General features: G+C 34.3%; 2 protein-coding genes and 2 non-coding genes across 4 annotated transcripts; 2 read left to right on the top strand and 2 right to left on the bottom strand.

The window, feature by feature from the left end:
• Positions 1 to 9,117: 9,117 nt before the first annotated feature.
• LOC128295060 (small nucleolar RNA R71) lies at positions 9,118 to 9,223 on the top strand. Its single transcript, XR_008285367.1, has one exon. It is a non-coding gene; the product is annotated as a small nucleolar RNA R71 (small nucleolar RNA).
• A 24,773-nt stretch (positions 9,224 to 33,996) lies between these two features.
• Positions 33,997 to 37,995, top strand: LOC108473895 (nudix hydrolase 15, mitochondrial). Its single transcript, XM_017775704.2, is given in 4 exon segments — positions 33,997 to 34,493; positions 35,234 to 35,376; positions 37,032 to 37,151; positions 37,233 to 37,995. Coding segments are annotated over 4 exon segments (834 nt in total). The 5' UTR covers positions 33,997 to 34,132; the 3' UTR covers positions 37,443 to 37,995.
• LOC108473894 (3'-N-debenzoyl-2'-deoxytaxol N-benzoyltransferase) lies at positions 37,587 to 39,415 on the bottom strand. Its single transcript, XM_017775703.2, has 2 exons — positions 38,327 to 39,415; positions 37,587 to 38,234 (listed from the first exon to the last, which is right to left on the bottom strand). Exons 1-2 carry the CDS (start codon positions 39,124 to 39,126, stop codon positions 37,700 to 37,702), a joined length of 1,335 nt encoding a protein of 444 aa, XP_017631192.1. The 5' UTR covers positions 39,127 to 39,415; the 3' UTR covers positions 37,587 to 37,699.
• Positions 39,416 to 66,700: 27,285 nt separating this feature from the next.
• Positions 66,701 to 66,806, bottom strand: LOC128294457 (small nucleolar RNA R71). The gene has a single exon (XR_008284766.1). It is a non-coding gene; the product is annotated as a small nucleolar RNA R71 (small nucleolar RNA).
• Between the last annotated feature and the right edge of the window lie 5,283 nt (positions 66,807 to 72,089).

The following is a 72,089-nucleotide window of genomic DNA, read 5'->3' as shown; positions in this document are numbered from 1 at the left end:
CAAGCTTTTTATGACACATCCTAACCATATTTATTTAAAAACCCTACTGACAAGAAACAGGGTTTACTCAAGCAAAAACAAAATTTAGCACAAGCCAAAGCTTGAACCCAGGACTTCACCAATACCCTCAGGACATTCAACCACTGAAGTAGACATGTATCTATGTATAACAACACACAAAAATAAATATTCAAACATGCCCAGAGTTAACTGAAAAAGATAATGCTCAGAACACAAGGCCGAGTAACACTGTAGTTAGAGGTAGACCACCCAGAAACATGAGAAATATGAGTGGTAGTAGAGGTGTGACACGAGACACTACAGCAAGATCTGATACCAGAGTAAATGCACAAGCCTATGCTATTCGCGCTCATGAAGAAGTGTCATCTCCAGATGTTATCACCGGTACTTTTAATCTCTATGATACTAAAGTTATTGCATTAATAGATCCAGGATCAACTCAATCGTATGCATATGTGAATTTGGTATCTAGTAAGACTTTACCTGTAGAGTCTACTGAATTTGTAATTAGAGTATTGAACCCCTTAGGCAAGTTTGTTTTGGTTGACAAAGTGTGCAAGAACTGTCCATTGATGATTCAGGATAATTTCTTTCCAGCCGATTTGATGTTGTTACCATTTGATGAGTTTGATATAATTTTGGGTATGGATTGGCTAACGTTGCATGATGCTGTTGTGAATTGTAAAAGAAAGACGATAGATTTGAAATGTCAAAATAATGAAATTATTAGAATTAAGTCAGATGATCTGAATGGTTTTCCAGTAGTGATTTCTTCGATGTTAGCTCAAAAATATGTGAGAAAGGGTTGTGAAGCTTATTTTGCTTTTGTGCTCGATTCAAAAGTGACTGAAAAGAAGATTGAGGAGAGATCTTCAGTCTAGATGATGAATCCGGCTTTTGAGATGGATCAATCGGCTTCCTTGGAGTAATTCCTTACTCCCCCTTATCCATCCCCTTTTCCTTTCTCCTCTAGGGTGTATTTATAGGCTTTGGAATGCCTAGAAGCCCTCAAAAATGGCCTTTTCCGAATTGGACTTAACTTGGGCTCGGAAGGGACACGCCCATGTGACACACCCGTGTGCGATTACTTCAGGCCGTGTTCGAGCCTGTTAGAATGGCACGGGCATGTGCTATACCCGTGTGAGTCGTGTTTCAATTCTGCCAGATTGACACGGCCGTGTGGTCTGCCCGTGTGAGGAGGTCCGGGTCGTGTTGATCTCGTACTTTGGCCCTTTTTTCTGTTTTTGGCCCGTTTCTTGTTCCTTTCGCTCTCCTATGCTCTCCTAAGTATAAAACATGAAATTAAAGCATTAGGAGCATCGAATTCACCAATTCTTCTGGAAAATCATCCATAAAATGCATTAAACATGGGGTAAAAATATGTATAATTTACGGTTTATCAAATACCCCTACACTTAAGCATTTGCTTGTCCTCAAGAAAAATTCTCAACTCATAATCAAAATAAATTCTTCTCAACTTACAATTCCTATCGATAATATCTCAGAATAATCCATAGGTAATCATACATTGAGAATTCAAATAAGAAGAACATAAAAGTTTCAAACATTCCAAGTTGAGTATTTAATCATGCAAACATAGGTGTTTCTCCGCATCTAAGTAATTACCTTTGATTTAGAATATCACAGAGTTTCACATCCTCACTAAAGATTCACTCAAATCACTCGAGGTGTTTAAGGACAATAAATGAAGCACTCAATAGTCAATACTGAAAAGTCATTACCATGGCTTGCATGAAAATCAAATCTCCACCACTATAATTTAAGATGATACATCAATCAAAAGGTCTTTAGAGGGTTGTAATGAGGCTTGGTTAGGGGGTGTGGTCACAAGCTAAAAGAAATGGTTAAAATTGAGATTGAATTGAAAATTTACCTAACTAGAAAAAGAGTTAATCTTTACTTGCGTACAATAGAGCTTCTTCTCAGAAAATGAAATTACAGATATGTATACATAGTTAATTTTTTTTTAAGAACAAGTTAAAATAATATAGACTAACTATCAACAACAAAACATAGCTAGGCAATCCATTCAACTCAAGTCTCGACAAAAAAAATAGGGATTAATTTAAGGGATTTCAACAATAATGGGTTAAAGGTTAATATTAAGGGTAATACAAGAAATGGCTTGTTAGGTTCAAGGGGGTTTACTAGGGGTTAATCATGGAGGTAGGATTTTAATGGCATGAGTGGGTTAATCCTAAGTTCCTTAATCATTTTGACATATCAAATCAAATGGTGTGGTCTCAACATGCATAATCAAGCAAGTTCTAGAATAACAGTTCAATACTGACGCACTCAAAGCAATAATGAAAGTGAGCATGAAAGAATTAATAGATGCTCAAAAGGCTCAAAAATCTCACAAAAAAATATGGCTTTTTGATGTTTATACTCGTGAATTCCAATTCAAAGTAATACTTAGACTTGGGGAAACAACCTATAATTTTAAATTCTTAAAAATCAACTTATCATGCTTGATTCCCTAATGTCTTTAAAGTTTAAACAATCAATACATAAATCCCTATGTTTTAATTCAAGATATATCAATCAAAATCATAAATCAATTAAAATTTATTCTAAATATGATATGAGAGCTTTTTAAGAGAATAAGGCAGTCATTCAGGGATTTTTCAGATAATGAAATGAATACCCCCACACACTTAAGATGTGCATTGCTCTCAATGTATAAAGATAGATATTAGAGTATATAAAATTAGGATAGGGAGAGAAATGAAACTTCCTGTATTAGGAATGGATGATATTCTTGGATTGACGAGATCGAGTATTAGAGATAACTCTGGATGGCAAGCTTGACCCTGAAGGTAAGCCGTTTTTTTCTAAAAAGGAAAACAAATGAATCTTATAAAAAATGAGTCTTAAAAACTTAATGAAAGAAAAAGAAAATAAAATAAGATAATTATTCTAATTTTTCAAGTGGCACGGCCGGTGCACACGCCCGTGTGGTTTATGTCCCATCTGTGTTCGTCGCGAATTGTAATGTCATCACACGACTTCTCGCACGCCCGTGTGTATAGGCCGTGTGGCTACAAGATCGTGTCACACGGTCGTGTCTGGCGTGGTTTGCTTCTCCCACGATTGTGTAGGTTTACGCACGCCTATGTCATTCTGACAGTGTTGTCCACGGGTGATAGACAGGGGCATGTCGCACGCCCGTGTTGTTTTGGCAGGCTCGACCACGGCCATGTCGCACGGCCGTGTTGTTTTATCGTAGCCCGTGTTTGGGGAAATCTTCTACCCTATTTCTGCACGGCCATATTGAACGACCGTGTGCTTGGTCGTGTCTCTATGGAAAACCTGTATTAAAGAGCTCCATTAGTAAGTTGGATGTTGAAGACTAAATTTTGAAAGAAGTAATACAGTTAGGGCTCGGGTTGTCTCTCGAGAAGCGCTTGTTTATAGTATAATCTCGACTCACCTCTCCGTTGAATGATCATGGTGGTTCGAGGAGTTTATACTCCTCATTCCTGTTATCAATCTTAAAATAAGTTTTAAACGGGTGTTGTTTACCTTAAAAGTGCCGAACTTGGGATGACTCACCTCCACCGTACTGAATGGAAAAATGCTGAGTACCGTAAGAGGGATTTCCTCATTCGGTGTGGTAGTGACAATGTGGGGATCTGCGACATCTAATACAACTTTATCACCAACCTTAAGTTGATTTGGAGAGGTATCGGGTTCATTCTGGCATAGTTTTGGTTTATCATGTGTTCTCGGTGTATGTGTCGCCATTCATCTAGCTCTTCTATTTGTAGCCTTCGTTCTTCATGAATAGATCCTCTGCTATTGTTTGAGAGTGGCTCTTGTACTTCCTTCAGACTTATCTCCTGCAAAGTGGGTTGTATCATGTGGTCAGTTTTAATAGAATGGTTTAGACGATCACCTTCAATTTTCGATGTGTTGTCAAAATTGCGAGCTTGAAGGGTGAGTGTTTCGTCTCTTACGTGAAGCGTGAGATCACCTGTGCCAACATCAATAATTGTTTTAGTAGTTGCTAAAAAGGGCCTTCCTAGGATTAAAGGAGTATTGCTATCCTCCTCTATGTCTAAAACAATGAAGTCAACGGGAAATATAAATTTATCGATTTTGACTAGCACATCTTCAATAATACCCCTAGGAAATCTTATAGATTTATCTGCTAATTGAATGCTCATCCTAGTCTGTTTGGGTTTCCCGAGACCTAGTTTCTTAAACATTTTATAAGGCATGACGTTGATACTAGCCCCTAAATCATCTAACGCATTATTAACATCTAAACTACCAATTAAGCAAGGAGTCGTAAAACTCCCTGGATCTTTTAGTTTGTTCGATAACTTATTTTTCAGAATAGCTTAACACACTACGTTTATCTCTACATGCGATGCCTCGTCCAACTTCCGCTTATTTGCTAAAAGCTCTTTAAAAATTTCATTGCGTTTGGCATCTGCGATAGGGCTTCAATAAACAGTAAGTTAATATGTAATTTTTTTAAGAGTTTAAGGAATTTACCAAATTATTCATCTGAGCGGTCTTTCCTTGTAACACCCCTTACCCGTACCCGAGGCTGGGATAAGGTACGAGGCGTTATCGGACAAACATACAAACATTAAACTAAAATACAGGCCATAAAATTTCATTCATATTTCAAAACATTTATTCACTTACACATAGTCCCTTATTTGAGTCTACGAAGCCCAAAACATACTTTAGAAAGGGTTCGGGACTAAACCGAGAACTTATGAAAATCTTGGAAATTTCATGCTTTAAGGCTCCACACGCCCGTGTCCCAAAGCCGTGTTCCATACACGGCTGAGACACATGGCCATGTCTCTGCCTGTGTGGAATATACCTTGGCTATTTTCCAAGCTTTGGTCAACCTTAATCTCTTACACACTTATACAAAATCAAAAGCATATAAAAATGGTATTCATTTAATGATTAAATATTCTCAATTAAACCACAAACATAGCATTTGTATGTCATCATACATGTGTCTCTCATACTCATTTTACCTTGTTTATTATAGTACCACTTATACATTTATACCAAGATTATCATCTTACAAAATATATTCAGCTTAATCATCAAGCATTCATATTTAAAACTAGAAAGCATTCATATTTAAAACTAGAACATATCTTTATAAAATACCACAATTCAGATCACATAAAATAACATGTTTGCCTAAAACATTTCAATTCAACTCCATGCCCAACAAGCATTACATTGAGACTAGTCATATATATATATATATATATATATATATATATATATATAGAAAAGCAGAAGAGAATGATATGTATCATGACATATATATATATGTCATGATACATATCATTCTCTTCTGCTTTCTTATAAACACATATCATTTATTTCATTATATCAATATTTCATATACCATAGTTTCCATGTATTCCACATATATTTATTTTCCTCCTCCTCCTCTCCATTCCACATCCTTAATGTATATAGCATTCTTGTAAGTACGATTTCACAATTTACTAATAAATGCTCACATCAAACTGTCCACACGAGTCATAGTCACTTACTTATTTATAATTCGAGCTACAGAGCCCCAAATTAAGATCCGTAAGTTTCCCCTAAAACTAGACTCACATATATTTCCTCCATAAAATTTTCATAATTTTGGTTTAGCCAATTAGTATAGTTTATTCATTAAAATTTCCCCTGTTTCACTTTCTGATAGTTCTGACCTTTCTTCACTAAAAATTAATTATCTCACAGTACAGAACTCGGATAATGTTCTTGTTGATTTATCTTGAAAATAGACTCATTAGGGATTTTAAAAATATAATTTTAAGCCTCTAATTATTTTTATCCAAAATTTTGTGATTTTCCAAAGTCAGAATAGGGGATCATGTAATCATTCTGAACCAGACTCATAGAAACATAAATATATCAAAATATAAAACTCCTTTTCTTTCTCTGTTTCTTTTATATGAAAATAGACTCACTAAGCTTTAATTTGATATCTCATTCAGTCTCTCATTCAATTTCTAATATTTTTTATGATTTTTCAAAATCACGTCACTGCTACTGTCCAAAACAGTTTTATGCTAATTCACTCTTTCACACTTTCCTTGTATTAACCTCATTTTAACATACATATCACAAATCATTTTCACCACATTTCATACATCACAAGTATAAGCCCATGATCACAAGGTCACCATAACATCATCCTCATGTATAACTTACTTGTTTATAACCTCACCACATCCTGGTCACTTAATGAAGACATCATTCACATAATCAAGTTCCTGCACTTATTCATCACAAAACTCACAAAGCAATACATAGAGAGTCTCCCGTTGAACAATTCGGATCAATCCTCGATCCTTGGTGGTTTCAGCACATAGCTCCACCCATCATATAGTTCAGATCTCTTGTACACATGGTGAACACTCAGTACCACCCATGTGACCTAGCCAATTTATCTCGTAGCTCTCTTGTCTACATGGTGTCCTTCACCTGGAACCACGCATGCGACCTAGCTACATATATCCCTTAGCTCTCTTTTCTACATGGTGTACACATAGTATCACCCATGTGACCTAGCCACATCATAATGTCTTGTAGCTCTCTTGTACACATGATGTGCACTCAGTACCATACATGTGACCTAGCTACATACTATCTGTATCATCCAATCTTTCCGAAGGTTCAACCAGGATTTCTCTCTCTTTTCCAACAATTTCACCAATCAAGTAATTATCCACAAACATATTTCCAATATTATTATAAAATATCATAATACAAGTAATATTGATGTATTACTTACATATAAACTTACATCTCATTTAATATCAAGGCAATAACATTAAATTACACATTGCCTTATTAAAAATCATATGAACTTACACTTTCCCATAATATCCATAATCATAGAAATCACATTTATGTATGATAATTCAATGCACTTCATGTACCATAGACATATTTTAAATCAATTCATAAACTTGGCACCATAATCATTTAATTTAATATAATTCAATTAATTCACTAAATTTAACTTTCAAATATAAATTACAAGATTATTCTTTGTATTATTATCATACCAACTTACATACTTTCAACACCTCGAAATCATAATGAATATAGCAATTTTACATTGAAACATGCATAAATTAATGCTTATTATACATATGAACTTACCTCGATACTAAAACGGTCATTTTACCAACTTTCCCAATTTTCGATTTTTCTCGTTCTAGGTTCAAATCTCATTTTTCGGGATCTAAAACATCATATTTTACTTATTTAATTAATGTACTATTCAAAACAGTCCTTAACTCAAACTTTGGAAAAATTAAAATTTTGCCCCTAAACTTTTGCATATTTACACTTTTGCCCCTAGGCTTGGGAATTAAACTTCATCCCTTATTCTTATGTTTTATGACATTCTGATCACTTTTCGCTTCTATGGAAACATCAAATTCTCACTCTAACATATACTTATGACTATTAGGTATTTTTACCGATTAAGCCCTTTTACTCGTTTTCACTCAAAACCGAGTAGCACAAGTTGTCTAACATAATTTAAAACCTCATATTCTATTATAAAACATCAAAATAAACACATTTCACCTATGGGTATTTTTCCAAATATGAACCCTAGCTTAAATTATTGCTAGAATAAGCTTAATCAAATTACCGGGATTCCAAAAACGTAAAGAACTTGAAAAACGGGGTTATAACAGACTTACTATTGAGCTTGGAAAGCTTGAAAACCCTAGCCATGGCTTCCCCCATGCTAATTTCAGCCTCCATGAGAAAGATGGGTCAATTTTGGCTTTATTTTCCCTTTTTATTTCTTTTAATTACCAAATGACCAAAATGCCCTTCCTTATTAAACTTTCAAAAATTCCATCTATGTCCAATTTTTGTCCATCACTTAGAAATTGGTCAAATTTCTATTTAATACCTCCTAATTAATATTTCAAAGAAATTTCATACTAGAAACTTCTAGAATGCAAGTTTTGCAACTTATTCAATTCAGTCCCTAACTTCAAATTGAGCACTTTATGCATAGAATTTCTTCACGAAATTTTCACAAAGTCATGCAATCATATCATAGACCTCAAAATAATCATAAAATAATTACTTATATCTCGAATTTTGTGGTCCCGAAACCTCTGTTCCAACTAGACCCAATTTTGGGCTATTACATTCCTTGTCGTGTTGGGATATGGTACACGAGGTTTATATTCGACATTCACTGATTTGTTTGTATTTTGATCTACCTCACCTTAACCTTTGCTTACCACAGTTTCTTGCCTCAGTTCTGGTTCAGGCTCAACGACTCCTTCATCTTGAATATTAATCGCATTGAGCTGTTCCCTTGAATTTGGTTCAGTATTACTTGGCAAACTACCTTGTGGTCGTTTGGAGATTAGTTTGGAAAGCTAGCATATCTGAGTTTTAAGCCTTTGGATCGATGCTTGTTGATTCTTAAGTACTGTCTCGGTGTTCTAAAAACGAGTTTCTAACACCGATATAAACTTTGAGAGCATCTCTTCAAGGTTCGGCTTCTTTTCCTATTGGTAGGGTGGTTGCTGAAAACCCGGAGGATGTTGTGGTCTTTGATTTCCTTGGCCTCCCCATGAGAAATTGGGATGGTTCCTCCAACCTGCATTGTAAGTGTTACTAAATGGATTGTTTTTAGGTCGAGGACTATTACCCACATAGTTTAGTTGCTTGTTATCCATGTTATGGCCATAAGATTGGTACTCCGAATGGCTTGTTCCACCACTACTTGATTTGCACTGCATTACTAGGTGAGCCTGTGATGAACTAAGAAAACCATCAATCTTCTTATTCAAGAGTTCTACCTGATTTAACAGCATGGTGACTGAATCGACGTTACAAACACCGACTGTTTTCGTTGGCTCTGTTCTCATGACTTGCCACTGATAGTTATTCAGTGACATCTCTTCTATAAACTCATAGGCATCTTCCGGTGTTTTATTATTGATGGTTCCGCCAGCAGCTGCGTCAACCATTTGCCGAGTCGAAGGATTCAGACTATTTTGAAATGTTTGTACTTGGAGCCAAAGCGGTAACCCATGGTGAGGGCACCTTCTTAGTAAGTCCTTGTATCTCTCCCATGCATCGTAGAAGGTTATAAATCCATCTGCACAAAAGAAGAGATGTAATTACGTAATTTAGCTATTTTAGCCAGCGGAAAATATTTTAGTAAAAATTTTTCAGTCATTTGTTCCCAAGTAGTAATTGACCCTCATGGTAACGAGTTCAACCACTGTTTAGCTTTGTTCTTCAATGAAAAGGGAAACAACTGAAGACGTATGGCATCATCAGAAATGCCATTAATTTTAAATGTATCACATAGTTTTAAGAAGTTGGCTAAATGAGCGTTGGGATCCTCATCTTGCAAACCATCAAACTGAACAAATTGTTGTATCATCTGAATAATGTTAGGTTTTAATTCAAAAGTATTTGCAGCTACAGTAGGTCTAACTATGCTAGATTCAGTTCCTGATAAAGAAGGTTTAGCATAATCATACATAATGCGTGGAGCAGGATTTTGATTAACCGCAATTGCAGGAGGTAGCTGATTGCCTTGGTTTTTAGCCATCTCTTCGGTTGGGGGTTGAGTATCGTCTTTTTGCTTGTTCTCTGTGTATCTTAAGCTTCACCTTATTTCTCTTTGGTTTCTACGAACTCTGCGATAGATTTCTTCGTCAAAAAGTAGTGGCCCTGACGGGTTTTTTTTAGTCATAAACTATAAAAACCTGCCAAGAGAAGGAAAAAGTGAATTAATAAATAATAATAATAATAAAATTAAATTAAATTGTAAGAAAAATAAATGGCTAAAGTAATAAAAATTGAGTGTTCCGAATATCTTAGTTCCCCGACAACAGCGCCAAAAACTTGATCGCAAGGTTTCGTGATAGGTTTTAAATATTTATAATTACTCGTTCTTGAACTAACTGTTATCGCTATGTAGGCAAGTGTACCTATCGAACAGTAGTATAGTTTTAGCAAGACCAGATTATCGAACCCAAAGGAACTAAAAGTACTAGTAATGACTGTCTTTTTATTATCTAGCCTAAGAATAAAGAGGTTTTTGTTTTAATTAACTAATTATCTAAACTAAGAACGCACAGAGAAAAGAATTGGGAAATTTCTTTTGGGAAAAATCGATTGAATTAAGACAATACCTAAGGAAAAATCCACCTAGACTTTACTTGTTATTCTGGCTCCGAATCGGACGATTTATTCATTCAACTTGTTCCGTAGAGATCCCTAAGTTATGTTATTATCCCTATTCAAGACTAATAACGTCTAATCCCTAGATTGAATAACCGAGACTTTTCTCTAATTAACACTCTAGGGTTGCATTAACTCGATCTATGGATCCCCTTATTAGGTTTCACCCTAATCTGGCAAAATCTTATCACCCTATGTCTAGGCGCGCAATCAACTCTGCTTAATTATGACGAATGTACTCTTAGACAGGGTCTATTCCTCCTCTGAATAAGGGCATGTCTTGAATCAGTATCCTGGGATATCAAAACAAGAATTAAGAACACATAATTAAGAACAAGTTAAATTTTTATCATACGATTCAGAAAATAATAACAACATTCGTCTTAGGTTTTATTCCCCTTAGGTATTTAGGGGTTTTAGTTCATAACTAAATAAGAAAACATCTCAGAAGAATAAAGAATACAAAACATAAAGAAAACCCAAAACTCCTGAAGGGAAATTGAGGAGAGATCTTCAGTCTTGATGATGAATCCGACTTCTGAGATGGATCAATCAGCTTCCTTGGAGTAATTTTTTACTCCCCCTTCTCCGTCCCCTGTTTTTTCCTCCTCTATGGTGTATTTATAGGCTTTGGAATGCCTAGAAGCCCTCAAAAATGGCCTTTTCTGAATTGGACTTAACTTGGGCTCTGCAGGGACACGCCCGTGTGTGATTACTTCAGGCTATGTTTGAGCCTGTTAGAATGGCACGGGCGTGTGCTATACCCGTGTGAGTCGTGCTCCAATTCTGCCAGGTTGACACGGGTGTGTGGTCTGCCCGTGTGAGGAAGTCCAGGCTGTGTTGATCTCGTACATTGGCCCATTTTCTCCGTTTTTGCCCCGTTTCTCGTTCCTTTCGCTCTCCTATGCTCTCCTAAGTATAAAACAGAAATTAAAGCATTAGGAGCATCGAATTTACCAATTCTTATGAAAAATCATCCATAAAATGCATTAAACATGGGGTAAAAATATGTATAAATTACGGTTTATCACACGACTGAGTTTTTTTCCCTTGGGTGCTTATGTATTGTTTGTGAAAAAGAAAGATGAAACGATGGGAATATGTATTGACTACAGACAGTTGAATAAAGTGACAATCAAGAACAAATACCCTCTACCACGAATTGATGATTTCTTTGATCAATTGAAAAGAGCTACAATGTTTTCAAAGATAGATTTCAAATCAGGTTATTACCAATTGTGAGTTAAAGATTCTGATGTGCCAAAGACTGCATTTAGAATGAGGTATGGTCAGTATGAGTTTTTAGTTATGCCTTTTGGATTAACAAATGCACCTGCTATCTTTATGGACTTCATGAATTGAATTTTTAGATCGTATCTAGATCAATTTGTTGTGGTGTTCATAGATAATATTTTGATATATTAGAAGATGAAAATGAGCATGCAGTACATTTAAGAATTGTATTGCAAACTCTACGTAGTAAGTAGTTATATGCAAAGTTCAGCAAATGTGAATTTTGGTTGCGTAAAGTTGGTTTTCTGGGCCATATTGTGTTAGCATCGGGTACCCGAGTTGATCCAAGTAAGATTTCTGCAATAATGGATTGGAAGTCTCCGAGAAATGTATCTGAAGTTAGTAGTTTTTTGGGACTAGCTGTGTCATATCCCGAATTAGGGCCTAGTTAGAACAGTGGTTTTGAGACCACAAATCTGAGATAGAAATAATTATTATATGATTCTTATAAGGTCTATAATATGAATGCATGCTTATGTGAAAGTTTCATGAAGAAATTCTATGCATATAATTGAACTTTAGGGACCAAATTGAATAAAATTCAAAACTTGCATTCCAGAATCTTTAAGCATGAAATTGCTTTAGATTATGAATTAGAGGGTCCTAATTAGCAATTTGACCAATTTCTATAATTTTTGACAAAAATGGACATGCATAGGAAAAATTTGAAAGAAAAACCCTAAGGGCATTTTAGTCATTTAGTAATTAAAAGAATAAAAAGGGAAAATCAAAGCAAAAATATGTCCATCTTCTCCAACTGCTATCCGAATTTCTCCATAGCCATAGCTAGGGTTCTGTTCAACATTTCCAAGTTTGATTGTAAGTGCTTCCTAGCACTCTTTTTAATGTTCTTTGTATTTTTGAAGTCTCTGAAGCATGATCCACCCATTTCTAGCTATATTTTGAGCTAGGGTTCATGTATGAAATTTGACCCATGTGTAACATGCGTGTATTTTGTCTATTAATAGAGGAATATGAATGTTTGATACATGATAAACATCTTTTATTAGGTGATTTTTAGTGAAAACGCCTAAAAAAGGGACTTGTTTGTAAAAGTGTAAAACTGAGTAGTAATAATGTGAAATAAAGGAAAATATGGGCTTATATGAGCATAGTAAAGGTTCGACTAGGCTTGGGTAACTAAGAAAATGCATGCATTTCATTTTACGAGCCTAGGGACTAAATCGTAAATAAATAGAAAGATAGGGGTAAAAAGGTAATTTCACCAAAACATGACTTATGGATCGATTTGCATAATATGATTAATAAAAAAGTTAAATTTGGCATTATAGATCAAGAAAAACGTGAACCGGGTCTTGATCGATGGAAGAATAAAGTATGCAACGATTAGGCTCGATTACCATCATTTTTGTACCGAGGTAAGTACATGTGTAAATAATGTGTCAATGTGGTATGTTATATTGTGTCAACATTATGTGATAATTATTTTATTGCTTATTATGTATGCTATGTCTAATGGTACTATTGAAAGCGTGAATGATATTATGGTCGTTATCCACGATGTCACAAGCAAGTGCAATAGAAGTACAATGTACAAGTGAGAAAAACCCCGTTTGAACCTTAAGAATAGTTGAGGATACAAGTGACATGTCACTAGGAATAAAGAAGTCCAAACTCATTGAGTGGTCCGGGTTCGTGATATATGTGGCATCCTAGCTCGTTGAGTGGTTCAAGTTCATTATAGATGCGAGCATCCGAGCTCGTTGAGTGGTCCGAGTTCATAATGGATGCGATACATGTGATTGAGCTCCGGGCAATGGTCTTGTGTGTCCTACTGGTGGCTAGGTAATCTTTGACTGGTCGGATACCTGACAGCTTTTTTTAGCAGCCTGTGTAGTTACACAGTGATCAATAGCTTATATGAGCAAGCCCGTGAGTACCTCCATTGTGAGCGTTGCATGATATGAGGTAGCTTTGGCTACGTATGTTTATGTGGCACTTATGTGCAAGTTTTCGTGTATCCAATAGTATTCCGAGTGTTCAACAGGTATTATAATGAATGATACGATGAAAGTCCCAAGATAGGTATGGTAATGAAGGTAAAGTTATTTGATATGCTACAGATATGTATAGGTACGTATGTTATACTCATGAGTGATGCCTTGTTAAAGGATGATATGTGACGAGAAAGTATATTCATTTATAAATATATATATATGAACACTTGATAAATGAGCTAGAATGCTTGAATGATAAATAATCTTGAAGGTAATGCTATTTTGCCTTGCATGATTATGGTTTACTAATATTGCATATTATTTGCAAGTGGACTTACTAAGCTTAAACGCTTACTCCCCTCTCTTTTTCCATCCCTTGTAGTTCCGCCAAGCTAGCTCGAGGATCGGAAGTTGTCGGAGCATTCAATCACACTATCAAACAAACATTGGGTATAGTGAATTTGTTATTTTGAGTATGGCATGTATAGGGGACTTGGTCCTTTTGTGGTATTTCTCATTCTATTTGGCCAAATTGTGAAGGCCTATGATTTTGATGATTCATTTTGTAATAGCCATGTGATATGGCTCATGATTGATTCTTGGGTTGTAATATCTAATTGTTCATGCATGCATGTGTTAATGCCTTGATGATGTGATATGTTATTGCTTGGTGAATGCATGATAAAGTATGGACTAGATGCTAAAAGATAAGGGATGACTAAATGGCTTAAGGTGGCTATAGTCATGAATGTATAATTTGAAGTTATGGTAACAAATTTGATTATGCATGAAATTGGTGTGGAATGCTTCTAAATGGTGTAACTAAATGAATATGCAATAGGATGACATTATGAAGATGTGAGAGTGCCATGATGTTGAATCCTTGAGTGGCTAAATTGGTCACATTGCATGCGATGAAACATGTTTAAGTATATGAATGATTGAGGGTGACAATTGGCTTGGAGAATAGCTTTCAAATTATCCTCACGGATAGGCACATGGGCATGTGTCTAGGCTGTGTATGACACACGATCTGTCCCACGGGGGTGTTGAATGGTCGTGTGTCCCCTGTACCTTAGTTTTGTTAGTCAGTATGTTCAGTAGTAAACATACGGGCTAAGACACGGGCGTGCGTCTTGGCCGTGTGACAGACACGGCCTACCCACATGATTGTGTACCCTGGCCGTGTGAAGTCTGCACTTCTTTATGAAAAATTCATTTAATTTTAATAGACCACACTATCTAGCCCATACGGGCGTGAGATACGGCCGTGTGACCCTAAATTGGTGCTGACGTCATAGTCAGAGAGAGTTACAAGACTGGAGAACACGAGCGTGTCCCCTGTCTCACACGGGCATGTGGCTTTGTATTAGGGAAAATTTCTCAAACTTTTTAAAAGTTCCTGATTTAGTCCCGATCCCCTCCCGGTGGCTATTTTTGGGCCTTGTAGGCCCATAGCAAGGACAATTTGTGTATGTATGAATGAATTTTTTTTAAAGAAAAATTTTATAGCCCAATTATTGCATGAATGTATGAGTACAAGTTTGGTAATGCCTCGTACCCTATCCCAACGTCGGATACAGGTAAGGGATGGTACATTTAGTGGTATCAAAGCTATGGTTTAGTCGATTCTTAGGCTAACCTAGTATATTTGAGTCTAGCTATACATGTCATACATATATATATAATGATAGTGTGACGACTCCTGACAATGTTAAAATGTGTTTTCATATAGCAAATGGATCCCGACAGAACAATTACGGATGATGTAGAAAGCAATGCGCCTACTCTAGCTGAAGGAGCGGTGCCATCCTAGAGTAGACCCGAAACTGTCAATAGAGGAAAAGGAGGCAGAGAGGCCTTTCTCCACATGATGAATACATGGTATATAGAGTTTGTTCGAACGAAACTGAACACTTAACCTCCCCCACCTCCCCTAACTCCCCAACCTACACCCGTGATACCTCAAGGTATAGATTTTATGAGATTCTCTAGAACACCAGTTGATAAAATTTGAAAGTAAAATGCTGAGGAATTTAGGGCAAATGCTAATGACGACCCTGAGAAAGAAGACTTCTAGTTAGAGAACTCGATGCAGGTTTTTGATGAACTATCCTGTACACTTGAGGAGTGCCTAAAATATGCCATATCTTTGTTGAGAGATGCGGTGTATCACTGGTGAAGAACACTGATGTTTGTGGTACCACCAGAGAGGGTTACTTGAGAGTTCTTTCAAGAGGAATTTCGAAAGAAATACATTAGAGAAAGGTTCATCGATCAAAAGCGCAGGGAATTTATGGATTTGAAACAGGGTCGTATGACAGTTAGTGAATATGAGAGAGAATTCGTAAGCTCAGCAAATATGCTCGGGAGTGTGTATCCTTCGAAGCTAAGATGTACAGAAGATTTGAAGATGGACTTAATGAGGATATTAAGACATTAGTGGGCATTCTTGAGTTCAAAAAATTTGTGGTACTTGTTGAACGGGCTTGTAAAGCTGAAGAATTGATCAAAGAAAAGAAGAAAGATGAGTTTGAGGGTAGAGACACAAGAAAGAGATATCATAGTAAGTCATTGCCATCTCAGTCTAAGAAACCTAGAGAGATGTACTCTCGTTCACATGTGTTAGCTGGACACTCATACGAAAATCGTAGAAAGCAGAATTCGTGTTTTAGATCTCAGGCTACGTCCGTGGCAAGTGTGGGTAATGCTAAACCTTCCAAGGCCAAATGCTAGCAATATGGTAGACGTCATTCTGACAACTGTAGGGTGAGTGAAGGATCTTGTTTTAGATGTGGTTCTCTAGACCACTTTATTAAAGATTGTCCCGAGATGATGGAGAAAGAAAGATTTCAGATTCCAAGACCGAGTGGCGTAGCTTCTAGGGGAAGACCCTCAAGAAATACCGGGAATGGGTCCCGTAGTAAGAGCGTGACACGAGATACAGCAGTGAGATCTGAAGCTAGAGCTCCGGTTAGATCCTATGTCATACACGCACGTGAAAATGCAACTTCTCCTGATGTGATCACTGGTAATTTTTCTCTCTGTGACACTAATGTTATTGCTTTGATAGACCCTAGCTCTACTCATTCATATGTGTGTATGAAATTTGAATCTAGTATGAATATACCCATCGAGTCTACAGAATTTATGATTAAGGTGTCAAACCCGTTAGGAAAGCATGTGATAGTTGATAAAGTATGCAAGAAATGCCCTTTGATGGTTAAAGGTCATTGTTTTCTGGCCGACTTGGTGTTGTTGCCGTTTGATGAAATTGATGTCATATTGGGTATGGATTGGTTGACACTACATGATGCTATAGTGAATTATAGACAGAAAGTTATGGAATTCAAATGTGAAAACGATGAGATTCTTTGGGTTGAATCAGATGATGCAGATAAGTCGCCAATGGTAATTTCTTCAATGACTGCTCAGAAATGTATGAGAAAAGGGTATGGAGCTTATTTGGCATACATATTGAATACAAAGGAATCCGAGTTGAAAATCGAATCAGTGCCAGTTGTGTATGAGTATGCGGGTGTATTCCCGGAAGAATTTCTAGGTTTGCCTCTAATTAGAGAAGTTGAATTCGGTATTGAGCTAATACTAGGGACGGCACCTATCTCTATTGCTCCATATAGGATGGCCCCGACTAAGCTGAAAGAATTAAAGCTACAGTTGCAAGAGTTAACTGACAAAGGTTTTGTAAGACTAAGCTTTTTGTTGTGAGGTCCTCCCATGTTATTCGTGAAAAAGAAGGACGGTTCTATGAGATTATGCATTGACTACTAGCAATTTAATAAGGTGACAATAAAAAATAAGTATCCTCTCCCAAGGATTGATGACTTGTTTGACCAGTTGAAAGGAACGACATGGTTCTCCAAGATAGACTTGAGGTCCGGATACTACAAATTACGAGTTAAGGAGTCAGGTGTGCCTAAGACTGCCTTTAGAACAAGGTATGGTCACTACGAGTTTCTTGTTATGCGATTTGCATTAACGAATGCTCTTGCCATGTTTATGGATTTAATGAACCAAATTTTTTTACCATATTTGGATAAGTTTGTTGTGGTGTTCATCGATGATATCCTGATTTTTTCTAGAAATGAGGCAGAGCATGCCGAGCACTTAAGAACAGTGTTATAGACTTTGAGGGATAAACAGTTATATGTCAAGTTTAGTAAAAGCGAGTTTTGGCTTCGATAGGTCAGATTTTTAGGCCATATTGTTTTCGGGAGATGGTATATGAGTTGATCCCAGTAAGATTTCTGCTATTGTTGAGTGGAAGCCACCAAGGAATGTAGCTAAAGTTAGAAGCTTTTGGGTTTGGTCAGATACCATAGACAATTTATGAAAGGATTTTCGATGATTTCCACTCCAATGACGAGGTTGTTTCAAAAGGATGTTAATTTTGAATGGACAGAGAAATGCCAACAGAGTTTTGAGAAACTGAAAGCGTTGTTTACTAAGGCACCAATGTTAGTGCAACAAGAATCAGGGAAAGAATTTGTGATTTACAGTGATGCGTCCTTGAGTGGACTAGGTTTTCTGCTTATGCAAGAAGGAAAGGTAGTAGCTTATGCTTCGAGACAACTGAAGCCCTATGAGAAAAACTGTCATACGCACGATCTAGAATTAGCCGCCATTGTATTTGCTTTGAAGATTTGGTAACATTACCTATTCGGAGAGAAATGTCATGTCTATACAGACCATAAAAGTCTTAAGTACCTGATGACTCAAAATGACATGAATTTGAGGCAATGAAGATGGCTAGAATTGTTAAAAGACTATGAACTTGTGATTAATTATCACCTCGGTAAGGCAAACGTGGTTTTCGATGCCTTGAGTAGAAAGTCTTTATTTGCTATGAGAGCTATGAATACATGGCTAACCCTATCTCATGATGTTGCAATTCTAGCAGATTTGAGAGTTAAGCCAACTTTCCTACAATAGATTTGTGATGCTCAGAAAGCTGATAAAGAATTACAGGCAAAGAAATCTCAATGTGAGTCAAACAGTGAATCAGATTTTCAGAGAGATTCTGATGGTTGTCTGAGGTTTTGTGGAAGGATTTGTGTTTTGAAGAATGCTGAGTTGATTCGGAATATTTTGCATGAGGCTCATAACGGAGGTATTTTAGTTCACCCGGGTAGCACGAAAATGTACAATGATTTAAAGAAAATGTGTTGGTGGAATGGTATGAAAAGAGATATATCCGAGTTTGTATCGAGATGCTTAATTTGTCAACAAGTAAAGGCCAAACACCAGGTACCTTCAGGTTTACTTCAACCTATTTTAGTTCCCGAATAGAAATGGGACCGAATTACTATAGACTTTGTGACAGGCTTGCTGTTAACACCAAGAAAGAATGATACCATTGACTAAATCGGCTCATTTTATACCGTACGCATTGATTATTCACTTGATAAGTTAGCCAAATTGTATATTTCTAAGATTGTGAGACTTCATGGACTACCTTTATCGATTACTTCGGATAGAGATCCGAGGCTTATTTCGCGATTTTGGAGGAAGTTACAATAAGCTTTGGGTACAAAGCTGAATTTTAGTACCGCTTTTCATCCATAGACTAATGGACAATCCGAGAGAGTAATTGAGACACTTGAAGATATGCTTAGATGTTGTGTTCTTGAATTCCAAGGTAGTTGGGAAAAGTACTTACCTTTGGTTGAATTTTACTACAACAACAGTTGTCAGATGAGTTTGAAAATGGCACTTTATGAGGCATTGTATGGATGTAAATGTTGTACACCATTGTATTGGACTGAGCTTAAGGAGAATAAGATTCATGGAATAGATTTGATTAAGGAAACCAAGGAAAAGGTGAAAGTAATTCGTAATTGTTTGAAAGCGGCATCAGATAAACAAAAGTCGTATGCGGATTTAAAAAGGAAAGAAATTGAGTATCAAGTCAGTGATAAGGTATTCTTGAAAGTATCTCCATGGAAGAAGGTTTTGAGATTCGGTAGAAAAGGCAAGTTGAGTCCTCGTTTTATAAGACCGTATGAGATTATTGAAAGGATAGGGCCTGTTGCTTATCGATTGGCTTTGCCGACTGAGTTAGAAAAGATTCATGATGTGTTTCATGTGTCCATATCACGCCGATATAGATCGAATCCTTCACATGTGATTGTACCTACAGAGGTTGAAATCAGACCGGATATGACTTATGGTGAGGAACCTGTTAAGATCTTGGCTGGAGAAGTCAAGCAATTGAGAAACAAAAGTATTGCTCTTGTGAAAGTTTTATGGCAAAGACATGGGTTTGAAGACACTACATGGGAGCCCGAGGAGGCTATGAGGAAACAGTACCCAAACCTTTTTACCAGTAAGATTTTTGTGGACGAAAATCCCTAAAGGAAAGAGAGTTGTAACATCCCGAATTAGGGCCTAGTCAGAACAGTGGTTTTCAGACCACAAATCTGAGATAGAAATAATTATTATATGATTCTTATGAGGTCTATGATATGAATGCATGCTTATTTGAAAGTTTCATGAAGAAATTCTATGCATAAAATGTCTAATTAAACTTTAGGGACCAAATTGAATAAAATGCAAAACTTGCATTCTAGAAGCTTTAAGCATGAAATTGCTTTAGATTATGAATTAGAGGGTCCTAATTAGCAATTTGACCAATTTCTATAATTTTGGACAAAAATGGACATGCATAGGAAAATTTTGAAAGAAAAACCCTAAGGCATTTTGGTCATTTAGTAATTAAAAGAATAAAAAGGGAAAATCAAAGCAAAAATGTGTCCATCTTCTCCAAGTGCTAGTCGAATTTCTCCATAGCCATAGCTAGGGTTCTGTTCAACATTTCCAAGCTTGATTATAAGTGCTCCCTAGCCCAGTTTTTAATGTTCTTTGTATTTTTGAAGTCTTTGAAGTATGATCTACCCATTTCTAGCTATATTTTGAGCTAGGGTTCATGTATGAAATTTTACCCATGTGTAACATGCATGTATTTTGTTGACTAATAGAGGAATATGAATGTTTGATGCATGGTAAACATCTTTTATTAAGTGATTTTTAGTGAAAACACCTAAAAAGGGGACTTATTTGTAAAAGTGTAAAAGTGAGTAGTAATAATGTGAAATAAAGGAAAATATGGGCTTATATGAGCATAGTAAAAGTTTGGCTAGGCTTGGGTAACCAAGAAAATGCATGCATTTCATTTTACGAGCCTAGGGACTAAATCATAAATAAATGGAAAGATAGGGGTAAAAAGGTAATTTCACCAAAGCATGACTTATGGATCGATTTGCATAATATGATTAATAAACAAGTTAAATTTGGCATTATAGATCAAGAAAAAGAGAACCGGGTCTTGATCGAGGGAAGAATAAAGTATGCGATGATTAGGCTCGATTACCATCATTTTTGTACCGAGGTAAGTACATGTGTAAATAATATGACAATATGGTATGTTATGTTGTGTTAACATTATGTTATAATTATTTTATTGCTTATTATGTATGTTATGTCTAATGGTACTATTGAAAGTGTGAATGATATTATGGTCGTTATCCACGATGTCACAAGAAAGTGAAATAGAAGTACAATGTACAAGTGAGAAAAACCCCATTTGAACCGTAGGAATAGTTACGGATACAAGTGACATGTTAGTAGGAATAAAGAAGTCCAAATTCATTGAGTGGTCCGGGTTCGTGATATATGTGGCATCCTAACTCGTTGAGTGGTCCAGGTTCATGATATATGTGGCATCCTAGCTCATTGAGTGGTTCAAGTTCATTATAGATGCGAGCATCCGAGCTCGTTGAGTGGTCCAAGTTCATAATGGATTCGATACATGTGATTGAGTTCTGGGCAATGGTCTTGTGTGTCTTACCGGTAGCTAGGTAATCCTTAAGTGGTCGGATACCTGACAGCTTTTGTGAGCAGCCTGTGTATTTACATCTTGATCGATAGCTTTTATGAGCATGCTCGTGAGAAGCTCCATTGTGAGTGTTGCATGATATGAGGTAGCTTTGGCTACGTATGTTTATGTGGCACTTATGTGCAAGTTTCCGTGTATCTAATAGTATTCTGAGTGTTCAACGGGTATTATAATGAATGATGCGATCAAAGTCTCAAGATGGGCATGGTAATAAAGGTAAAGTTATTTGATATGCTATGAATATGTACAAGTACGTACATTATACTCATGAATGATGCCTTGTTAAAGGATGATATGTGACGAGAAAGTATATTCATATATATATATATATATATATATATATATATATGAACACTTGATAAATGAGCTAGAATGCTTGAATGATAAGTAATCTTGATGGTCATGCTATTTTTCCTTGCATGATTATGGTTTACTAATATTTCATATTATTTTCATGTGGACTTACTAAGCTTAAATGCTTACTCCCCTCTCTTTTTCCATCCTTTGTAGTTCCGCCAAGCTAGCTCGGGGATCAGAAGTTGTCTGAGCATTTGATCACACCATCAAAAGAACATTGGGTATAGTGAATTTGTTATTTTGAGTATGGCATATATAGGGGACTTGGGCATTTTGTGGTATGTGTCATATTTGGCCAGATTGTGAAGGCCTATGATGTTGATGATTTATTTTGTAATAGCCATGTGATATGGCTCATGATTGATTCTTGGGTTGTAATATCTAATTATTCATGCATGCACGTGTTAATGCCTTGATGATGTCATATGTTATTGCTTAGTGAATGAATGATAAAGTATGGACTAGATGCTAAAAGATAAGGGATGACTAAATGGCTTAAGATGGCTATAGTCATGAATGTATAATTTGAAGTTATAGTAACAAATTTGATTATGCATGAAATTGGTGTGGAATGCTTCTAAATGGTGTAACTAAATGAATATGCAATAGGATGACATTATGAAGATGTGAGTGTGCCATAATGTTGAATCCTTGAGTGTCTAAATTAGTCACATTGCATGCTATGAAACATGTTTGAGTATATGAATGATTGAGGGTGACAACTGGCTTGGAAAATAGCCTTCAAATTGTCCACATGGGTAGGCACATGGGCATGTGTCTAGGCCGTGTGTGACACAGGGTCTGCCCCACGGGTGTGGTGAATGGTCATGTATCCCCTGCACCATAGTTTTGTAAGTCTATATTTTAGTAGTAAACACATGGGCCAGGACACAGGCGTGTATCTTGGCCGTGTGAGAGACACGGCCTACCCACATGGGCATGTACCCTGGTCGTGTGAAGTCTACACCTTTTTATGAAAATTTCATTTAATTTTAATTGATCATACGGTTTGGCCACACGGGCGTGTGATACGGCCGTGTGACCCTAAATTGGTGCTGATGTCATAGTCAGAGAGTTACATGGCTGGAGAACACGAGCATGTCAAGAGCACACAGGCGTGTCCCCTGTCTCACACGGGCGTGTGGCTCTGTATTACGGGAAATTTTCCAAACTTTCTAAAAGTTCCCGATTTAGTCCCGATCCTCTCCCAATGGCTATTTTTGGGCCTCATAGGCCCATAATAGGGACAATTGGTGTATGTATGAATGAAGTTGTTTTAAAGAAAAAATTTATAGCCCAATTATTGCATGAATGTATGAGTACAAGTTTGGTAATGCCTCGCACCCTGTCCCGACGTCTGATACAGGTAAGGGGTGTTGCAAGTTGGTTATTATAGATGATTCATGAAAGGCTTTTCAATGATAGCATCTCTGTTTACGAGACTGCTACAGAAAGATGTTAAGTTCGAGTGGTCAGAAAAGTGCCAGAAAATTTTTGATCAGTTGAAAGCTCAGTTGACAGAAGCTCCAGTGTTAATTCAGCCAAAATCGGGTAAAGAATTCATAATTTATAGTGATGCATCATTGAATGGTCTAGGTTGCATTTTGATGCAGGAAGGGAAAGTTATAGATTATGCCTCGAGACAGTTGAAGCCGCATGAAAAGAATTACCCGACGCACGATTTAGAGTTAGCAGCTATAGTGTTTGTATTAAAGAATTGGTGTCATTATTTGTTTGGCGAGAAATGTCATGTTTATTTTGATCACAAGAGTTTGAAATATTTGATGACTAAAAAAGATTTGAATTTTTGACTTGCTAAAAGACTATGAGTTAGTGATTGATTACCATCCGGGAAAAACTAATGTTGTTGCTAGTGCATTAAGCCGAAAATCTTTGTATGCTCTATGTACAACAAATACTTAGTTAGCTCTATCTGATGACAGCTCGATTGTAGTTGAGTTGAAAGCGAGACCATTTTTTTTACAGCAGATTTGTGAAGCTCAGAAAGTTGATAATGAAATGTTAGCAAAACGAGCCCAATGTGATTCGAACTCTAATTCAGAGTTTCAAGTTGATGCTGATGATTGTTTAAGATTCAGAGGCCGAATATGTGTTCCGAGAAATTCATAGTTGACTCAGATGATTTTGAACGAAGCACATGGTAGTATATTGTCTGTTCATCCAGGAAACATGAAAATGTATAATGACTTGAAACGACTTTGTTGGTGGCATGACATGAAATGGGATATCTCAAAGTTTGTTTCTAAATGTTTAATTTGTCAGCAAGTCAAAGCTGAGCATTAGGTTCCGTCTGGGTTATTACAGCCGATTATGATTCTTAAGTGGAAATGGGATAGAGTGACTATGGATTTTGTGTCGGGATTGCCCCCATCCCTGAGTAAGAAAGATGCGATCTAGGTCGTTGTTGATCGATTGACAAAATCAGCTCATTTCATTCCTGTACGTATAAATTATTCACTTGACAAGCTTGCTGAATTGTATATCTCTGGGATTGTATAATTACACGGAGTACCTATTTCTATTGTTTTGGATAAAGATCCGAGATTTACATCGCGTTTCTGGAAGAAATTGCAAGATGTACTAGGTACAAAGCTACACTTTAGTACTGCTTTTCATCCACAAACAGATGGTCAATCTGAGAGAATTATTCAGATACTTGAGGATATGTTGAGATGTTGTATTCTTGAGTTTGAAGGTATGTGGGAACGATACCTACCATTGATTGAATTTGCGTATAACAATAGTTTTCAATCGAGTATTAAAATGGCAACATATGAAGCTTTATATGGTCAGAAGTGTCGAACATCGTTGTACTGGACTAAACTTAGTGAGAATAAGATTCACAAAGTTGATCTGATCAGAGAGACTGAAGAGAAAGTAAAAGTAACCGTGATAGTCTGAAAGCAGCTTCAGATCGTTAGAAATCGTATGTAGATTTAAAAAGAAAAGATATTGAGTTTCAGATTGGAGATAAAGTATTTCTGAAAGTATCCCGTGGATGAAAATACTTCGGTTCGGTTGTAAAGGCAAGTTAAGTCCGAGATTCATTGGGCCGTATAAGATTGTCGAACTTATCGGGCTGATTTCTTATAGATTGTTGTTGCCACTTGAGTTAGAAAGAATTCATAACCTATTCCATGTATCGATGCTACGAAGATACAAATTAGATCATTCACATGTCATTTCCTCGACTGAGGTTAAAATTCAACCTAATATGTCTTATGATGAAGAACCGATACAGATTTTAGCTCATGAGATCAAAGAGCTGAGAAATAAAAGAATAGCATTGTGAAAGTATTGTGGCTTCGACACGGGGTTGAAGAAGCTACGTGGAAACCCGAGGACGCTATGAGAAAACAATATCCAAACCTATTCACTGGTAAGATTTTCGGGGACGAAAATTCCTAAAGGGGGGAGAGTTGTAACAGCTCGACTTTTAGCTAAATCAAAATAGTGGTTTTGAGACCACAATTTTGAGGTTGGAAAATTATTTTAATATTATTTTATGTGTTTATGGCATGAGATTAAATATCTGTGAAAGTTTGGTGTGTTAATTTTATCGTTTAAGTGGTTAATTTGAGAAAAGGACTAAATCGCGTAAAATGCAAAAGTTGCATTCTATTTGATAAGGGTGTCTAATTGCCATGGCTTGTTAAATGAAATGTCCTTATGTTTTAATTAGTCCATTGATAGTGGATATGGACATAAATGGTCATAAAATGAATGTTTTTAAATGGTTTAAATTAAGGTTAAAATTGTAAATTGGTTAACATGTTAATATTAATTAAACCAAAATCATTTTATTCATTATCTCCGACCTATATTGCCGAAAATGAGAAAACAAATAGGGTTTTGAATGCTCAAAAACATCCGGCACTTGTGTGGCTTAATTGAGGTGTGTGTTTTGCTCGGTTTTTTATGATTTCTACGTTTTTGTAATGGTTGCTTTGAGTACTAGCTAGCCCATGCCTAAATTTGGAATGTGTTGATGATTTTGAAAGTTTTCATTGATGAATACTTGAGTTTTTGAATGTTTGATGATGAATAATGAAAGCTTGGTGCTTGCTATACATGTTTTGTAAAGTGATTTTGAGTAAAAATGCATATTAGGGATTAATTGGTGAAAATATGAAAATGTGGGGTTAAATGTGTGAATAAATAAAAGTTTTGGGCTGCTAAGGACCTTAGGAAGATTTGGCTAAGGCATGGTCTTAATGAAGTTTTGTATATTTGGTGTTTTGTGTAATAAGGACTAAAATGTCAAAATGTGCAACTTTAGGGGCTAAAGTGAAAAATGCTCAAATATGTGTTTTTGGATGAAATTGAATGAATTGGTGATTAAATGGGTTAATTTTGAATACATATAGATCAAGAAAGAAAGAATTCAGATTTTGATCAAGGAAAATCGAAGGTTATCGAGTAATCGATCTGATTCGTCTATTCTGAGTACGAGGTAAGTTCGTATGTGATAAAATTTGTTACAATTATGTCTTTAATGCTTTGATAATGCATAAGATGTATATATATGTGACTACGAATGTGTACGACGACAAATCGAGTATGTTTGGCACTTAATGTGCGTTTCAAAATAGCTTCGGCTATAAATAACACTTAGTGTGCGAATTGGAATAGCTTTGGCTATATGAGGCACTAAGTGTGCGATACCGAGATAGCTTCTGTTTAAATGTGATGGCACTAAGTGTTCGAAATTGTTATAGCTTTGGCTAATCACTGATGCACTGAGTGTGCGAGTTATTAGAGTATTGAAAGATTTCTGAATGAATCAATGCATTAAACAAAGAGGTGCTAATGAAATAAATAAATACAGGAAAGTATAGGTACGTATGATACCTATGTGGTAGTCGATACTATGTGTATGAAGCTTGATGAAATGGTATATACATGATAAATGGTTATGAGTTAAAATTGAATGATGATATGAGAACTATTAAGTGTCTATTAGTTGATGATTTAAATAATATGAACTGTTGAGCATTTTTTGTACGAACTTACTAAGCTATGAAGCTTACTATGTGTTAATTTGTCTATGTTTTATAGATCATTGAAGCTAGCTTGGATTCGAGGATCGTCAAGAAAGGTCATCACACTATTGATCATCTTGTTGGTACTTTTGAAGCTTGTATATATGGTATATGGCATGTATAGGCTAGTGATATTTTAGTAGGTTTTGATTCTTGATATTAGCCATAAGATTTGGCTTGTAAATGTGGTATGTATAATCATCTAATATGGCTTGAATTATGTGTTTGGTAAGTGTTTTATGTGATGTATATAATGCTTTATGAATTGGTTTGGTTTGAGATATTGATATGATGAGTTTTGTGATATGAAATAGATGATATTATGATGAATTTGTGAATAGGGAATATATGCAAGTTGTGGTGATTTTGGTACAATGATTTGGTATAATTTGAATATGGAATTGATTAGTTAAAATGGTTGATTATATATGTTATGTTAGGTGTATGTTTCGATGGGTTTTGGTTGCTTATAAATGACTTGAAATGGTACCAATAGGTTAATTTGTATGCATGATTGTAGGGTGGCAAATTGGCTTTCCAAATGGCCTATTTTTTTCGACACGGGTAAAGACATAGGCGTGTGTCTCAGCCGTGTGTGACACACCGCTATGTTACACTGCCATGTGTCCCCTGGGGTTGCCCTACGAATTTAAGTCCGTAGCCCCTCCAGTTTTCCCACGGTCAAGGCACACGGGCGTGTCTCCAGCCGTATGGTGCAAGTTAGTATGTATGCCTTGTTTTCACACGGTCTATGACATGGGAGTGTCTGGTAACCGTGTAAGGCGCACGGCCTGTTAACACGGGCGTGTGACCCTGTAATTAATGAAAATTTTCTGAGTTTCCTAAAGTTTGTATATGTTACCGGTTTAGCCTCGAACCACTTCTAAGCATGTTTTAATGTCTCGTAGACCTATGTAAGGGACATTGTGAATGATTTATATGGATTTTGATTATGTTTGCTTAAATGTATGAGAATGAAGTATATTGTTCGGTAATGCCTCGTAACCCTATTCCAGTTGCGGATACGGGTTAGGGGTGTTACACAACACCTTGCCTAATAGTTGTTCGCGAATTGCGTTCCAAGCGCCAATGGCCACTACCCTCGTAACGAATGCCCCATCCACCGGTAATCCGAGTTGTGAAAAAACGTCCTTGAGTATAATTGTACACTCATCTCAAGAAAGATGGAATGTGTGTGTGTCTTAGGTCTCCATCTTTCCAACAAAGCGCTGATAAGTGCAGGAGCCGATTTAGTCCCCCCAAGTATACGTGACACATGCAAGAATCCCGCTTCTTACAAGTAGTGTTCAATAACACGCAGTACCCTCACACTTAAATTGTGTATGTACGTCTCCATAATCTGATCTTTGGTCTTATTATATAAACATAAAAAAAATTATAAAAATGTTAACAACTTAATAATTAAATTAATTGAAATTAAAAGAAAGTTAATAATATTTTCTTACCATTTGCAATTGAACACCGAAAATGTGCATCATCCAAATAAATAAGCGACATTGAATTTTTTAAAATTATAAAAAAAAATCAAAGAAATTAAGAAATATAAAATTAAAATAACAAGAACTTGAGAAAAATTCAATGAAAAATTGAGAACTAAATAATATTTGAATGCAAAAGAAAGAAAATTAGTTGGGTTGATATAGCAAATAAACTAGCCGCTAGAAAAAAAAAGTAGCTATTTGAAAAACGTGTTCAGCAAGACGTATTTTCAGTTGAGGTGACAGCAAAGACGCTGAAAACGCGTCCAGTAGGAGACATTTTCTGTTTCGCTCTCCAAAATTGACCTATTTTCCTAAATTTGAGAAAATATGGCCTACATCCATAATTAACCTTTAAAATCAGCCTTTTTGGCTAATTAACCCAAAAATTAATGGATGTTAAATAAACCTTAGCGTGTTCAAAACCCTTCTAATGGTGAATTACCCAAAAATGTTGTTTTTTAACCATAATTATAGGATTAGGTCAATTTTGGGAAAACACGTCAAGCTGAACGCGTTTTCGGTGGATATGGTAGGAAAACACTTCTAATTGGATGTGCTTTTAGCTTTGGCTAAATGGTTAAATATTAGTGTTTTTATCATTGAGTTTTGAGTTCGATTTCTCTCCTACTTACATTTGTATTTTTTATTTCATATTGCTTCAAGCTTTTTAATTTTTTAAATAATTTTTTTAATATATTAGTTCTTTGGTTAGATAGTTGAAATTATATCCTTGAGTCTCGAATTCGGTTCATCTCTTACTCATATTTTTATTTTTTATTTCACATTGCTTCAAGCTTTTTAAATTTTTAATTAATGTTTTTAACATATTAGTACTTTTGTTAGATGGTTAGATAGTTATAATTATATCTTTGAGTCTCGAGTTTGATTCTTGTACTATTCACATTTGTATTTTTATTTCATTTAAGTTTTTTTCAATTAATATTTTTAACATATTAGCTCATTCCATGGTTAGATAATTAAGATTACATCTTTGAGTCTAAGGTTCCATTATTTTTAAGCATATTAATATATTTTTGTTTTCATATTGTTTCAGGCTTTTTTATTTTTAATTAATGTTATGATGGTATTTTTAATTATTTTTATTTTTAATTAATTTATTTTTAATTATTTTATAAGCATAAATTAAATAATTATTGTAAATACCACTAAATGTAACGCTCTAACCCGAATCATCACCGGAATAGAGTTACGGAGCATTACCAGAGTTACCAATTTATTTATTAGATATTTTATTTCATTTAACATTCATATTTGGAACCAATTAAAATCAATCATATTGTCCCTTAAACATACTTATTTTTCTCGACATGTTTTACTTAAATTTATTATTCGTCTCAATATACTTAATTTCCTTGTATCAACGTATCAAAGATAATCACATATTGGTATATCATGATAAATATCATTCTCTTACCATTACTTCATAAACATAAATTAAGTAATTCATTATATCGATATTTCATGCATTTAAAAATAAAATTCTTGCAATTTAATCCTTATTTCCAACCGTTATTCTTATACAAATTGATAACAACCTATGTATTTTATAAAATATCGAATTTTTCGTAATTTCAACACTTTTCAATTTAATCCTTAAAACATGTTTTTCCCCGATCTTGAACTAAATTAATAGTTTTATTGAATTTTGCAATTTTAAATAATAAAATAATCCACTTCATGCAAATTGGTCATTTCTAACATTTTTACAAAATTGCCCATAAAATTTTACTTTTATTAGTCCCTGAGCCTAAAACATACAAATTAGCTATGCTAGCTGAATATTCATACATATTTTTCTCCTCCTCTTTTCCATTCCACATCCTTATTTTATATAATATGCTTATAAGTAACATTATCTATAATTTCACTATTTACTTATATGTATATTCAAAGCTGTCCATTTGAGTCATAGTCACTAAATTATTTATATCTTGAGCTACAGAACTCCAAATTAAGATCGTTAATTTTACCTGAAACTAGACTCACATGTCTTCTTACCATAAAATTTTCAGAATTTTTTGTTTAGCCAATTAGTACAGTTTATTCATTAAATCTCCCCAATTTTGCTATTTGACAGTTCTGACCACTCTTCACTAAAGTTTAATTATCTCTTTAAACAGAATTCAAATGAGGAATCTAACCATATAAATTATGTCCCAAAATTATTTTTTTATAATTTTTAATGATTTTTCCAAGTCAGAACAAGGGATCTCGAAATCATTCTGAACCAGTCTCACAAAAATATAAATATCTTAGAATAAAGAATTCCTCTACTTTCTCTATTTCTTTTATATGAAAATAGACTCAATAAGCTTTAATTCCATATCTCACTCAGCTTCTAATTCAATTTCTACCATTTTTGGTGATTTTTCAAATTTAGCCTATTGCTTCTGTCCAAAACTACTTTAGTGCAACATATTGATTACCAAGTTTATAACACTCTTATTTCCATTCTTTACCATATTTTCGATTATTTTCTCTTATTTCCCTTCACTAATATATCAAGAACATGGATCCTTATATAAGAAAACTCTACCTTAACATCATTTTCATGCTTTTGATATTACCTTACATGAGAAACTCTACTTAAAATATATTGAAATCTTAAAATTCTTACCTTGTCCCATTGATTTTAATCTTTAATTTGATTTTTCTCTCTCCTCTAGCTAGGGGTGAGTGTTCGATCGAATCGAATCGATTCGAATGAAAAATTTCGAGTTAATCGAGTTCACGAATCATATTTTATCATCGTAATTTGATTTAAAATTTTCTCAAATCGAGTCGAGTAAGATGAAATTCAAATCGAATCGAATCGAATCGCATATATTTTTTTGAGTTAAATTTTAAAAAATAATTTTGGGTCCTTGTAACCACTGTCACCCATCGTAATAAAATTTGTCTACCTTAATCAAAATTTTTATTAACTTTCATCACCTAATAATTTATTTATTAATCTTTTATATACGGGTTAGCTTCTTTGCTTGCTTAGTTGTTTCAATTATCTTCAAATTATTGTCACTATGTATTTTGGAATTAAAAATTTATTAAATGTAAAATGTAATTTTTAATAAAAGTTATTTTAAAGATAAAATGTGAAATTGATACCAATATAAAATTTTAACATGAATATTTAATGGCATAATTGATAATTCAATTTTAATATAAATATTCAATATGACTAAACAATTCAATAATATAAATAATATAAAATGTGAAATTTAATTTAATAATATAAATAGTAGACATAAATAAAATTATTACTATTTATATTTTGTGATTTTTTTGGATAATTTTGATTTTTATTTGAGAGTAAAGGGTGAGAAGTAAAAGTTTATGGGGAAAATAAAAGTTTTGGGGAATAAAAGTTTAAGGGAAAGTAAATAGGGGGAGTAAAATTTTGAAGGGAAAATATAAAAAAAAAATTAGGGGGGGAATGGGTTTGGAGTAGATGAGAGGTGGATAGGAAGGAAGTAAAAATTGTAGAGGGAAAGTGGGAGGGAGTAAAAATTTTGGGAGAAAATAAAAAAGTTTTGAGGGTTTTGGGGAGTAAAATTTTGAGAAAAAGTAAATGAGAGAGTAAAATTTTTGTGGGAAATAGATTTTGGATAGATTGGGGATTGGGATGGAAGGGGAGGAAAAGTTTTGAGGGGAAAGTGGGAAGGAGTAAAAGTTTTGAGGGAAAAGTAAAAAGGTTTGGGAGTTTAGGGTAAAAATGTAAAATATTATAGTTTGATATTCGAATTATTCGAGTTATTTGAATTCGAAAACTCAACTCGATTCGAACTCAAAATTCGAAAAAAATTCGAGTTGAGTCGAATAACTCGATTCTTTTAACTCGAAATTCGAATTTTTTTTATTTTTTCGAGTTGAATCGAGTTTTGCTCACCCCTACCTCCAGCTTCTATTTCTTGAATCCAACTTGATATTTCAAATCCCCTTAGTCTTCTTAGCATTTTTCTCTCTTGGTAGCTATGAAAATTCTTTTAATTTTTAGATGAAAAGGGTGAATTTTTTATGGAAGGACTAAGTTGTAAAGAAAGGAAAGTTTACTCTTCTCTTTTCTTTCTAACGTGGGATGCATGAAAATGGATGGTGTTGTTCTCGTTTTTCTTTCCATACACACATATATATATATACTAAATAAAATAATAAAATAATAAATATCTTATTAAAATATTAAATAAATAATAATTATCTAATTAAATAATTATAAAATATCACCAACATCAGCATTACTTTCTAGATTTCTCTCTTCTAATTGACCATTTTTCCCTTTGTGATCTTTTAAAATTTCATTCTTGAGTCATCACTTAATTTGGTAAAATTACAATTTAGTCCCTCATAATTCTTCACCTATTCAATTTGGTCCTTATTCATCAACTTTCCTTGGTTTTCCACCCTTAAAATATTTGCACTATTAGTCCTTCAACTTTTTCATATTTACACTTTAATCCCTCAAATTTTGAGTATTTACTCTTGGGCCACAAAACTTTTCTCACTTTTACAATTTAGTCCTTTCTTGAATCAATATGTCATAATATACTTCCCAGTGACATAGCCTAATTTTCCTCTTCTTGTCACTTTATTTCCTTATTTTCTTGTATTAAGGATAATATCTTACTATAGAAAATTTTAGGGTTTTACAATAATTATTTAATTTATGCTTATAAAAATAATTAAAAATACATTAATTAAAAATAAAAACAATTAAAAAATACCATCATAACATTAAGTAAAAATAAAAAAGGTTGAAACAATATGAAAACAAAAATATATTAATATGCTTATAAAAATAATGGGACCTTAGACTCAATGATGAAATCTTAATTATCTAACCATCTAACAAAATGAGATAATATGTTAAAAGTATTAATAAAAAAAAAGCTTGAAGCAATATGAAATAAAAAAAATACAAATGTGAGTAGTAGAAGAATCGAACTCAAGCAGGGGCAAAGTTAGAACAATTTTTTAGGGGGCCGAATGAAATTTTAATTTTTTATAGTCTATATCTTTATAATTTTAAAGGATTAAATCAAATTTTTATAATTTTAGGGAGGCAAAGTACAATTTTATATTTACTAATTTAAAATTTTAAAAAGTTAAAGGCCTAAATAGTAATTTTCTATTTTAGGGGGTCGGCCCCTGCCAGCTCCTCAAGATTCGCCTTTGAACTCAAGACTCAAAGATGTGATTACAACTATCTAACAAAAGAACTAATATATTAAAAATATTAATTAAACATTTAAAACTTGAAGCAATATAAAATAAAAAATACAAATATGAATAGTAAAATAATTAAACTCAAGACTCAATGATGTAATTACAATTACCTAATCATCTAACCAAAGAACTTATATGTTAAAAGATTAATTAAAATTTTAAAAAGTTTGAAGCAACATAACTTGAAAAATAATCGAATCCAATACATAAAATAAAAGCACTAATATTTAATCATCTAGCCAAAATTAAAAATACTTTTAATTAGAAGTATTTTTCTGAATTTTCCACTAAAAATATTTTAAATCGGACAAATTTTTTTAAAATTGGCCTAATTAAGTGAATTTAGCAAAAATCGACCAGGTAATTATGGTTAAAAATAAGTATTTTTGGTTAATTCACCCAATTTTATTTCTGCCTAACCTTCTCAGAAGAGGGAAAAAAAAAAAAAGCAGAGAATCATTATTTCCTCTTCTTCTCGTTATACGAATTTGGTTGTACCATGCAAAACCTGGATTCATGAGCTTCTCAATTCTAAAGAGATTACCTTTATTTTCTCCACCATTTGTCAACGTAATGGCTTTATCATCTTTCTACTGTGGAGTTCAATCAAAGAGATTCTTAGTGTTAGCCCAGCAGCTGCGTCATTATAAGCCTCCACCTTGTTCCTGGGATGACAACGAGGAACGAATCATTGAGGAAGCCGCCGGGAAATTTGTTTCCCAAGTGGGTTTTCAAGAATCCGTTACCCGAGTGGCTCAAAACCCAGAAAAGTTTAGATCCAAAAGAGCTTCTGTTTTGATCTGTCTCTTTGAAGGGGATGCTGGGGATTTGCGTGTCATTTTGACCAAAAGGTCTTCAAGATTATCTACTCATTCGGGTCAGTTTCCTTCTCTTTTTCTTGATTAATGTTTGGAAAGTTAATGGTTAGATGAAATGTTTTTTTTTTTTTGGTCATATATGATCATGCGATACAAGGGCAATCCAGCAACAATACAAGAGAACATAAAACTAACGGTCTCAAAATACTTAACAAAAGTGAAATGTTTGTTTTTTGTTTCCTTGAATTGTCTACTCACCTGGGATAAAGGCTTTGGGATCAGCTTTTGATCATTTGATGGGAGATTTTGAAGCATGAAAATTTTACTTTTTCTTGGGAAGGGAATGATGATTTTTAAATACCCCTTGTTTGGTTAGTAAGAAAATTCAAGCCAAAGAGCAGAAATTATCCTTTTAAAGATGCCCATCCTCTTATCATTTGAGTTCTAATTTTCTATCTTCTATGAATGGAAGGCTCATTGCAGTACCTTTTCCTTTTTGAGTGTTAGCAACCAACTAATGAAATCAAGAAGTTGTGTCCTTGATTGAGTTATATTCGATGGCTTTAGGGAAGACAAGAAAGAGGAATGAATATATGTCGGACAATATCATTTTTGGGTTTCCTAAGAAAGTGTGGGTGTTTCAGTTCACTTGCATTAGTTGCTTTAGGTTCAGTTAAGTCTAACAGTCACTTTAAATTTGACCTGTATAAGATTGTGGTTTCGGTTTCTTATTTTTCCCGTGTGGCTACCAGATGTAGACTTAATTGTTTGACTTAGTATCTTCGGTGGTTTGCTGCAGGGGAAGTTTCATTGCCTGGTGGGAAAGCAGATGAGGGGGACAAAGATGATGGTGATACAGCAACTAGAGAGGCTAAAGAAGAGATTGGGTTGGACCCTTCACTTGTCAATGTTATAACTGTTCTTGAACCATTTTTGTCTAAGGTATTAAAAATTTTCTTTTAGGTAGCATTTTGGAACTTGGATTTCAGAAATACTGTAAATTGAGTGATAACATATAGAAATGTTGCTTTCTTGATTCTCAAATCCATGGATTTGTTGGATGTGCATTTAATAGTGAATTCGAATTTCCTAAGGAATTTAGGAATTCAATATATTTATGCTTTTTATATTTTCTGAATATATATTAGATTGAACTCAACTAATTTATTCATAATGTATGCATTTCATTTTTACGATTTATTTAGCAAATGAAATCCAAATAGAAATTTTCAAAATCATGTTCCCAACATAACATTAGGCTTTTTTTAGTATCTTCATTAACCATTCATATACATGGTAAATGGCATTAGTCTGATTTGAATCAGTTCAGTTCTCATTTGGATGATTGTGACATTTTCTGTTCTATATATCTATAGTAATATTGTTGGAAGTTTAGAATTAATTTCTTGTTGGAGGGTATTGTGGGCGTCTATGTTTTAAACTTGATATCTAAAACTTAGCACAAAAGCAAAGAAGAGTCTATGTAATGTGAGATAGACTGTTAGGTGTACAGCAAATTTATCACTTGGCATCATGAATGGATAATCTGTTTGTCTATGCCTACTCTAAAATTCTTAGTTTCCCTTCGGACACCTTCTCTATCTGTAAAAATGTGAAACTCATGGCTGTGTTTGGCAAGGGGTTACACAAGATGGGGATAGCTGGTACTAATGCTATAAACTTTACAGAAACAAAACAAAAAGAAAACCCTTAGAAGAGAGTGAAAGCTGGTACACTGGAATAAAGAAAGGTGTGACTTAGTTTATATGAGCTACCTACCTGATCCAAGCATGATTTCTATTATGGTTATTTAATAGCTCTTCTCATTATCAAGTAATTGAAATTGCTCTTCCAACCTATGTTGTATAATCCTATAAGGTGCTATCGAAATGTGAGATTGACTGTTGCTGGTTCTTTCTGTGAATGATATGAAATAATCTGAATTCTTCTACATGAACCAGTTGACTGAGAAACGTATTTTGTGGTCCTTGGATTGGAATAATAATCTTTAAGCATATATACTTTGTTTTACCTTAAAATAGACAATTGTACATGTATGTTTGTTGATGTGGACTGTTATGTCTATGTATAATGCTAGTTACTTGCTATGTAGATGAATAATATGGTGAGTACTGTGTGCTATTGATCCAAAGATCCTCCTTTTTTTACACATGAGTGTTTCAATATAAAATGTTGAACATGTTTCAGCTTGTTTAATTGTCCCAATTGTTATTTAAAATGTCATTAAAAAGTATATGGACATGGTTTATATATATTTATATATATTATATGTTAAGATGGATTAATGAACAAGTTCTATATGGAGAATACTAGAATAGGGTACTTTTTGTTTGAAAATCAATATCGATATAATCTTGAAGTTTGATCTGACAACTATCAACAGGTCATGGACCTTGTGATGGAAATGTTAGAATGATGAGTTGCGTTTAGATATTTTGGTTATAAAATATAATGTAATGTACCTTTCTCAATCTTTTGGCTTACAGTGCATAGCAAGGTACATAGTATAGCTGAAATTCGTGCCGTATACTGTATTGGCTTTCAGCTTGTTTAAAACTTATTGGTTTTCCATGCAGCATCTCCTAAGAGTAGTTCCTGTTATCGGTGTACTTAACGACAGAAAGGCATTCAAGCCTACTCCGAATCCTGCTGAAGTGGATGCAGTATTCGATGCTCCACTGGAAATGTTCATTAAGGTTTGTCTCTTCCAGCTCCTGCTCACATACTTGTTTTACTCTCTTTTTTAATCCGTTGTATGAATGAATTGCTGGGCTCAGGATGAAAATTGAAGCGCGGAAGAGAGAGAATGGATGGGAGAGAAGTATCTTCTTCACTTCTTCGACTATGAAATCGAGAATAAGAGGTATTTAATATGGGGTTTAACTGCTGGTATTTTGATAAGAGCTGCTTCAGTGGTCTACCAGCGACCCCCTGCTTTCCTGGAACAGAGTCCCAAGTTCAAGTTTCCTGGACTTGTGGACAAATAATCAAACTACGCATCATAGAAAAAATTTAGTCAACGTAACTTGTGCATCAACGGCATCTCGAAAAGTAAATAGTCCATCATAAATTATAAACGAGACTGTTCATTCATGTCAATCTTCCCCTTGTTTTACTCTTCCTTCAAACAATTAGAACAAGAACAAATTATTATTATTATTATTATTATTATTATTATTATTATTATTAGCCAAATTAGCAACAAGACAGCTCTGCTAGCAGGATTCAGATATCTAGAAACAGCTCAAAGTTTACTAAATTCTTTCCTACTAAATTTCTCCATCTCTTCTCTAAAATCAGCTATGGCACTCTCACGCAAGCTCACCAACACTTTAAATCCTTTATTCTTCCCTGTATTTGATGAAGCATAAGGCAGGAAAAAGCATGGCTCCACACTCCCAAGGAAATTGGTTGAAAGTGGCAACACTGTAGTGGGACCTCCCCAACCAAAATCTACAGCCGAATGGCCCAAATGTCGCCAATCAGTGAACCCACTCACCCCTTTCCCAGCCGTGATGCCGTCTTCATAGTGCAGTTCTTGTAAGTCAATGAAAGAACGCACGTACTCGTCACTGCCATTGCTTTTGCTCTTCTTGATCAGTTCTGCCGTTTTCCACAAAGGTTGCTCGATTAGGTCCTTGGCACTGACCTTGGCGTACATTGCAACGCAGCCGTTGCCCCAGTAGCCTGCAGGCAATGCTGGCTTTACCACTTTGCGGATGTTCATCAAATATGAAAACTTCACCGTCTCCTCGCCTGGAATCTTTGAGGCTTTCACCCTGTTTATATCAACAATGAAGACCAGGTCAAAAACACTTCCATTGCTTACACATTATGTGAATTTAATTACACCAAACTTTTTTTAACTTACTTGGCTCGCCAAATATATGCACCTAAGATTTCAAAAGTGGTTAAACCCAGACCACTTTGTTCAAAAAGCAAAGCCTTGAGCTGGTCCAAGCATTCATCTTCCACATAAAAGCACTCCCTTTCAACATGTCCGATATACTGTTTGTAAGGATTAAAACCTTTCTCCAAGCTTAGGAACTCAAGAACTGGGGCTTCAACTTTCGGGGGGTTTCTTGGACCCAATAGAGTGGATCGATCCCAAACCGGCTGATATTTTACTTCGTCCACCCCACGTGCGAAATCAGCTGCTATACAGAAAAACTGGGTCGCACCAAGCCCATCGCATAAAGCATTGTGTATAGCCGCCCCAAGAGTAAACCCACCACATTTGAACACCGTTAGCTGTAAAGTACAGGGGTTGACCAACGTTTCTTCCGGGCTTGGGTCGGGAACCAGCTGTTCAACCGAATTCATATCAGGGTCATCAAGGTGATTTACAGACTCCAATGTGCAGTCCACGCTGGCACTTACAAGCGGTAGGCTTTGGTCCAACCGACAGAAAAGCTCATACCTACCGTTGCTGGAACGGCCGAGAGATCCAGCCAGAGGATAATAGTGGTGGAGAGCGGCGGAGATGGCGGAGGAGATGACCTGGAAAGGGTCACGACCGGTGGTGTCGCTGTTGACGTAAGCTCGCAGGTAACGGAAGGTGACGTTGAGGGAGTGGTCATTATCTAGGTGAGAGAGGGGGAGGGTGTGATCGTGGGTGAAAGGTGCGGTGGAGGGGCGGATGAGAGCAGTTTCTAAGACTTGGACCTTCATATTTTTTGGGTTTGTTAGGGGGAATTCCAGGGTTGGTGTTTAAAAAGGGTGAGGGTTCGTCAAAAATGGTTGGTGTTGACTTGTGAAATTTAAGGCTTTGCCTCAAGGCTAAACAAGCCTTTGCCTTTTTAACTAATAATGCCTAAAGATCATCCCGGTTCAGTGTCCCTTCTTTGGATATTGACTAGTGGGGAACTGCCGTGCTGGTTATTAAGAATTGAGAGTACAATTGTTAATATTTTCTTCATTGCTACACATCTGCATCTACTCTTACTTTATTATAATATATGTATATTATTCCTTTTCCATTACATTTTTATTCTAATTAAAGAGAAAGTGAACAGGAGCATGATGGAAAAGTCAGGCCCTCTACCAAACCCCGCTATTCTCACCCATTTATTCTTTACTAATATTATTATGGTTCTAAATTATTTACATTTTGGATGATCCTCGACAAAGTGAAGGAAAAATTAGAAAAAAATAATGTCCCTTTTTAATCAATTGGTGACTGATGTTGTTAAATATAGTCAAATTGGAACAAGAAAACAAATGCAAGAGGTAGTTGTACCAGTCCCCATAGTGTTTTTTCAAAATTAAAATTTGACTTCACCTAATTATTAGTATTTTGAAAAAAATTATCACAAAATTATGACATACTACTGACGGCTCACTAGCTTTATTGAGATTGATTTGTTTTGGTCACTCGTCTCTTAAGATGTTTTTTGGGTTCAAAAAGAATGAAATAGTAAGAAAATTATAATCTAATTACTCTACCATAGGCATCTGCCTGTAGTGAAGGGACAACATTGGGAAATGGATCTACTGCTGGAAATATACTACTGCAAACAAAACTGTTAGCACTAACAAGAAATAAAATTAAGTGTAAATAAATAAAGCAATTATTGTGCCGTGGAAGAACTACTACCTTAAAAGCGATTTCGCCCAGATCGGTATAATTGAAAGTGGATGTCGCTCCCAATGTTAATACAATACTTTCAAATTCGTACGCTCGAATGAGAAAGATGGAACTTAAAAGGATTGCTCTTCTAGTAAAAGTTAGAAAATACACAGGAAGAAACTCAGGTAAATCACAGCAGGTTCAATTCCCAAGAAAGATTGGAGGGGTCACAGACGGTAGACCTGCAACAATCAGCAGCATAGGGAGCCTCGTCATAGTAGGAGGGTATCTTGTAGGCCTGAGTTCTTCCAATTTGAAAAAAGTGTTTTTAACACTAAGTCTGCCGAATAAGAAGAAATGACCTACTCACATATGACGAAGCAATGCAGAATTTTGATTTCAAGCTCTGGGAAATAGTTATTAAAGCTTAGATGGACTCTATGTATTCCAATTCAGTGTGGGAACTTGTAGACTTACTGAAAGGGAAATAACCCATGTGGTGTAAATGGATCTATAAGAGGAAAATAAATCCTGATGGAAAAGTAGAAACTTATAAGGTCAGACTTGTAGCAAAAGGATATACTAAAAAAGAAGGTATCGATTATGAAGAAACATTATGAAGAAACATTCTTTTCAGTTGTCATGCTCAAAGTTAATCCACATATTACTATCCATACGACATCTTTCAATTACGATTTCTAGCAAATTGATGTTAAGACAAAAAAAATTAATGTCTATCTTGATGAAAGCATCTACATGATGCAACCCACAGGATATATAGCTAAAGGAAACGAGGAAAAAGTTTGCAAACTACTTAGATCTAACTATGGAATTAAGCAAACATCCTGCTCATGGAATCAAATATTTGATCAACCGATCAAGACTTTTGGATTCGAGCAAAATGTAGATGAACCTTGTGTTTACAAATATTTAGTGGATGGAAAGATGGTCTTTATCGTTCTATATGTCGATGACATTCTACTCATTGGAATTGATGTAAGGGCATTGTCATCGATTAAACTGTGGTTAACTCAACAGTTTATCATAAAGGACTTAGGAAAAGCTAATTTAGTTCTAGGTATTCAAATCTTAAAGGATTGAAAGAATAATGTGATAGCATTGTCTCAGGCTTCATACATAGGCAAGATATTGGAGTGTTATGCAATGGCCAATTCGAAGAAGGGAAATCAACCCTTCGTATTGAAATTTCATGTCTTTTTAGAAGATTGTCCTAAGACAGCGAGAGAAAAAAGGAATATGAGAAAGGCTCCTTATGCCTTGGCAGTAGGAAGTCTCATGTATGTTACACTATATACACGCTTAAATATCTATTTTGCAGTGAGGTTGGTAAGTCGATATTAGGCGAATCCAAGACCAAGACAATGGAAAGAAATTAAGCATATACTGAAGTATTTACGGAGAACGAGGGATTATATGCCTGTGTATTCTAGAGGAGATATCACTCCTATCAGATATATTGATTCTGAATTCTATTACGTGTCGAGATTCAAGGAAATCGACAATAGGCTATGTTTTTGTCATAGATGGCAATCCATAATGTAACAATGGTCAAGTAGGGTTGCAGTGCTAACTTCACTATGGAGGGTCGAATATGAGGTATGGAAAAGCTATGGTACTATAATAGTATAGGTATAGCTAAACTCAAGTTAATCACAAAAGGATAAAACACATAAGGGAGACAGTAGTGTTTGACGGGCCAGTAGACGTATTCAAAGATTGCATATGAGGACAAACCCCAGAGATTTGTTTAGTCAAGGCACTTATAGCTAGAGAGCTCTTTAAGAAACATATGGAGGAGCACAAGAATGTGAAACATGACTCATCTACTTTAATAGGGAAAGTGGGAGACTATTGGATCTAGTGCCCTATATATAGTATTTTCGTCAATATACACTTGCAATTTTTTTTGGAACAGATTGGTTAATAAAACAAATTCATTGATTACATCAATATACTTTGTATAATTGCCCTTACATGTTTTTTGCATGCAAAGAAAAATGGAACCAAATGTTGCTCATTGGTTGTCTAAATGTTTAACTAATACTAAGCAGTATTTTGTGGTCGAATCATAGTACGAAAAGACAACTTGTATTAGTAGATGAACCTAAATATTTCTTTAGTGAGAAAATCGATTGAAAGACTAATATGCCGTCTATCAAGTCCAATTGGGGAGATGTCTTGTCTTGGGCATTGGAGCGGATGACTCCTAGAAAATAGAGACATAAATGTGACCTATTAGACTGATAGTACATCGGACAAGACCCAAGAAAAATTGATCCTGAATTCAGTTATGGATTTATTCACTTGTTATGTTCATAGTGTAGCATACCTAAATACTGAGTGGATGGCGGATTATGTATGCGTGACTCATACACTTTGATGTAAATAAAAGGCTGAGTTCAAATAGATAAGGAATCGAAAGCTGGTGCATTGTGTGTATGACTTCTTTAGTATGTAGTATCATTCACAAAAGTGGAATTCATAGCCCAAATAATGGGTAAATGATATCCTCTCATTGGCATCACATGGTTGATGAAAAGTAAATATGGCCACGGGTTGTCCGTCTTTGTGATTGATGACTTGATTACTAATTGATAGTTAATGACTTTTAGTGAAGAAAGATGTGATAGTTGCGATGAGATAAAATAGAATTGTATTGGGATAACGAATATTATCCTAAGGAGGTCAAGGATATCCCATAAGGTTAACACACTAATGATAAGGTCATTGGATGAGTATTAAGTAGTTACTTTCGTAATGGTATGTTGTTGGGAAGAGCTCAGTCATGATACTATAATCGAATGACTTCGTGAATAAATGAGTTAATAATTAATAGGAAAAAGATAGAACTTAATTATAAAACATTTGAGCCTCAACTTCGTATGTCCAATCGGTCCCTCCACTAGCTAGTTGAAACCAGAAATGAATTGCATGTTTGAATAAAAATGAATGAAATTAATATAAAAAGAGAAATGGGAAAAATTTAGGAACGATATGGTTTTCTCCGAAATAAAGAAATGGAATCATTTGGAGATGAATGTAGGTTTCCAAAAATAGAAATGGAATTGAAACTGGAAAATTGCAATCCTATATATGATTATTTAAAAAATAATGGAAGAATGAGTTTATGTTTTTGGACTGTTTTGAAGCCCAAAAATGAAAATAAACCATTCGGTCATAGTGAACGTGTTGAGTTGTTTCATATTGTACAAATTTTCTCGAAATTTTATCGAAGGTAAAATTGTCAATAAGTTTACCAAAGGTTAAAATCGTCAAAATTTTACTGGAGTAAAATTAAGATAAGAAATTTATTTAGCATGTAAATATTAAATTTTATTTTGGGAAATAGAAAAACTGAATCGAGTTGGATGACATTATAAAATACTAGGTCAAAAAGTCTTAAGGAGTACTCGATAGCTAGAGAGTCGCTTCGGTGGCTAATGGGATGCTTCAAATTCGGGTTGGCTCCTCCTGGTCGAGTTTGGGGTGTCACATGTATTATTATTCCTAAAGAAGGAGTCAGCCATAGTAGGTTGCCAGTATAAGATATGGGCATATACTTGGTTATGAAAGGTACAAGTGTTTGTGGGTCTAAGGTTGTCAACACTATCAAGGGTCCAAGTCTGAATTATCTGGTAAGCACCATATATATAAATAATATTATGTCTTATTCTAGGGTTAATTGGAATTTGAGTCATTGGTTATATTGGGCTTTCTTGCGTTATGTAACATAGACGTTTGAGATTCTTGCGTTATGTAACATAGACCTTTGAGATTTTTCTTAACCGTCTAGAACATTTCATCATTAGTCTGAGCTTGTTTCTAATTTGATTCAGGGTATGATCTGACTAGTAGTTTGATAGGTGTCCAACTCAGTATGGGATTTTGCCAAATGCAAGATTAATTAGTACGTATTCGTAGAGAAATAATATCTGTGAATAACCAATCTGGGAAATGTATAGTATAAGATTGATGAGGAAATCCTTTGAAAGTGGGTTATGTATAGATATTCTTCTAAGAAGTACCTACGTTAAAAGAGAGTAGAAATCATCTGGTAAAAGGCTTGGAGTCATCCAAGTTATGAAGTAAGAGTCAATACATTAAGTATGGTACTTGGCATATAGGTATATATATTCGATATTATGAATGTATTCACCAAAGACGGAATAGTAATCCAAAGTCCTCAGGAAGAAGAGTTCAACTACAAAGGTTCCAAGGTATTTTGTATTCAAACTCACTAAATGCATGTGAACTTATAAGTGTTTTGTTCATATTTTAAGTGGGGCAGTTTAAATGAGTTGGCCAGGAGAGACCAAGTTAGGATTGTGCTAGGGAAACGATGAGTAGGGATACTATACACATAGAACATATCTTAGGAGTATGGTGTTTTGTTCTCTATGCCAAGAAAGTCTATTTTTAACAAACTGTTCTGTTGTAATGTCCTAATTTTAAGAGTTGGGTGTATTCTTGAACGTTTTCCTTCTTTCTTTCGCTTAGAAAACTTTTACAATAATAATATGAAATAAGTTGAAAATGGAATATGCATAGATGAATTTAAAAATTTATGTTAAGTATTCATACGTGGTAACATCCAATATTTGTATCTGGTTATTCGAGTCGGGTAGAGGGTGTTGTATTAAGTATGTAATATTAGCATTAAAAATTCTACCTTAAGTAAACATGTATATCTATATCCACTTTTCTACCATAAACTTGTAACTCAGAGTTGCCAAACCTTTCATCTCAATATAAAGATGTTATGTGTATGGAACTGAAATCAACTCATCCCTCTTCAAGGCAATCTATAGAGACATTTCATTACACTTATAATAATAACATTTTAATAAATTTTCAATATCAAACATACCCTTATCAGTCCTATTTCCAATTTACCGCTTCTAATATCACCTAATTCGTTCGTTTCAATTAATATACAATCAATTTCAAGTTTAATACGAGTTTACAAAAGCTCAATACTGTAACACCCCTCACCCTGCACAGTCGTCAGACCCGAGCTACAAGATGCTACACTATTACCAGAGCAATCACATGTAAATCTCAAAGTAATTTATTTAGTCATCGATTCTTACCATAAATGCATGCACATTATAGTATACAATCTAAACTAAAAATCATTTGAGCTTACGAAAGCTCTTTTGTTTACTCGAATTTGAAACATGACTAAACTGAATTATTTCAAAATGGTAGAAAAGGGTATTGTGATGTCCAGGGCTTGGTATCGTGATATTAGGAACAATATCTAAACATTGATTAAAATTAGATAGGTATCGCGATAACTGAGGTGTAGTATCGCGATACTAGAGACTATCCACTATGTCCTATTTTTGGTAAAATGTTATTTGATACCTATTTTAAACCAATCTTTTCAAAACTCATTTGATGCATAGATACACCTTATTTCCTGCACAAAACCATTCAAATATGCATACTACAATATCATTTACTTTTGATTAAAACAACCAATTGAACATATCTTAATTTAATACCAAAACACATCCAACAACTAGTTGTCTATGCTTTCAAGCTTATCAAAACATCTTTCAACCATGCCATATCCTTGTTCAAAACATATCATTTGCACATTCAAATGAACCATTCAAATATTATTCATATGGTCTCAAATTATGACCAAGACATGTCATAATACATATATATGTAATAACATATCACAATGCATATACTAGCCAAGTTTAAATCAACTATTAAAATTTGAACTAACACACTAATAACTCCTATGTATATAACATAGACTATTCCAAATACAAGCCATATTCAAGATTCAAAGTACCAACATTCAAGGCATATTCATACTAACATAAACATTCTAAAAACATATCTAATACACATACAATTAACTATATGCATTTTATTTACCCACTTCAACTTCAATCATCCATTTAGCCAAATAATCCCTTTTTAAGAGTACATGTAAATCTTAAACCAATTAAAAAATAGTTTTAATACCAATTCACGTTTCAATTATCAAGTCATATATAGTTAAATGCATTCAAACTAGTACCCAAAACATACCATCTTTCACATGTACTAACATATCCTCTATTAGTATCTAAGATGAATTCAAAGCATACCAACTTCAAATGTCAATCCTGCAAAACATATTACATGCCTTATCAAATGTAACTCAATATTTCAAACATGGCAACGTATAGGGATTCCACTAGGTAAATACATTATTATATACTATCACAACTCATATTCAATTTCGTGTTTCAATTAATTCATACAACTTTCTATTATATTCAATATGTTCATTGCCTTGATATTTACTTTCACCCTTAGCATTTTCAGCTCAATATCTATTAATAGCTTACCTTAATATTATATAATGCATTATATCATGAATATGATTTAACTAAAATTAGTTCGGTCATAGAAATACAAACTGAAAGTTTGAATCACTTGATGTCGACTCTTACCTTTTCTTTCCCTTTCAACGATCCTGCATCATTTTTAGTTACACATAATAATTCAGTTGTAACAGCCTATTTTTAGTCAAATTGGAATAGTGGTTAACAACCTATTTTTAGTCAAATTGGAACAGTGGTTTCGAGACCACAAATCTTAGGTCGTAAAATTATTTTAATATTATTTAAAGTCTCTATAGCATGATAGCATGTATGTGTGAAAGTTTCATGAAGAAATATTATCGTTTGAATGCTTGATTTAATAAAAAAAGGACTAAATTGTGTGAAGTGTAAAATGCATGTTCTATTAGTTTAAAGTGTCAAATAGCTTTGGTTGTTAAATATAGTGGCATTAAATGTTAATTAAACCATTTGAAAAGTTAGTGGACAAGACTCAGATGTGCCTAAGACTGCGTTAAAGACTCAGTGGCCCTAAATGGGGTTATTATCAGTTGCGAGTTAAAGACTCAGATGTGCCTAAGACTGTATTCAGAACGAGGTACATACACTATGAATTCCTTGTTATGCCTTTTGGACTAACTAATGCTCCTGCCATTTTTATGGATTTGATGAATCAGACCTTTAGACTGTATTTAGACAGATTTGTTGTTGTGTTCATTGATGACATTCTGATCAATTCACGAGATGAGTCTGAGCATTCCAAGCATTTGAGGATTGTGTTGCAAACCTTGAGAGATAAGCAACTGTATGCTAAATTCAGAAAATGTAAGTTTTGGCTTTGGGAAGTCGAATTTTTGGGACATATTGTATCGACAGATGGCATTCGAGTTGATTAGAGCAAGATTTCTACAGTTATTGATTGGAAACCACTAGAAATGTATCCGAGGTTAGAAATTTTCAAGGATTGATTGGTTACTATCGACGTTTCGTTAAAGGATTCTCAATGATTGCTACACCAATGACCAGACTACTATAAAAAGATGCAAAGTTTGAATGGTCTGAAAAATGTCAACAAAGCTTCGATCAATTGAAAACATTGTTAACTGAGGCACCAGTGTTGGTTCAACCTGAATTGGGTAAAGAATTTGTGATTTACAGCAACACATCATTGAATAGTTTGGGCTGCGTATTGATGCAAGAGGGAAATGTTGTAGCTTATGCCTCTAGACAATTGAAATCCCATGAAAAGAACTATCCAACGCACGATTTAGAGTTGGCCACTATTGTATTTGCATTGAAAATTTGGCGTCATTATTTGTACAGTGAAAAATGTCACATCTTTACTAATCATAAAAGCTTAAAATAATTATGACTAAGAAATATTTGAATTTGCGACAATAGAGATAGCTTGAGTTATTGAAGGACTATGAGTTAGTGATCGATTATCATCCGGGGAAAGCAAATGTGGTTGCAGATGCTTTGAATAGGAAATTGTTGCTTGCTTTGAGAGTAATGAATACATGGTTGACATTATCTGATGATGGTTCAATATTAGATAAATTAAAGGCGGATTTTCTTCAATAAATTTACGAAGCTCAAAAGTGTGATACTGAGTTACAAGATAAAAGAGTGCAATGCGAGTCAACTAGTGATTCAGAGTACCAAATCAGATCTGATGATTGTTTGATGTTCTGAGATAGAATCTATGTACCGAAAAATCCAGAGTTGATTTAGAAAATTCTACACGAGGCACATAATGGTTGTTTGTCTGTTCATTTTAGAAGTAGTAAAATGTAAAATGATTTGAAGAAGTTGTATTGGTGGTCGGGTATGAAACGAGACATTTCAGAATTTGTATCAAAGTGTTTGATTTGTCAGCAAGTAAAAGCTGAACATCAAATACCTTCAGGTTTGCTTCAGCCTGTGATGATACCGGAGTGGAAATGGGATAGAATGACTATGGATTTCGTATCGGAATTACCCTTGTCTCCGAAGAAGAAAGATGCAATTTGGGTTGTCATTGACGACTGACGAAATAAACGCATTTCATTCTGATATGTCAGACTATACACTCGATAGATTAGCTGAATTGTAGATTGCTGAAATTGTTAGATTGCACGTGTGCCAATTTTGATTATTTCTGATAGAGATCTGAGGTTCACGTTACAATTTTGGAAGAAATTGCATGACGCTTTAGGTACGAAGTTGAATTTCAATATAGCTTTTCATCCGTAAACTGATGGTCAGTCTGAGAGAGTAATTCAGATTCTCAAGGATATGCTCAGATGTTGTGTTTTAGAGTTCGAAGGTAATTAGGAGAAATATTTGCCATTGGTTGAATTTGCGTATAATACGAAGCTTTGTATGGTCACAAATGTCAAACTCTATTGTACTAGACTGAACTTAGTGAGAAACAGATTCACGAGGTTGATTTGATTAGAGAAACCGAAGAGAAAGTGAAAGTAATTCGTGACTATTTGCAGGCAGCCTCAGATCGTCAGAAGTCGTACGCAAATTTGAAACAAAAAGACATTGAATTTTAGATCAATGACAAAGTGTTTAAAGTGTCTTCATGAAAGAAAATCCTTCGTTTTGGTCGTAAAGGCCAATTGAGTCCATGTTTCATCGGGCCTTACGAGATCAATGAAAGAATAGGGCCAGTAGCATATCGACTAGCTTTTCCGACTGAGTTAGAAAAGATTTATAATGTATTTCACGTGTCGATGTTACGTTGTTATTGATCAGATCCATCACATGTGATTTCTCCGTCAGAGATCGAAATACAACTTGATATGACATACAACGAAGAACCGATCAGAATTTTAGTTCGAGAGATTAAAAAATTGAGAAATAAACACATAGCTTTAGTGAAAGTATTGTGGCAACGTCACATAGTTGAAGAGGCTACATGGGAGCCCAAGGAAGCTATGAGAAAATAGTATCCCAACCTATTCACTGGTAAGATTTTCGGGGATGAAAATCCCTAAGGGGGGAGAGTTGTAACAACCCGTTTTTAGTCAAATCAGAATAGTGGTTTCAGGACCACAAATTTGAGGTCATAAAATTATTTTAATATTATTTAAAGTTTTTATAGCATGATAGCATGTATGTGTGAAAGTTTCGTGAAGAAATTTTATCGTTTGAATGCTTGATTTGATAAAAAGGACTAAATCGTGTAAAGTGTAAAATGCATGTTCTATTAGTTTAAAGTATCAAATAGCTTTGGTTTTTAAATATAATCGCCTTAAATGGTAATTAAACCATTTGAAAAGTTAGTGGACAAGTATGGACAACCATTAAATGATTTATATGTTTATAAATTAAGGTTAAATATGTAAATTGTTAAATAAGGTTAATGAAATAAAACCAAAATAAAACTATCATCTTTTAATTCTTCCTCCATCGATTGTAGAATTAAAAACCTAGCCATTTTAAGCTTGAAATTTCGGCAATTTCATTTGGCTATTAAGGTATGATTTTTGACTCGATTTTTAATGATTTCTATGTTTTTGTGATCATTGCATTTAGTACTAGCTAGCTCGGGGACTATTTTGCAAAACTGTTAAAGATTTTGAATGATGCCATTGATGAATATGCATGATTTTTGAATAGATTTTGAATGTTATTTGATAGATATACAAGTTTTGTTAAGTGATTTTTAGTGAAAATGCAAAATAGGGATTAAATTGAGAAATGTGTAAAGTTAGTGGTTAAAATGTAAAATAAATAAAAAATATGGGCTGTTAGGGGCATTATGGTAATTTAGCTAGCATGGGTATATTTGGAATTTCATAAATTGGTGATTTTATGAAATAAGGACTACATTGTGAAAAATGTGAAAGTTTAGGGGCAAATGTATAAAATAGCCCTAATGAATATTTTGGATTAAATTGAATAAATAGTTGATAAAAAAGTTAATTTTGAATATATTTAGATCAAGAGAGGAGAAATATGGATTTGGATTGGGGAAAAGATAAAGTTATCGACTAATGGACTCAATTCGCTGTTTTAACATTCGAGGTAAGTTCATATGTAATAAGCATTGTTATAAATATGCTTTAAATGCTTTGATATTGTATAAATTGTGTATATGAGACTACAGTCATATTTGACGACAATTCCGTTATGTATGGCACTTAGTGTGCGATTCAAGATAGCTTTGGCTATGTGTGGATTTAGTGTGCCATTCGAGATAGCTTCGGCTATGTATGGCACTTAATGTGTGAGATTGAAATAGCTTCGACTATGTATTTGGCATTTAGTGTGCGAGAATTCGAGTACTCGACGTTTTTCCGTTTGAGTATGAGTTTGTTACGGATTTGTTCAGGTATGTATATGAATCATACGAGCTTTAAATTGAAAAAGTTATGAAGTTTGCATATAAGTATATGATTAAGCATGTGGAAGGTTTGTTAGTATTTATGAATTATGAATTAAAAATTTCAAATTGATGAATTGTATATTTATGATTAGTTGAGTTTAATTCATACGAGCTTACTAAGCTATAAAGCTTACTTTGTTTATTTTTTTTCCCATATTTTATAGTGATTTCAAAGCTAACTCAGATTCAGGGATCGTCAGAGACTACGTCACACTATCCAACCATCACGTTGGTACTTTTGTGCTTTTGGTTTGGTCATATGGCATGTATAGGATTATGGTCATTTGGATATATATCTTGGTAGTGAGTTTTTCCATTTGAGATGGCTTATAAATGGTTATGTTTTGGTTTGTAGATATATATCCATGAGACTTGGCTTAATTTTGGCAAGTTGGTTATGTATATATATAAGTCTGCATATGGTTTATATTGAGTGTTTAAGGTTGGTTTGCAATGTTATAGATAGTTGGTATTATAGATATCAAGTGGTTGATAATTGAGAAACTATGTGCTTGTGGATGATATGTGATGACGCATGTTTGGAAAATGTTTAAATAGATGATTTGAATATGTAAAGTTGGTATGGTTTGAATGAGTAAAACATGAGATAGTAAGCAAGCTAGTTGTTGGAATGTTTTAGTCTTGATTTTGGTTGAATTGGATGACCATTTATGCTATGAGTGAGTACCATTTTAATTGTATAGGTATGTACAAAATTTGGGTGGCAAATTAGCTTGGTAAATAGCCTATTTTTGTCCACACGGGTAGAGACACGGGTGTGTGTCTCAGCCGTGTGTGACACATGGTCTTGTTACACGGCCGTGTGTCCCCTGGTGTTGAAATTTAAGTGAAGTTAGTATGCTCTACACAGCCTCACACACGGGCGTATGACTTGGCCGTGTGGCATAAGTCAGTATACCCAACAGATTTGACACGGCCTAGCACATGGTCTGACACACGGGCGTGTGTAGCCATTATTAGGGCACACGGGCTAGCCGTACAGGCATGTGTGTTGGCCGTGTGACCCAAGTCAAAGAGTTACATGGGGTAGGACATGGGCTGAGACACGACCATGTGCTCCCATTTCGAATGTCCACACGGCCTGTTACACGAGCGTATTTGGTGGCCGTGTGAGACACAAGGCCTGGCCACGCGGGCGTGTGTCCTCTGTTTTGAGAAAAATTTTCCAAGTTTGCGAAAGTTTCTTGAGATATCGGTTTAGTCCCAAACCACTCCTAATGAATGTTTAGGGACAAATTGTTTGAGATTGAATAATGGTTGTATGAATTGATTTAAATGTATGCGAAAAGTATATATAAATGTGTTGTAAGTCCGGTAATGCTCCGTAACCCTATTCTAACGTTGAATATGAGTGAAGGGTGTTTCATTAGTAATGGTATAATATCAACTTCTATCCAAATCATATTTAATTACAAGGTCATACATATTTTAAAAATTATTCAATTTAATCCTCTATCTCAGTAATCAGTCAAATTCATACCAATATGATTCGATCGGTCATAATCAAATATCAATTTATTAAATATCCCAAACTGAAATTCATAATATTCAATTCATCAGTAAATTTATCATTTTTTTATGATTTAGTCCATATCTCACCTTTTTGTACCTAAATGTAAAAATTCAAATTACTATCAAACATACTCATGTTCATAATTCAAGTATACAAAAAATTAAATATAATCATACCATATGAACTTACCTAGTTAAATCAGCAAAGAAGTTGAAACTTATTCAACAATTTTGTCTTTTCTTCAATTATTTTCGATTCAGTCCAATTTTTTATCCATACAATTATTCAATTCAATTTATAAATTCCACACAACTTATATCATCATATTATGTGCATATTGTGACAACCCAAATGTGACCCTAGTCGGAAAGTGGTTTCGGGACCACAAAACCGAGTCATAAAAATAATTAACCGTCATATTTGATGCTTATTATATGTATATATGCATGTGTGAAAATTTCATGTTTGAATTTTGTTAATTGTAAGTGAATTTTATTAAATAGGACTTGTGTGAGAAAATTTAGAAATGTGCTAGGCAAATGTTAAAGTGGCCTATTGATGCATGTTAGAAAATGCTTGTCCTTGCATGTCAAATTACCCAAAACTTTAGGTAGTGGCCGGCCATGCAATGGGTTAAACATATTATAAACATTTTGTGTTAATGTGTTATGTTAAAAATAATAAAATAAAAGGTTGGTAATAAAGTAATGAAAAGGGAGGGGTGATGAAAACAAAGTTGTTTCATCCATGCTCCTCCATTGCCGTGAATTGAAGGAAGAAAGAAGAGGAGGTTCGGTCACTTGGAGCTTAAGGAGGTTAGTCATTTGTGTTAGATTTTCTTTAAACTTTAAGCTTGTTTCTAGTTAATTAGCTAGTTTCTTACATAACCCATGTCAAAATTATGAAAATCTTGGTGATGGTTTGAGCATTCGGTTTTAGTTATTAAAGGATGAGATTGGGTTATGGTTTTTATGTTTTATGGAGAATTGTTGAAGAGAAGTGTTTTAGTTAGTCAAATGATAAATTCTAATGTTCACGGGTACAATGGCCAAACATAGATTTGTCTAATGAATTGAACAAATGCCGTGTGAGTGATTGAAATGAATGAGTTGGAGGTTGGATCATATTAAGATTCGGCTTTGCACATAAATATTAAGAGTTTGATATTTTTATGATTTTTGGAAGGTAAATAAGGTTATGCTCAAGTTAAATACAAGATTATGGCTAATTTGTGTTTAGTGAGTTTCGGCCAAGGACTTTATGTGCATTCGGTTCAAGTAGAGTAAACGTGACGGGTAGAAAATGGTTGTTAATTGAGATAGTTTAAGGTATTTGTAAGTAGTTTGAATAAATGAACAATAATAATAATAAATCATCTAGTGAATTGGTGTAATTGCCGAATTTGAACTAGAAAGTTTTTGAGTAATGTTTGTATGTTAAGTGATAGAATAGAGCGAATGCTTGGAATGTGATATGTATGAATTATAAGTTGGATTAAAGGCTGTTATATTCCCTTATCATTTTCAGGAATGTGCTATGTCAAAGAAATTGAGGGTTGATGTTTAAGTAAGGTAAGTATAGGTATATTCGGCTTGTAGTTTTATAAATGTGATATGAGTATTTTGTTTTGTAAATGAGTAGTAAGTATGTTAAGAATGGTTCTAAAATGTATATGGATGCCGTATGATTGTGTTTGATTGGGAAGTAAATTGTTTGATTTAGCTCAAGAGCTTAGAGGATCAAAGTTGGATAAGGGAAAGGAAAAAGTGGTCGAATAGCCGTTGAAATCGTTCGACAACATCCGAGGTAAGTTTTCGAGTAATGAAACTTAGTTTATGATTTGATGAAGTCATGACATATAAGCATAACAAATAAACGGTGATATAATGATTCTACTTGAATTGTATATTGAGGTGATTAGTTTATACCTATGAAGGGTAGCCGAATGTGTATAGAGATCATGTTATAAAGCAAATCAAAATCATGCTCTTTGTATGTGGCTATTGAGCCGAAAATGGTAATGGTTGATAATCGTCTTGTGTTTGAATTCTAGTTATGATAATGAAATATGGATGTGTCATGATTTATTGGTATATGTGCTTGATTATTCGGATGATATCCGGGCTAAGTCCCGAAGGCATTTGTGCAAATTACTATATCCGGGCTAAGTCCCGAAGGCATTTGTGCTAGTGACTATATCCGGGCTAAGTCCCGAAGGCATTCATGCTAGTGACTATATCCGGGCTAAGTCCCGAAGGCATTCATGCTAGTGACTATATCCGGGCTAAAACCCGAAGGCATTTGTGCGAGTTGCTATATCCGGCTAAATCCCGAAGATACTTGGGTTTGGAAGCGAGCGATCTTGCTGTAATAATTTCAATTAATACGCTCATAAAATACAAACGATAAGGTATGTTTCGTATATGCATCGAAAAGGTTGATTCCTTTCAAATAGTACTCGCTCAATTGATTAATGAGCTTCCGGCCTCTAGTTAGGTTTGATACCCTGTGTATGAATATATTGGTTGAAGCGTGAAGAAATTATGATTTTGAGAATGTGCATATATGAAATTATTCATTTAGTCATATGAACGCTATACTTTAGTCGTAAATAATTTCGTTATTCAAAACTTACTAAGCATTAAATGCTTATTCCGTTTCTTTAATTCTCTGTTTTATAGATTTTTGTTCGTCAGCTATCGGACTCAGGATTGTCGAAGTCGAAGTCGTCCACACTATCTAAGCCCTTTTGGTACTCTTTTAGTTAAACGTTGATAATGGCATGTATAGGACTAAACTTTGTTGTTAATCAAGTACCTTTGGTAATGTGTATATATTCGGATAGCCATGCGAAAATGGCTTAAATATTTTGAGCATAGTATTAAAATCATTTTGTATATATATGGTTATTGAGAGGTGTGGAAATGCTTGGCAATGATTAGCCATTGGAATGGCTAATCACGATCATATTTGGTGCTATGTATGTCAAATGGCTAGTTGAATCATGGAAACTATGAAATAGGTGAAATTTACCTTAAAATAGATGCTGACAGCAGCAGTGATGTGAGTTTGAAAATTCACTAAAAATAGTAGGAATGTAATTAAATAATAAATAAATTATGTAATCAAACCTTGATGGGTATATTTTCATATGGAAGAAGCGAAACGACCATATGAGCCGTATTTTATGAGATGTTTAAGTTTTCGTGAAACAGGGCTAGAACGGTTACTGGATCCCCTGTTCTGACTTTGGAAATTTACCATAAATTAACCAGAAATAATTAGAAGTCATACTTTATATTTACAGATTCATTTTTGAGTCTAGTTTCATTAGAAACAAACGACATATGTATTGAAGCCCTGTACAGGGAGATATCTAAGTCGTAATGCATGAAGGTCAGAGTAGTCGAACCCTGAAACAAGGGAGACTTTAACTAATAAACTGTACTAATTGGCATGACAAAAAATTCTGGAAAAAATTTTTTAGATGGATATATGAGTCTAGTTTCAGGAAAAATTTAAGGAATCAGTTTTCGAGTTTTGGAACTCGAGATATGATTTTTGAGGTGACTGTGATGCAGTTAGCCAGCTTGTCTGGAAATTTTAAAATGAACTGTGTAAATAAATGAATTAAGTCCGTTAACACCTCGTGTTCGACTCCGGCAACGGTCTCGGGTACGGGGCGTTACACATATATTAGTCCAATTTCATTATCCAGATGCCCTCTATAGCTTTGCATTTTATTCAATTTAGTCTCTAAAATCGAATTTGCCATTACTTTCAAATTTGAGTTTTGATTTCAAAACCGATTTCAATTACATCCTTCTATAGCCCTATATTATCAATAATTATAGAAATATTACACCCATTTTGAAAATTATGTACTTTAATACTTTTGTTCAAAAATTAACAATTAAACTTTACAAACTAGTCCTTTTTATTTTAAAGCTTAAAATCTATCAATTTAACAACTAAAACTTTTAATTCTCAACTATAATAACTTTTGAAACTTTAACAATTTAACGAATTGAGACATGAGTTAACTAGATTAAACTTTCACGATTTCAAAATTATAAAAATTACAAAAAAATAAAATTTACTAACCAATTGAGTACCAAGCCAAAAGTTTCCTTCTTCCTTCCTCAAATTAGTGATGAGAATGAGAAAGAGCATTTTTTTTCTTTTTAATTATAATTTTATAATATATAATACCATACACAATTACAAGCCACTGTCTACTTAATCCCTAAGTTGTATAATTGCCATTTTAGACCCTAGTCTAAAATTTTATAATTAAAAATTTTATAGTAATTGAATTTTTACTACTTTTACAATTTAGTCCTTTTACTTTAACTAATCACTAATTTGATAAAATTATCTATCCAAAATTAAATTTACATCTATAATAATACTGTAAATATTTACGAGTTTGATTTACGGAAATGGGGTCTCGAAATCGTATTTTTCAATACCACTAACTTTATGATCCTTACATTTTTGCCTTAACTAACTATCAATTAAACAAAATTATTAGACCAAATTTTAATATATTTCTATACTAATCTCATAATTATTAAATAATAATATTTACAAACACGATTTACATAAATGGTATTTCAGATTCCTAATTTTTGACACCACTGGAAATCGGGTCGTTACACATGTCCATAGGTTGATTATTTAAACTATAAATTTAGCCTGAAAAAAAATAATTTAGGTTGTTTATATTTAGGCTAGTTAGTTTAATTTTTAGATTGTAAATAGGAAAAAGAGATTAAATGTACTAAGATTAAATGTACTAAGTGATAAAGGTAAATACAACTAGGTATTTATGTTTGTTGAAGTATAGGATGTTTAAATTAAAACTATTCAGCAAATAAATTAATGGTTATTGAAAGTGCAGTATATTAAGTATAAGCTTAACAAACAGGTGCTTAAGTTAAAATGAATTGTGGAAACAAAAGCATTGTGAGGGCTAAAAGTATTGCAAATGTGATAAAAGCATAGAAGAAGATAAAAGTCAAGAGAGTGTTGGTTGTTCACAGTGAAATAAAAATATGAGAAATTTTAAAAAAAAGTCTCACTCATATTGGCACAAAAACTCATAAGTGCTTATACTTATAAACAAGGTGAGTGTTCGAACGAATCAAATTGAAGCGAATTGAATGAAAAAATTTTGAGTTGATTTAGTTGACAAATATTATTTTATCATCCAAACTCGATTTGAAAGTTTCTCAAATCGAGCTGAGTGAGATGGAATTCAAATCAAATTGAATTGAATATATTTGTTTGAGTTAAGTTAAAAAAAAATGACTTTGAGTCCTTGTAGGTACTACCACCCACCGTAATCAAATTTGTTATTAGTTTTCATCCCCTCATAATTTATTTATTAAATCTTTTATATACGTGTTAGCTTCTTTAGTTGCTTTAGGTATCTTTTGATTCTTATCACCATATATTTTAAAATTAAAAATATATTAAATGTAAAAAATTTGATTTTTTAATATAATTTATTTTAAAGATAAAATGTGAAATTGATACTAACAAAAAATTTTAACACGAATACTTTATGTCATCATCAATAATTCAATTTTAACAGAAATTGGTAAAGATTCAACATGATTAAAGAATTCAAAAAATAAATAGTTGACATAAATTCAAAAAAAAAGTTTTTAAGGTTTAGGATGAAGTAAAAGTTGAGGGAAAGTAAAAAGGAAAAAAAGTTTTGGGGGGTTCGGGCGAAGTAAAAGTTTTGGGAGGGAAAGTAAAAGGGAAAAATTTTTGGGGTTTGGAGGAAAGTAATTTTTTTAAGGGGGAAGTAAAAGTTTTGGGAAAAGATAAAAGAAAAAAAGTTCGGGGGAGATTGGGGAAATAAAATTTTTGAGGGAAAGTAAAAAGGTTTGACTTTTGAGGGGGGTTGAGGGGGGAGGGAAGTAGAAGGAGTTGATTTTAATTTAAAAAAAAATTAATTTGAAATTTAAAAAAAAAATTGAGTTGATTTGATTAATTTGATTCAAATAATTCAAAATTTTAATTTTTTTTGAGTCTAATCAAATTTTGTTTACCCCTTCTTATAAATATCGTATTAGAGTTCAAAGTATGAATAAAAAGGAGTTGAGTAGGAAAATTTTGAACTAACTATATTTTTCAAATATAAATGATATATTTGTATGTACATTTTGATGGAGATATATGTTTAATTTTATTTAACTTGTTTACCTTGTAATTTGTTGAACTAATCTATTTGAGTATAAATAATTGTAAATTGTTTAATTTTCTAGCTAGAGTTATGTGTTTAAGCAAATCTTTCTAGTGTTGATGTTTCGATTCAATCTCGTGTATCAAGCTTGGTCAAGTACATTTTCTTGTATGATTATTTTTCGTTTTAATTTTCATTTTTCTTCTTTTTGTTTGCTTAAGGACAAGCAAAAACTAAAGTGTGGAGGATATTTGATCTGTCACCAAATGTGGTGGCAATTTTAGTACATTTTAGCACTTAAGGAGCTTGTTTTATGGTAATTTTATATTTAATTAAAGCATTTTCAGCTTTCATAGTTTAGATTTAGATATGTAAAAAATAAACGTTTTTTACGCAAGAATTGATGTTAGTTGACCTATTAGGCCAATATGGGCCTTAGGTAGTTTTAGCAGCCTTTGGCCAATACAGGCTTAAGTGGGTGTCCATAATTTGCATTTAACAGCCCAATGGAAACACGAAAATAGACACATTTTTACATGTCTTTTTTAACTCAAATTCATGCAATTTCGTAGTAATTCTTGTCAAAAAATATATAATAATTATAAAATAATTAAACTGCACTTAAATTATTAACATGTTGAATTTTAATTAATTTTATAATAAATTTTGATTTATTTTGATTTATTTTCGATAGATTCGCACAAAGGGCGAAAATTGGCTAGACAGACACTACTGGAAGCACAAAACCGAGAAGCGATTTTGAAGCATCAAGGCTAATTAATTTTTCAACCTAAGACGGTCCGAATTATGAATATTAATTAATAATATAATTAATTTTAATTTTAATCCAATTTATTTTGCGTTAAATAATTATTAACTAAATTATGAAAAGAGGCCCAATTGTGCTAAACCGATAGACTAATCCAATTGAGCAACTGGGCTGCCCAAAACCATCCCACATGTTAACCCAATTAGCTTATTTAGTTGATTATTTGGCTTGCAAAACAGCTCTTGAAGCTTTCTTAAAATTACATTCAAACCCCTCCACTATTCAAGCCTTTGTGATTTGCCCCTAGCTAAATTTAGCAAGTTTGAAAGTTTCAAACTTGCCACATGTGTGGCCGCCCATGGGGGAGTCTATGGCTGCTGATTTTTACTAATTTTAGCAGCCGCTCCAACTTATAAATACCCCCATTGGTTGCTCATTTCAAACACACCTCTTATCCTTTCATTTTTCACTTCTCACTCACTTTTTCTCTTCAAAGCCCCTTCCTTTGTTCTTCTTTTTCCCTTCCATTCCCTTGCCGATTTCCCCTGTTGGAAAAGATCCCTTCAACCATCATTGGAAGCAGCATTCAAGTTCTCATAGAAGCCTCGGTTCAACAAGAATAAGCGGAAAAGGAGGAGCGGAGCAAACTAGTCAAGCCATGGAGAAACATCGGATTTGATTCTAGTTCCCTATCCTTTAATTTTTATTTTTGTTGTTATGAACATTTTTATGAATACTTGTGATGTTGATATGTTTAATTTAATTAATATGAATTAAATTTAATTTCTGTTAGGTTGATTGCATTTCGTCCACTTAAGTTATTAAAATTGTGTTGTTATAGGCCTTGGTAAGTTGTTTGATTAAGTAAAATCATGATTAAGTTATTCTTGCATTATAATTGCAAGGTAACTAATGAATTAATTATTTGATCATGTTGAAATTGTAACTAATTGACATAATACTTAAACAATGCATGTTTAATCTTCTAAGGTAGCTGAAGATTAAATTAGCGACAGTATTAGATGATACATTAGCCTTACATAACTTGCAAGATTATTGTGATTAAACTGTTTCAAGGTAGGAATACATTGTTACCTCACTTAATCTTTTATGTGCTTGGTATTGGAAAATGTTCAAGAGATTAGTTAATTTAATAAGTATGTATGAGCAGTAGTTAGCAAATTACCGAGTTGCTATGAATTTATTCGTAACAACATGAACATGAGTTTAGTTATTCTAAGTTAAGAAATGTAATTAATCTAACACAACTATGCCATATTGATTAAAATAATCTTTTGAAATCGTGCATTGGAAGTTTTATTTTTATTTTATTTTATTTTACTTAGTAAAATTTACTTTTTAATCACTTCCTCAAAATCGAAATATTTTTCTTCACCAAAGTGTTTTTAATTGCATTCATAAATAAATTCTTTTCACAGTCCCTATGGATACGATAAGTCGACATTTACTTGTCACTTTTTTACTTGTTGTGATTGTGTACACTTGCACATTTCCATTATTCCAAGTTTTTGGCACTATTGTCAGGGACTATTTTAAAAGTCATTATATGTTTGTTAATTTTGCATTTTGGTTTAGTTTTCTGTTCAATTTTAACTTAACCCTAAGATTGAAAGAACTTTTCAACAGCAAAGAGGACAAGCAAGTCAGAGAAGGACCAAAAAGATGAACTACGAAAATCAGAATCAATGAAATGGAGGAAACCCTGCTCAAAATCCTATCCTTATTGCTGATGATAGGGGTAGAGCTCTAAACGTTACGACCAAATCTGGAAATGTTAAAAAGGAGAATTTAAAATCCAACTTTAATGTATTGAAAACTTCGTGTAGCTTATTACTAAAAGATAGTGCACATGCTGTAAAACATATTATTATTATTATCATATTCAATAACGAACCCATCGATAATTGCTCTTTTAGAAAAAAAACATACTTTGCAGTGGAAATTTTAGAAGTCGTTATATTTTGAGAACTGAGTTTTTATTTTCAAAACATTTATTTACGTGAAGCCATTATTTCTGTAAAATTATTTGTTGTGCATCATAGAAAACTTAATCAAAACCAAAACCAATAATAAAACCCAAAAGAAAACCAAAAGTTTGGAGAGTCCCAAAGTTACAAAACTCTCAAATAAACCAGAATTTAAATAAAATTTTTAAGTAATTGAAGTTTACGGATGTGTGGACACCTCTAAGCCTCCGTCGCACCGACTCGCCTAAGCCTGAGGATTACTTGAACAAAATAGATATACAGATATGAGTTTTCAAAAACTCAGTGTGTAGCTTAACGGAAACATACATACATATAATTTCAGATCTCTCACATAGCATAACAGATACAGACATAAGTCCTTAACAGAATCAGAATAAAACAGAATCATGCAGATATGCAAAGTCCTACCCCCATCCTCTGCACACCGAATCCGACCATCCCAACACACCACGTGGGGTATAAAACACCCATTCAGCCCTACACACCACATGGTGTCCGTACGACACTTATCAGATTAAGTTGTAGCCATACTGCCAGTATATTGGTGAAATGTCACCTCACAGAATACTTCCTCCATATATACATATCCTATCCCGTACACAGATACAGATAACAGGTCAACAGATATATCAGAATTAACATGTCTCGTATGCTCAAATATAGATATTACATATGTTTATATAGAACAATTATATCATACATATTTTACTTCATAATACTCAAACTAGTTTATCAGAATAGCATATTTCATACATTATGGTTTGTTTTACCCTTACTGACCCTACGAAAAGCCTGCAGTCGGTTGCAACGACATGTGCGACCCTAAGGAAAAATTCTAAATTTTTAGGCACACATGCTCGTGTGGGCCCACACACCAAAATTGTCCCTGTCTGTGTGGCCTATATGGTCTGGCCCATTGTCCACATGCCCAAATCGGCCTAGGCTGTGTGACCTACACGGCCATACACTCACCTGTCACACCGCCATGTGTCGCACACGGCCGGGCACACTCCCGTGTGGCGTCGACAGGCCAATTCTTTGGCTTTCACCGAACATCATTTTTGTTACACACATGGTTCAATTTTGATGCCATAGTAATCCTGAGACCTCTAAAACTAAAAGATGGTATCCCAAACACCATTTTAGTAGTAAATTTATGAATTAATCATGACTAAACTGAACTATGCACATAGACTTACTACTAATGAACACCATCACCCTCGTGAATTAGGTCGTTAGAGTGAAATCTGCTACTTTACCACATTCTCTTATGTAACCATTCATATAATTAAACTCCCTAACTACAACACCAACACGCCAATCCAAAAAGGAAAGATATCCAAATGAGACAGACTTATAGACTTACCAAGATGAACGAAGAACAAATGAAACGTCGATCCCCAACGATTAAAACACTCAATTCGTTGAACGAAATTGTAACATCCTGAATTAGGGCCTAGTTAGAATAATGGTTTCGAGACCACAAATTCAAAGATAGAAATAACCATTTTATGATTCTTATGAGGTTTATGTTATGAATGCATGCTTGTGTGAAAGTTTCATGAAGAAATTCTATGCATTAAATGTCTAATTGCATTTTAGGGACCAAATTGAATAAAGTGCAAAACTTGCACTCTAGAAGCTTTAAGCATGAAATTGCATTAGATATTGAATTAGAGGGTCCTAATTAGCAATTTAACCAATTTCTATAATTTTGGACAAAAATGGACATGCATAGGAACAATGTGAAAGAGAAACCCTAAGGGTATTTTGGTCATTTAGTAATTAAAAGAATAAAAAGGGAAAAATAAGTCAAAATTGGTATCCATCTTCTTCCTTCATTGCCGAAAATTGCAAGAGACCATAGCTAGGGTTTTTTCAACATTTTCAAGCTTGATTGTTAGTGCATCCTAGCCCCGTTTTTAATGTTCTTTGCATTTTTGAAGTCCTTGAAGCATGATCTACCCATTTCTAGCTCTATTTTAAGCTAGGGTTCATGTATAAAATTTTTCCCATGTGTTACATGCATGTATTTTGATTATTAATGGAGGAATATGAATGTTTGAGGCATGATAAACATCTTTTACTAGTTGATTTTTAGTGAAAACACCTAAACAAGGGACTTGTTTGTAAAAGTGTAAAAGAGAATTGTAGTAATGTGAAATAAAATAAAATATGGGATGATATGAGCATAGTAAAGGTTCATCTAGGCTTGGGTAACCAATAAAATATGTGCATTTCATTTTACGAGCCTAGGGACTAAATCGTAAATATGTAAAAGTTTAGGGGTCAAAACATAAATTTGAAAAAGTATGAATATAGACCCATTTGAACAATATGAATAATAAATAAGTTATATTTGGCATTATAGATCAAAAAAATGTAAATCAGGACTTGATCAAGGAAAGAATAAAGTACACAACGATTAAGCTCGATTATCATCATTTTGTATCGAGGTAAGTACCTATGCAAAAAATGTGGTGTTGTAGTATGTTATAATGTTTTAATATATACTATAATAAATGTTTTATTGTAATGATGAACTAAATGCTTGCTGATTGTTATGAAAGTTTGAATGTTATTATGGTTGTTATCCACGACGTTACGAGCAAGTACAATGGAGATGCTATGTGCAATGAGAAAAACCCCGTTTGAACCTTAGGAATAGTTTAGGATACGAGTGACATGTCACTAGGAACTAAGACTTCTGAACTCGTTGAGTGGTCCGGGTTCATGAGATATGTAGCATTCGAGCTCGTTAAGAGGTCCAAGTTCATAATAAATGCGATTCACGTAACATCCGAGCTTGTTGTGAGGTCCGAGTTCATTATGGATGTGTTACATGTTATGTGGTAGCTTCGGCTACGTTGTATATGTGGCACTTATGTGCAAGGTTTTTGTATATCCAATAGTATTCCGAGAGTTCAACGAGTAATGTAATAAATATAATGAGAGTCCCAAGTAGGACATATGAAAGATGTATAGTTATGGATGCTTTACAATGAGTACAGGTATGTATGCTAAACTTATGAGTAATACCTTAATAAAGATCAATTTACAATGAGCACGTTTATATATATGTCCATATGATGAGTAAGCAAAAAGGTTTGAATGATGATTAATCTTTATGTATATGTTGCTATGTTTCTGCATGTTGATTCCTTACTACCATTTCATATTATTTGTAAGTGGACTTACCAAGCTTTAATGCTTACTTCCCTCTCTTTCCATCCTTTGTAGTTTTGCCAAGCTAGCTCGGGGATCGGAAGCTATTAGAGTATTCGATCACACTATCAAAAAACTATGAGGTATAGTGAAATTATTATTTTGAGTATGGCATGTATAGAAAACTTGGTCATTTTGTGGTATGTGTCATGCTATTTGGCCAAATTGTGGAGGCCTATGATAATGACGATTCATTCTGTAATGACCATGTGATATGGCTCATATTTGATCATTTGGGTTGTAATCTAATTACCCATGCATGTATGTGCTAGTGTCTTGATGGTAGGATATGTTATTGCTTGGTGAGTGCAGGATAATAATATGATATGTTGTTGATCGATGAATATGGTAAAGTATGAATTGGGTGCTAAAGGATGAGGGATGACCTAATGGCTTAAAATGAATATAAGTATGAATGCACAATTTGAAGTCATGATAATAAGTTTAATAATGCATGAAATTGGTGTGGAATGCCTCTAAATAGTGTAACAATTAAATGTGCAATAGGATGACTTTATGAAGATGTGAGAGTGTCATGGTGTGGAATATTTGAGTGCTTGAATATGTCATGTTGCAATTTATAAAGTATGTTTAAATGTATGAGTGACTATGGGTGACTATTGGCTTGGAAAATAACCTTTAAATGGTCCACACGGGTAGACACAAGGGCGTGTGTCTAGACCGTGTGTGACACACGGTCTGCCCCATGGGTGTGTTGAATGACCGTGTGTACCCTGCACCTAAAATTCCTAAGTCGGTATGCATGGTATTAAACACACGAGTAGAGACACTGCCGTGTGTCTCAATCGTGTAGATGACATGGCCTAGCGCATGAGCGTGTGCCATGGCTGTGTGCCCCTAAATGAGTGATGACATCATAAACAGAATGTTTGAGTTTTTGGACACGGGCGTGTCCAAACCATGTGAGTGACACGGGCCAGGGATACAGGTGTTTGCTCAGCCATGTGAAAACCCCTGTAGGTTTGAAATGAAAAATAATTTTAGTAATTCCACAAGGGTATGGGACACGGGCTTGTGTATTGCCTCCACACTGGCATGTGAGGCTTAAACTTATAAACTTTCTTATAATTTTATTAAGTTCTTGGTTTAGTTTCAGATTTCTTTTAATGTATTATTTTGGACCTCGTAGGTCTATAATAAGGATAATATGATCTTGTTTGATTATTTTTAATTTGGAATGAAATTTTATGACCCGTATTTTCTAGAAATGCCCTGTTTATGTATGGTAATGCCTCGTATCTTGTCTTTATCTCAGGTATGTGTAAGGGGTGTTATAGAAATAAATAGAAAACAACATAAAAAGTTGTAGAGAAAAATAAGGGGAAGAAGAAGAAAAGAAAAGAGTAATGTCAGAATGTGATGTAGAAAAAGGGAACTTTGGGAAAAAAAGAAAAAAAAAGAAAAATTAATTCAAACGAAAAATCTGCAACTCCCCACTAACCCACTAACCAACATATCCCACTAAAATCGGTATCAGGTTTTCATCCAACAACCTCAGAGTTTCAGTTCCATTGAACCTCTATCACACAATCGAAACAAAAATTACCATCCACACTCACATGAAAATTCAAACACGAGACCTTAGGATAAGCTAATACCACTTGAACCAGCAGGCTTATTTTGATATGAGTTTACTAAAAATATAACATAAGCCCACTCAATAGGGATAAAGCTATGATAAAAAATAATAGAATTTTCTAAAAATGGGACTTGAACCCAAGACCTCAAACACACACATGAATCACTTAATCATTGAAGCAGATACATATTTGTGTTAGAATTCACAAAATCAAAATTAAATAATTCAGGATGTTACATAGTATTCGTACCAGTGTTTCATGATCTTAATCTCAGTATTAAGAGACCCAAAATTGAGGCACAACAATTCAAGCTGAAGCTAGTCATGTTCCAAATGCTTCAGACAGTGGGCTAATTCAGTGTAATGCCTACCGAAGATCCTCATCTTCATTTAAAACTATTTATGAAGGTGAGCGATTCTTTCAAGGTAGCTAGAGTACCCGAAGATGCATTACGATTAAAGCTGTTACCATATTCGTTAAGGGAGAGAGTTTGAGCTTGGTGGAACTCGTTGCCACCAAATTCCATTTCCACATGGCAAGAGTTAGCAAAAAGATTCCTCATGAAGTATTTCCCGCCTAACAAGAATGCTAAGTTGAGGAACGAGATCATTGCTTTCAACAGATGGATGATAAGTCCTTGTATGAGGTATGGGAAAGGTACAAAGAATTATTATGGAAGTGCCCTCATCATGGAAACTCTCATTGCATCCAACTTGAGATGTTTTATAAATGTCTCAATGCTCATACAAGATGGTAGTGGACGCTTCTACTAATGGTCCTCTCCTTTCTAAGTCGTATAATGAGGCCTATGGAATCATTGAGGGGATTACTAGCAACAATATCAATGGCCAACCAACCGAGAAATGTTAGTAAGACTAGTCACTAGAATACATGAAGTGGATCCACTCACTTCACTCGCATCTCAGGTATCTTCGATTTCCTCAATGCTTAAAAAATTTACCACTTATGGGTTTAATAGTTTTGTAGCTCAAGCACCCAATCAATTTGAAAATATAGCCTGTGTTTATTGTGGGGAATGAAATTTGTTAGAAGAATGTCCATCAAACCCTGAATTTATGTAACATGGGTAATTAGACTAGAACCGAGGAAGGTAAGGACTACAATCCAATTTTTATAACCCGTCATGGCAAAACCACCCTAACCTTTCTTGGAGTAACCAAGGGGCTGGAACCAGTAACACTTACGCCCAACCTAGACCAACCTAGCCACAATGTTTTACCCAACAAGTTTAGTAACCAACTTAAGTTGAACCTTCCAATAGTTTAGAGAACCTATTAAAGGCATATATGGAAAAAATGATGCATTAATCCAAAGCCAAACACCCAAATTGAAAAACCTCAAAAACTAAATGGGCCAGCTTGCCACTGAACGTAGAAACCTCCACAAGGAGATTTGCTTAGTGATACAGAGAATCGAAGAAATACAGGGAAGAAGCATTGTAAAGCATTGACATTGAGGAGCAGAAAGACATTAGAGCCCAACACTGTCGAAGTTGAAGATGAGCCAGCTAATGCTCAAGACTTAAGGGAAGTTCAACCGAGTGTTGAAATTCCAAGTTCATCAAAACCAGAATTTTCAAAATTCGATAAGGTAACTTCTGAACCAGTCAATTCTAATGAACCAACAACTTCGTTAGATGCAAAATTGCCACAAAAGATGAATCAACCTGTTTAAGTAAAGAGTCCTCCACCACCTTACCTTCAAAGGCTTCAAAAACAGAAATAGGAAGTCCAGCTCTAGAAGTTCCTAGATGTACTCAAGCAACTTCATATCAACACTCCGTTGGTAGAAGCATTTGAACAAATGCCTAATTACGTCAAAATCATGAAAGATATCTTGTTTAAGAAATGAATACTTGGAGAATTTAAGACGGTAGCCCTGACGAAGGAATATAGTGTATATCTTTAAGATAAACTACCCTCAAAGTTGAAAGATCCTGGATGTTTTACTATACCTTGCAATATTGGAGCAACATATTGTGGTAAAGCATTATGCGATTTGGGTGCGAGCATCAACTTGATGCCCATGTCCATATTCAGAAAGTTAGGGATAGGTGAAGTTAGACCTACTACGGTTACACCTCAAATAGCAGATTGATCTTTAGCACATCCAAAAGGAAAAATCGAGGATGTATTGGTACATGTAGATAAATTTATTTTTCATGCTGACTTACCGATGTGCAGAAGGGTGAGCTTACTATACGTGCTCAAGACGATCAGGTAACTTTTAATTTTTTAAGTCTATGTGATTTCCTGACACAGCTGATAATTGTTTTACAGTATCTAGGTTAGACGATTTAGTTGTAGAATGGGAACTCAACTCTGTTGAGGACCCATTAGAACCAATTTTGACATCAAACCCTCTAAGTGATGAAGAGGGGGAGGAATATGTAGCTTTTCTAGAAGCTAATCAAAGGGGATTTAATCTACAATCCTGCTTTGAATCTTTGGAGTTAGAAAGTAGAGATTATGTCCAGCCAAAAGTGTCAATTGAGAGCCACCTAAATTAGAACTGAAGGTACTTCCCTCACATTTAAAATATGTTTATTTATGTAATGCTTCTACTTTGCCTATGATTGTTTCAGCAGAATTGACCGAAGTAATTCAAGAAGCCTATTGGATAGACCATAGCCAATATTGGTGGCATTAGTCTGTCTGTATGCATGTACAAGATTATCCTGAAAGATGGCGAGAAAGAGACGATTGATGGAAAACAAAGATTGAACCCTATCATGAAGGACGTGGGAAAGAAAGGAATTATTAAGTGGTTAGATGCAAGTATAATTTACCCAATCTTAGACAGTTTGTGGGTAAGTCCAGTCTAGTGCGTGCCAAATTAATAAGGTATTATGATTGTAGAGAATGAGAATAATAAATTAATACCGACTAGAATGGTTACGGGATGGAGAATTTGCATCGATTATCAAAAGTTGAATAAAGCGACTAGGAAAGATCATTTTTCTTTACCGTTCTTAGACCAGATGCTAGACAGACTCCCAGGGTGAGACTATTACTGTTATCTCGATGGATACTCGGGGTATAATCAAATTACAGTAGCACTAGAGGATCAACATAAAATAACATTCACATGCCCGTACGGTTCATTTTCATTTAGACGCATGCCATTTGGTTTATGTAATGCACCTGCTACATTTCAAAAATGTATGATGTCAATTTTTACTGACAAATACTTGGAAGTCTTTATGGATGATTTTTAAGTGTTTGGAGACACTTATGATGATTGGTTAGCCAATCTAGCCAAGGTACTAAGGCGATGTGAAGAAACAAACCTCGTGCTCAACTGGGAAAAGTGTCATTTCATGGTATGAGAAGGTATTGTTCTAGGGCATCAGATAATGAGGCATGGAATCGAGGTAGATAAAGTAAAGGTAGATGTTATTGAGAAACTCCCACCCCCAACATCTATAAAGGGTGTTAGGAGCATTTTGGGCCACGCCGGTTTCTATCGGAGATTTATCAAGAACTTATCCAAAATTACTAAACCCTTATGCAAATTATTAAAGAAGGACATGATGTTCAACTTTGATGATGAGGGCTTTAGAGCTTCTAATGATTTGAAGAGTCGGTTAGTTTCAGCACCCATCATCGTCACACTAGACTAGGATTTTCCATTTGAACTAATATGTGACGCAAGTGACTTCGTGATACAAGCTATGATAGGCCAGCGAAGGAACAAAGTTTTTCATCCCATCTACTATACAAGTCAGACTCTGATGGGAACAAAATTGAATTATACAGTAATAGAGAAAGAGTTACTTGCTATTGTGTTTACTTTTGACAAATTTCGATCTTATTTTGTAGGTACCAAAGTGACTGTCTATACGAACCATTTGACAATTAAGTATTTACTTACCAAGAAGGATGCTAAGCTAAGACTAATCCGATGGGTACTTCTACTCTAAGAGCTTGATCTAGAAATTCAAGATTGAAAAGCAGTAGAAAACCAAGTAGTAGACCACTTGTCCAGATTGGAGCTGCAAGAAGGGAATTCTCCACTTATACCCATTCAGGAGATATTCCCTGATGAAGACATGCTAAAGGTAAATCATGTCCATAATACCCTTTGGTTTGCTGATATTGCTAACTATTTAGCTTGTGGTTTGATGTTGATTGATAAGACATATCATCAAAAGAAAAAGTTTCTTCACGATGTGAAGTACTATTTCTGGGAATAGCCATATTTGTTTAAAAAGTTTGCAGATCAAATGATTAGAAGATGTGTGGCAGAAGATGAAGTACATAGGATTCTATATCATTGTCACACAGCTCCATGTGGGGGACACTTCGGAGGTACACATACTTCGGCCAAAGTATTGCAAGCCGGATTTTTTTGGCCAACGCTATTCAAAGATACGTATGCTTATGTAAAGAGTTGTGATCAATGCCAAAGGGTTGGAAATGTCACCAATAGAAATGAGATGCCCTAGAAAAACATAATTGAAGTATAATTATTTAATGTTTGGGGTATTGACTTCCTTGGTCCTTTCCCTCTACCTTTTGGTCACAAGTATATATTAGTAGCAGTAGAATATGTGTAAATTGTGCCTCTGTTCAAATGACGAATCCCAAAACAAATTTCACTCTAAAGAAGCCAAAGCAAGATACAAAAGCATTTTCAAGAATAAACAAATGCACCCTAAAAAAGGCTTTACACTAAAAGAAAGCAACTATATTGATTTCATGGCGTGCATTCAATAAATTGCTGAAGCTCTCAATTGGGAGTTGTTTTGTAAGAAAACGCCTAGTGCAGATGAGGAATTTGTTCATGAATTTTATGCGAATTTAACCTCAAATAGATTGACAGAAGTTTCTGTCATAGGAATTAAGGTACCAATAAGCTTAAACGCTATTAGTGAATTCTTTTAATTACCCAATTTTAAAGACGACGAGTAGTTTGAGGTTCTAATTGGATTGTGTCAAAGCGAGAAATTCACACTAGTTGCAGAGAATATTTGACACCACTTGTGAAGGTATGGTTCTATTTCATTCGATTTAAACTTATGCCTATTTTACATGAGACTACAATTTCATTAAAGCGAATGGTCTTGTTATACTCGATTTTAACTGCAAAGACCATTGATGTGGGAAAAATCATTTTGAGAGAATGCGGAATTGTGCCGCTAGACGTTCTGGCCCAGCTTACTTTCCCTTTACGATAACAATTTTCTGCTCGAAAGCTAAAATTCTTGCTTACGTAAAGAAGACAGGTTACAGCTAGAGCATAATCACAGATTGGGACCTCTACCAAATAGCCGAAGACTCTGCTCTATAGCAACGAGTTGAAGAGAGTGAAGATCTTGAAGAAGAAGAAGAAGAAGAAGAAGATCCCAAAGAGATCGAACCAATAAAGTCAGCTGAAATCCCTGATAAGGCAAAACCAATGGAACCAGTAACCAAACTTGACGTGACAACTTCAATGTTCAGAACTCAATTGCCTCGCCTAGATCTTCAAAATGAGCTATCAAAATTAATGGACATAATGCAACATATTCATTGGCAGCAATAAGCTTACTAGAGATATTCAAAAATACGGGATGACTCAATGAGAAGTGCTCGTATGAAATATTCAATGACCCGTCTATATGTGTGCCTGAGTTTCTAGATTTTATATTTGAACCATGGAGTCCACTATCGAAGAGGGAACAAAGCGATTCATGCAAAAACAAAGATGGTGGAGCAAAAGATGAGTCAGATTCTGAGGGATCTACAAATAAATAAAAAAAGGGAGGATCTTTACCTTATGTTATTTTCTTTCCTAGTTTATTGTAGGATTATGATCTATTAGGATTTTTAAGTTTTCGCGTAATAAAACAAGATATGGAAATCATGAATAAAGATGAACAAGTTTTTATAATAAGAAGTGTGGCAATATATATATATATACATGTCTAGCGTTAGTCTAGAAAGAGCTTGGTACTTAAGCAATCAAATTGACTCA

This window comes from Gossypium arboreum, chromosome 6 (assembly GCF_025698485.1).
Source record: "Gossypium arboreum isolate Shixiya-1 chromosome 6, ASM2569848v2, whole genome shotgun sequence".
Taxonomy (NCBI): Eukaryota; Viridiplantae; Streptophyta; class Magnoliopsida; order Malvales; family Malvaceae; genus Gossypium; species Gossypium arboreum.
This window is presented reverse-complemented; position numbering and strand designations above follow the sequence as displayed.

Coding starts and splice junctions, on each gene's coding strand:
- LOC108473894 (XM_017775703.2), bottom strand. CDS start 39,126: ATGAAGGTCCAAGTCTTAGAAACTGCTCTCATCCGCCCCTCCACCGCA. Junction 38,235..38,326: donor GCATATATTTGGCGAGCCAA/GTAAGTTAAAAA, acceptor TGATATAAACAG/GGTGAAAGCCTCAAAGATTC.